The sequence below is a fragment of the Arvicola amphibius genome, chromosome 11, assembly GCF_903992535.2.
Source record: "Arvicola amphibius chromosome 11, mArvAmp1.2, whole genome shotgun sequence".
In the NCBI taxonomy this organism is placed as follows: domain Eukaryota; kingdom Metazoa; phylum Chordata; class Mammalia; order Rodentia; family Cricetidae; genus Arvicola; species Arvicola amphibius.
Window position 1 is genome coordinate 35,446,060 of NC_052057.2, and position 72,089 is coordinate 35,518,148.

The 72,089-nt window shown below is 40.8% G+C and overlaps 1 long non-coding RNA gene across 5 annotated transcripts; it reads left to right on the top strand.

Annotated features, from left to right (window-relative positions):
• Window positions 1-24,885: 24,885 nt before the first annotated feature.
• On the top strand, window positions 24,886-43,282 carry LOC119826463. Of its 5 annotated transcripts, XR_005287424.1 has the most exons (6): window positions 24,886-25,351; window positions 28,364-28,563; window positions 29,483-29,592; window positions 29,685-29,837; window positions 35,694-36,915; window positions 38,024-40,606. It is a non-coding gene; the product is annotated as an uncharacterized LOC119826463 (long non-coding RNA). The 5 variants fall into 5 exon arrangements; XR_005287428.1 differs by lacking the exons at window positions 35,694-36,915; window positions 38,024-40,606 and adding an exon at window positions 42,455-43,282; XR_005287427.1 differs by lacking the exon at window positions 35,694-36,915.
• The last annotated feature ends 28,807 nt before the right edge of the window (window positions 43,283-72,089 follow it).

The following is a 72,089-nucleotide window of genomic DNA, read 5'->3' on the forward strand; positions in this document are numbered from 1 at the left end:
GATAGACAAAAATTACATAAAGAAACCCTGTCTCAAAAATCCAACCAACCAACCAACCAACCAACCAAAACCAAAAAATGATTTGGGAAGATTGTATAGTTTATCTGCGCATACACACATATATGTATTACACATACACATATACTTATATATAATTTACAATAATTACATGACGTTAACTATAGGCTTTCACACTCAATTCAGACTGAAATCGAGTCAGTTTTTCAGCTGGAATTCATTCCTCCACTCTGTGGGTGACTTAGAGAACGGGCTACTCCAACTAATGATAGATCACGTGTCATGAAGTTCAGTTTTAATTAGTGAAACTGTCCTGAGAACTCAGAACAGTTAAATCAATTACTTAACTTTCCTAAGCTCTGTTAGTTGGAAAGTGTTACTATCTGAGCTTTGAAGCCCCTTGCCCTGGTGTAGGGTAGGGTTAAGAACTGCGTGGCTGCACAGTTGTCACGTCAACAGGAGGAGTTATGTCAGGAGCCTGGCCTTAGTGACTTCAAAACCCGTGTTTCTCATAAGTGGTCAACAATACACAGAGAGAAGGAAAATACCAAAGTCCTGATTTAGTGTGCCCACTGGAAAGGAGTGGGAATATCATGTTATCCAGCAAAAAAATCGCAGCCCAGTGAGATGCACAGAAGCCTCCCCCAGAGTCCAGAGGAAGGCAGGAGCAGACACTTGCCTGGGAAGAAAATGCTCCAGAAAAAATCACTCTCTGGAAGGAAACGTTTCCAGATGAGTTTGCAGGGAGGGGCACCCTGAAAGGAGAGAGCAGAGGATGGGAGAAATCGCAGGTGTGAAGTTCTGAAGCAGTGAACTTGACCTGGTAGCAGGGCCCCTCCCCATTCTCCTGGGCAGTCTGGTGGTCGCACCAAACGTTTCTGTCACTCCTGTTCCGTTTCTATCTAGGACTTAACGGCACAGTCAGACATCAGCACATTGCTGGTTTGCCTCCAAGGAAACAGATACAGTTACATGCCCTTCGGAGATGGCTAATTTAGAATTCCTCATATACCAGATTCAAGTTGATGGTACAGTGACTTTAATAACCCGATTATCTTGTCAACATCAAGAATCTTATGAACTTATAAGAAATATCACATATTTGAGCCAGGAAGAAGAGGAATCAATGGAAATAGGAACCTGGCAAAGCTTTGAATTTCTTGGACGTAGACCTCAAGACGAAAATTGGGTCGGTTTGTTTGTGGCTGTGTCTTCCATTTTGACATATTTCCGGAGAAGTGTAGATGCTGCAAAATTATCTGTTGAATTCCAAAGCATGAACCAATAACTAATGTTGAGGAAAGCACACAAACACCATGGCAAGATAAAAACCCTCTTTAGAGAAGTCCTTGGAGATGCCCAAGCTGTGTCTCTTGGGAGATTTTAAATCCACTCAAGCTGACAATGACAATGACCACCTGTCAGAGCTTGGCTCAGAGTATCCACTTAAATCAGTATGAGGAAGATCAGCTCTAAGAGCCTGGATTAGCGAAGTGATAAGTGCTAAGCAGGAGCTGCCTTTCTAAATTTAAAAAAGTTAAGAAAACAGGAAAGTGAAATTATTACATAATTCTACAATTATGACGGCACATGAGACAAAATATGGTCTTTAATGATGGATGCTTGATCTGTGTACGTTTTCTATATTGCATAAATAAGGAAAATCAAGTTTGTCTGTAGTGTTCAAATCAATAAGGACAAAATAATTTATGTCTTTTGCCAATTTTACTTCCATTTGGGGAAAGAGTTGGAAAATTTCATGTCTAACCTTGTCATGATACAATTTCAGTCAAATGTGACTACAAAAATATGACATTTTACCAGAGGAGTCAGGCCACCTTCCATCCTTCCATAGTTCCCCAACAGCACCTTTCCAAATATCAAACACAAAGAAAAGCAGAGCGTGCAAGCCTTCAATCGAATGATCCCAATAATACTAGCTTGTTTCAGTTTAGATGTTTTAAGTGCAGGTTTCTCCTTATTACATATGGAGACCCAGTTAAATTTCTTAATACAGCATGGCAGCTTGATCACTCAGCTCAGTCCAGGGAACTGTTGAGTGCAGTGCACTTCCTGAGTGAGGGTGCTAACATGCTCGCTATGCACGTAGCTCAGGTGATCAGGTTTGGCAGAAAGTGGCCTCAACCACTGAGTGAACCTTTGAGTCGTTTTATGGTTTTTATTTTTATTTATTCATTTTTTTTTTTTTTTTTTTTTTTTGGTTTTTCGAGACAGGGTTTCTCTGTGGCTTTGGAGCCTGTCCTGGAACTAGCTCTTGTAGACCAGGCTGGTCTCGAACTCACAGAGATCCACCTGCCTCTGCCTCCTGAGTGCTGGGATTAAAGGCATGAGCCACCACCACCCGGCCATTTTATGGTTTTTAAACACTAACTCCTTCCAAAGCACCACAGGAAGTTAGGTAAGTAAGTGATATATATGTGATGGTATCACCACACATTCCATGATTGACATTCATATCTGAAGGAAGAGCTGGTCAGATGCCTAAAATTTGTACTACAAGATAGTATTATATATATTTATATATGAAAAATTTAATTTAAAAGATACGTTAAACACAATATAGCATATGATTTTTTCATATTTTAACAAGAAAGATGACAGGATTTGGGCACTTGCTGTCTATGAGAGATATTCTGGGTTCTTCTTCTGCTGCTCTTCCTCCTCCTTCTCCTTCTCTTCTTCCTCCCCTTCCTCCTTCTTTTTTGACTGCCCTGTGTCTCTTTTCTCCCTTTCCACTGAGTTCACACTTTTGGGAACTGAATTCTCTGGAGGTATCTAAACTCCAACTCTTTAAGTCCCATCCTAGTACAGAAGGGGAGAACACCAGAGAAGAGTCCAGGCCAGAATCCAGCTTCCCTACCTCAAAAATCTGACTCAGTCTTCTAAACAAGTAAGTGAATCTTCTCATGAGGGCTGGAGAAACAGGCCGAGATTTGAGATGGTTGAATCCTCAGTTTCCTTTTTCCTTGAGAAGAATTTGTCACCAAAAATTCTTTTAAATGCAGTCAGTCTTTCTTTTGCACAAACTTCAGTTTAAAATAAGATGATTATAATTTCAAACACTGGGATATAGAATGAATGAAAATATTGTTTTTATGTTCCACATTAATGACTAGCCATTTCTTTACGAGTACAGAGTCCTTGATCCGGGTAAGAGAGGTATCATTTTGTAACCCTGTGTGTTTGTAGCCACGCTTAGTGGTTTGTAAACTCCCTTCGTTGCATTTTCTATAATTTCTGTTAAGATATCACTCATTTACAGTTGAATAATGAAGTTATTTCTTTAAAAATAGATTTATCCTATTTATTTTTATGTGAGACTTTAGCTGATCCCTTTCAACTAAAGGAATGTTACTGCTAGCCTTATTTATTTGATTCTTGTGTTTTCATGGGCTTTCATGCATTCTGATCACTGACCTTCAATCTTCTCTAGTTCGACCAAGTTCTTGCTCAACTAGGCCCATAACACAATTCATTTAATTTATTGTTTCACTCCGGTTTCTTTAAAGAATTTATAATATCTCAGGCTTTTTGAGTCTCTTCAGGGAATGGCACCAAACATTACAAATAAGTCAGGCGTGAAATTAGAAAATAATGTAAATAGGATTGGAAAGTCAATTTCCTTTAATGGAATTTCTAGCCATAGCTTAACACATTGAACAACATTGCTACATTAAGAAATCACAGTACTATTGAGAGCAGAAGTCAAACAGCAACAGCGCATGTCTAAATCCTATGGAAACATGTAATTTCTGACAGCCGCTAATGCTTCATTTGCTGGGTGAGGTTAGAATTAACTTGCCCCGAGCTAGGCAGGTTTGCTCTCGCTGCTGGGTTAACCCTTTTCTCTATATCCACAGCATTTAAGACTGGTTTAGAGGTAGACAGCACTTTCCAATGTGTCTCCTGTTCTATTATAATAGAACACAAGCATCTCTGTTCTATTATAACCCCGTTTGCCCTTACATAGACTATAACAGTTTATTTAGTGCTTCCCATGTATATCTGATATTCTAAAGCAATGCTCAAATACAGTTCTCATGTACACAGTTGTATTTACCCAATGCTCTGTGTATCAGATGAATGTATTCATATCATTTCCTATTTACCTGACACTTCAGCTCCAATGGATTGATTTAAAGAACCCTGTAAGATTGACTGGGAAAGAAGTGCTCTCTACGCTTGCTGCTTTCCTCTTTAGGTGGCTGCTTGACGCTTAACTAATACCTGTTAGCTCTACAGGGTAGCTTGTTTACATGGCTGAGGGTATAATATAGCATATAATATACATGTTGTACGTTATAATATAGCAGGTAGAATGAACAATGGCTTCAGGCTCCAGGGTTATCTTAAACATGATCGCTATTTTGCTACAATGGTAATGATGGGGTTGTGAAATGTACATCTTTCAGTCTCAGCTTATAGAAAGGAACATTTTATTTTTCTGATTCAGTTGCATTACATTGATGAGTTTTATATGTGGTGGCTGAAAAGAGCTACATCTGTATTGCGCTTTGGAAAATGAGAGAAACGTTAAAGATCTGCAGTTACAATTTCTAAGCTGCCTTTGGTTGATCGATTTTCTGTGATTTGTGTTAGGCCCTACTCAGGTCTGTCTGTTTGCTGATTCTATTACCTGTGAATTCCTCTCCTTCTCCTCCTCCTATTCTTCCTCTCCTCTCCTCCTCCTCCTCATCTTCCTCCTCCTCTCCTCCTCTTCTCTTGCTCCTCTTCTCTTGCTCCTCCTTCTCTTCTTCTTCCAGTAATCTTTAATAACAGGGAATATAAGTATTCTAAAAATATTGTGGGAGGTGTAACCATTGCTCACTCTAACAAAATTTAGTACTTAGAATATTCTACCTGTTGACAGATATGGTTTATATTTCTGTGTCATGATTCAAACTGAAAACTTTCAGCTTCCAGGTCTGGCAAAACAGAAGCTGTTTTCAAGTGGACTCTGAGGGCAATGTTGCTGGATGGGAACCGACTGATAAGTTCTTCCCTGCTTTGCTACTCACGTGGACTTTCCTCTTGTAGAAAACTCTCCTCACAGTAGAGTGTGAATGTGCCAGAAAGAGAATCAGTGGATTATCAAGTCCCATCTCCTGAAGTCCTGCTCTAGAAACTAGGAAGTGACTTTGGCTTTAACCATAGACATATTTAGAGGCACAATAAAATCTATTCCAATCAAATGCATCAATGTTTGACTTCGAAGAAATTTCGTGATTTTCCACGTCTACCTCAGAAGTCTCTTTGGTTTTTCAGCATTGCAGGCATTATTTGCAGTCTGATTTGCCATCCTGGTGTTGAGGTTTCCGTCCTCGGAAGTTAGAGGGTGTGGTTGACATACTTTAACTTAAGGGATCGTTTCAAAGAAAAACACTTCTTATTACTGGAGCCTGACAGAGAGATAGGAGGCATTTTTCAGCAACTATCTTAAAAATATTCCAGCAGGTAAAACTGACTAAGTACATGGCAGTTTACTCTGCCAATAACTTTGATCACTTACCAAATAAGTGCCTGTGTAAGTTTTAAGAGCACGGACTGTGGAATATCTGTTTGGGCACGTAATCCAAGACTTCTTCTCCATTTCCGACTGCCCAGACCCGAATAATCACACAGAAACTGTATTAATTACAACACTGTTTGGCCAAAGACTCAGGCATATTTCTATCTGCTCTCACATCTTAAATTAACCCCTTTCTACTAATTTATATATTTACCATAAAGCTCATGGTTTGTTGCTCCTTGCTTCTTGAGCTACTAGATGGAGTCTGCTTCCTTCAGCAGCTACATGGCGCCTCTTGTATTCTGTCTACTCACTTTCTATATCTCTGTTCAGATTTCCCATCTGACTTTACTCTACTAAGCCATTGGCCAAAGCAACTTTATTCACTATTCAATTAAAAACAACCCATATACAGAAGGACGTCCCACATCATGGGTAAGGTTAGAAGGCAACAATTGTATAGTGCACTTTGACTTGTCTCTACCATGAACTCATATATGATCTTAATGAGGGTGATAATATTACTACACCAAATAGCTGAAGACTGAAGGGAAGTGTCAGCCATCTCAGGCTATGGGTAACCTGAAGAGTCTAACTAAACGGTTGCTATCTGGGAAGGTGACTGTGGCTAGGACTGACAGTGTACTGGGGACTCTTGATGCCATGTGAGATGGACCACAACTAGATTCATTCAAATGTTAGCTTTGCCAAGTTGGATGCAGGACTTGGTTTCTGACAAATTGATACACGAATACCATTGGAATCCATTCTTATAGACCTGTCCTCCTCTTACAATGTAGTGGGAATCTAAAGGCATTAAGATCATTCCAGAAAGCTTTCAGGACACCTAGATCTAGAATACTTGCTATTTCTTAAATCTTTTCTTGCTTCTCCGCTCAGTTCTTACTATTATTTTTATTTTAATTTATTGCTAGGTGAAAGTAATAATTGTCATGGTTGAAAAAGATTCTCACATAAAATAATGACAAAGCTCTCCTACTTCCCAGTAGGAAGAGCAGAGTTATCCACTTCAAAGACTAAGAAAATTCACTGCTACACATTTTAGTGTTCAGTAATGACTTTTCACTGTGAGTTTTCTGTGTCATTTTTATCTGAGGTCTCTGCTTGTATTGAGTCAATTTTATTATCGTTAATGGAACTCTCAATCTTTTGGCAGCATCTAACAGTCTCAGGGAGGGCGGCCAACCAGCAAAGAGAGCGAAGGCAGAAAACAGGAGTTGGTGGGGAGGGCTGAGGGAAGGGGGACCAGAAGTTCAGCCAAACAGCCAGCCAGAGGGACTAGGCCAGTTCCAAGAGGTCAGACATCAGTCAGCCAACATTTGATAAACAAGTGAACTCAGCTACTGAGCTTCAGTCGGCTTCGTTTTGCTGAGTCCCATCTTGGGAGGGAGGTGACCTGACTATTCCTTAAGCTTCGGAGGGCTTTCCAACAAATTCACTGTGTTCTGGAGCCAAGAAAGTACATATGGGACTGAAAGAAATGATGCTGTTTTCATCAGTATTGGGAGGATAGAAACAAAAGTTCAAAGATAGTTCCATCTTTGCCAAGTATCCAGATCAATAATGGTGCACTGGACTCTAAGTCTCATGGGAAAGGACGTATATTTAGGCTTTTATTTGCTTTACTGTTGTGGGTCTATATTTCTATTTCTCTGTTTTAACTTTCTTTCAGACTTATATATTTTTTTCTAGGTGCTACAAAGTGTTCTCATATTCTCCTTTCAAAGAACCCCCAGATTCTAAAATCTTCCATAGTGAACACAGTAGTGCATCTGCCTTTTCTGACCTCTTTTTTTCTCTTCCCCAAACAAAGTATTTCTACCCTAAATATGTAGTTCTCCAATCAAGAATTTAACAATGATATAAATGTTACTCAAACCACAGGCTCTTAAAATTCTCTAACAACATCTTTTTCTTCTTTCTTCATTTCTTCTTTCTTTCTTTCTTCTTTCTTTCTTTCTTCTTCTCTCTCTCTCTCTCTCTCTCTCTCTCTCTCTCTCTCTCTCTCGGATCCCATTTAACCATCAATGTACCTTACTTGTTAGGTCTCATTAATAATCTATGAATTGTTCCCCAATCTGCCCCTATTACACATGCTCATGAGGTTTTGGAAGAATCCAGCTTCTTGATGTTCTCTTTTCCATCTCTCTGATATGTCCACATGACTAGCTGTAAGCCAAACATTCTTGGCACTCGATTTCATTGAAGTGAGATGGGGTGATCCAATAACCCCAGCCTCCTTTCTTCCCAAAAGGTGATGATCATCTCTCTAGGCTAGCCAGTTTCCTCATTACCAAATCATTTCACGATGCCACTGGAAATATAAGCAATACCTTCCTAGTGATTAGTAGGTCATTTGGTTCTATCCCTATTCTACCTTTAATAAATGGAATCACATTATGAAGTCATTTACACTGCAGAAAATTTGCAAGAGGGGAAATTGGGTCTTATGTGAGAAATAACACAAAGGGAGAGGGTTATTTGGAATTGAACTTCATGAAGTATGATGAAGAAAATGAATGAAGGGTTTGTAAAGGGAGGAGCTATGCATAAATCATGGCACCCATGGAGAGGAACACAGTGGAGCCCAGAGAACAATTCCAGAAATTAAAGAAGGTGAGACATGAGAGGTTAGAAAGGCACCCACTGAAGTCAAAATTTCACAGAGACGTCTCATGCTGACACACAGGCCCACAATAGGAAAAATTCTACTGCTGCACATTTATAATGTGACAAAGGAGAATGGTTTTAAGTTCCATGTGGATTTACCACAGGAACACCATGAAACTTGGTGACAGCAATGGAAATCACAAGAAATTGAGAATTTAGGATTATGTTAAAGGCTCTCACTCTCCTGACATGTAGCTGGCCCTCTCTTCTTTATACATTTTATAATTATTTTTGTACATTCAGATCTTTCCCTCAGACCCGGATTCATATTTATTGGAAAAGCTAATTAGAACCGTTACATGGAAAAATGTGAGTTTGGGCAGCGCGATCCTCCAAGTTTTTAAAAAATGTTATTTCTATGTCTCAATAAAGTGAACAATTTATCTGTTAGCAAAATAGTGAAGGCCTTCCTCCCAGTTTTATTGGATTTGCTTTTATCCTTTTTATTTTCTGGAGAACTAGAAATTCCTGGCCGTGGGAGCTGGATGCCTACCGTCCTGAAGCCATCCCTTTATTTAGTATTCAGTGTTACCATGATGTCTGTCATCTGTGCTTCACCTCGCTCTTCTGTAGGTGTGTGACCTCACACCATTGCCACACACCCGGAGATGACAAAGACAGGACACAGCAGGGAGTTAGAATGTTTTTCCAGCAGCGGGAAACGTTTTTAAGTAACAAGTTTTCTGATTTCAAGGTCGTCTTCAAACATACAGTTATCGAAACCTTCAAAACCACGTGGCTCTATGTAAACAGACCACAGCCCGTGGAACAGAAGAGCTTGGAGACAAATGAGGGACAATTTTAGTCCGTTGGTATTGACGAAGGGTGCAGGAACCAAAAAGGCGTCAGGACGTTCTTGCCATCTAGTGCTGCAGACACAGCAGATCCATATGAAGACAAGTGTAACCAGAGCTTCACGCCCCTCCATTCATTAAAAAAAAATCACCTAAAAATGGGTTATAAAGCATGAGGCCTGAAAGTATAAACGTTTGAGAAAGGACAGCACACAGATAAGGCTTGCGACACTGATTTTGGCAATGGTTGTTTTTAATATAACACCGAGGCATAGCCAAGTATAGTTAAAATAGAAGGGTGGGATTGCATTATTCACAAATGAATGGAGATGGAAATGGAAACTCCCCACCCAACAAAGGAATTTTGATGACAACACCATCCATAGAATTGGACCAACTATCTGCATACCAGGTTTGATAAAAAGTCGATATACAAAAGAAATGAGGGATTGGCTCAACAGTATAAAATCGGATATGATGTAATTTTTAAATGAGCAAATAACCTGAAGGCATTTCTTAAAGGAAGATATACAAAGGGGACCAGCAGGTGTTTTAAAAAAAAAATGTCCAGTAACGTGAACAGCCTTGGAGATAAAACCCAAACTGTAATGTGTTGTCTCGGAACCGTGAAGATGGCCTTTAGCAGGAAGGACGAGGAACTACTGCCAAGTACATGGAGGGAAGTGGATCACTGTGAACTACTCCAGAGTGTGATTAGAGCGGGTCACCGTGGCCAGTGTTCCTCCTAACATTAAAGGGAGAGCCACGATGGGACCTAGCACACCGTATTTGTGTGTTGTACACACGCAGAGTGAGATGAGGGTCTCAGAAGAGACATCTGCACACACAAACTCACCAAGGATTGTTCAGCACGGCCAACATATGGACTCAGCCTAAGTGTTCAATGGTGAAATAAATTGTAAACACACCTTACAGTGGGTTAGTGAGGGAGGGGGGAGAGAGATTTAATACTCAACCTCATAAATGGCGGGAATCCCGTAACTTTCAACAAGGTGAATGAGCATTCGGAACATTGTTCTATGCGATTCAAACCAACCACAGGAACAACACTGTGCTGCCACCAGAGGTCATGGGGATGGCCATGATCCATGCTCCTGCCAGCTGTTATGCGCAAGGAAGCTTCTTTTGCTTCAATGACTGCAGACTCATAATTGAGAATGAGAGACATTGAAGGCTTCTGTGACAACCCCTCCCCCACCCCTAACCCTACCCCATGAAAAGAAACAGTCCAGACAGGAAGCTATTGAAGAGAGTCCTTAAAATTGCGGCAAAGATGCGGAAATATAGCCCTTCGCAGTGATGGCTTGTGGTGGGGGTGGGAAGGGACTCGGTTGTCTTTGAGGGGCTGGTCACTGGGAGTTTGACCATGCTCCTGTGAGTACATGGGCAACATGAATTGGACTTGGCATATTTGGGGAGGCAAAGGGTGGGAGAGTGGACCTGAGAGGAATGGGAAATGAATGGGATCTAGGTGCGTTATATGGAATTCCCAAATAACCAGTAGAGATATGGTGAAGAAAATAAAGGAAAAAGAAAAAGGAAAGCTGTGGCAGGTCCTGCTTGTGTGGGGGATCTAAAATAGCGTAGTTCAAATCGGAATGACAGCTGTGGAGGGATGGAGGGTGCAGCACGCTGAGTATTGTTAGAGCGTGGTCCAGCTTTGAAATGTGCCGCAGAGAAGTAGGTCTGGAATGCTTGCAACCACACAAGATAATGGAAATGGTAATGGGTTCTGCTGAAGCCATTATTTCATACACATATGTCAAAACTTCATCTGCACTGTAAATTTGCGCATTCTGTCCAATGGTACCTGTGTGTAAAGTTGGGGCCTCTAACTAAATAAATATGTGGGGTTAGCAATAGCGGATAGCACCAAAGGTTGGTGACTCAGGGAAACAGGATGGAAGCCAATCTGGAAGAAATATGAAACCACTAAGCTTATGTGGTGAACAATATAGAAGATAAGGGAGCAGAGGAGGGGGGAGAGAAGGGAGGGAAAGACAGACAGATATAGAGGGAGAGAGAGAGAGAGAAGTGAAGGAGAAAAGAAAATGTGTACTATAATTTTGCCACAAGGGGCATGAAAACTGTCTAGCAGAGCCATCTAGACTGCCCATTATGTCAATCTCACCTCTCTGAGCTATTTATTTTCAGCCACAGCCCTTTAAATCACTACTGTTTGTGCAGCTCTCTGATACCTCGGAATATTAAAACATGCCTCCAGCTTTTCTAGTTACCCCTTGGCAAGAGCTGGTTTGTAACACACTATTCAGTTACTAAATGGATTGCTGTCTTTGGAATGTTTTATTATCCTAAAAGGTCCAGGGGGACCAGGGATGGCTCCCAGGGTGGCCTAGTTGGAGATCTTTAGGTTACTGGGCATGCGTCCTCCCAAGTAGGACTCTTGTGCCATCGTCTTGCTTCAGCTTTGCAATGTGTTCTTTTCTGCCACATCTTCATGCTGCAACATGCTATCTTTGCCACAGAACCAAAGCAATGGGGCCACTTGATCTTGTACAGGAACTCCCAGATTCGGTAGCCAAAATAAACCTTTTCTTCTTAAAAATGAGCGGCTTTGTGTGTTTTGTTATAGTATCTCAAAGCTGATCATTACTTTACAGTGAGACATAACAATATTAACAATAATATTTCTATATTAGCAATATAGAAATAGAAACACGGAACTTCTGAGATCCTGCTCAGTGGGTATGAATCTGCTCTGTTACATCAGCACCATTGGACACTGGCATGCTTAAAGTTTCCGACTTGTAGAAAAATTCTGAATATTTTTCAGCCTCCAGCTATTAGTGAGATGTGAGAATGTTGTTGATGCCCTTTGGTAGCTTTTTTAATATTATAATATTCAATACTGTGTCTCTCATGAAGCAGCCATGGTTTCCTTTAATGTCCTCATAAGGGGAGCTGTTTTTACCATTTGATATCCAAAGGCTTCGTCTTCGGTCGCTTTCTTTCTTGATTCTTCTTGTCTTGATGGCTTTCTTTTCTTTTCCTTTCTGTCTTCCTTAATCTACGTCCTTCCTTATCTCATTAATTCCTTCACTGTCTTTCCTTCCTTCATTAACTTCCTGGTCCTGCCTTCCTTTCTTCCTTCCTGCCGTGCTCCTTTATCCCTCCCTCATCCCCTCATCCCACTCCCTCCATACATACTAGATCTCTCTCTCTATCTCTCTCTCTCTTTCTCTTTCCTTCTTTCTTTCTTTTAATTAGTCTGTTTGTATCACCTGTGTGTGAGTGTTTGCCTGCATGTATCTATGTGTTCCCTGTGCACAGCTGATAACCACAGAAGTCAGAAGAGGGCATAAGGACCCTGGAACTGGAGATACAGATGGTTGTGAGTCACTGTGTGTGTGCTGAGAACTAAACCTGGGTTCTCTGGAAGACCAACCAGTGCTGTTAACCATTGCAATAGATAGATATTCTTGTTTGTCAACTTGACTACACGTGGAATTAAATAAAAACCCAGGTGGTTTGGACACACCTGTGAGGGACTTTTTCTTAATTATATCATTTGAAGTGGGAAGACTTACTTCTAATCCAGATCTTTGGAGGTGGGAAGACCACACTTTAGTCTGGGCCACAACCTTCTGCTGGCAGCCTATACAAAGGACGTTGGAAGAAGGAAGCTTGATCCCCTTTGCCTGCTTGCTTCTGCTCTAGCTGGAAAGTCATTCCCTTTTCTGGTATTAGAGCTTACTTTGCTGGGATTCTTCATTGGCATGTACTGAAGACCAGTTCAGACGTCCAGTCTTGTAAACTGAACAACTACTGGATTCTTGGACCTTCCCTTGGTAGACAGCCATTGTTGGACTAGCTGGACCTCTAAGACATTCTAATAAATACCCTTTGTATATAGTTATCCTTTCAATTCTGTTCATCTTGAGAACCTTGACTAATACAACCACTGAGCCATATCCGGAGAGCCTTCTAAAAGGTTACTTCAAATAAGTTTGTACCCTTATTGTCCAAAAACTGAAGACAGTTAATTAAGACATGGAACAAGTACCAGAATATTCAGTAATTATGTGTATAAAAGTAAAGTCCCTGGAAGAAACATAAAAATAATTTTTTAAAAGAGAGCATTTTTGTCTCTTGAGTTTAGAAATGTAAAGTTTCCCATGTTTGAAGATGTTAATACTCTACTGATTTGTGTTGAAAGAACAGTTGAGATTCCCAGGATACTTTTAAAAATTTTAAATGCTGAAGCCAATGGACAGGGTGGGACTTAGGAGAGAAACACATGATAATACAGAGACAGGTGCTGCCAGATGAAGGTCTACATGACAATGAGGTGACGTTGGGGTTTGCAACACTGACACCCAGGACTCTGAGGACATCTAGATGGCTGCCCTGGAGCAGGGGTCACTTACACACGGTGTGCTGTGAGCCCTTCTCTGCTGAGATTTAAGATCCCAGAGTGACTTCATCAAGTTCAGAGTTAGGTAGGTGGAGGGGGCTTTTTGTAGGCCAACAATGAGCTAAGTCAGAGACTATGCTGTGCCTCTAAGTAAATCAGTTCCGTTCAAAAGCTAGCAACAGATAATTTCACAGAGTTCTGCTCTGTGACCTGGTACAGTGTGGTGAAGTATAATTGTAACTGGCTCGGCCCTGGGGAAAGTATGAACGCTCACACATGGGCTGGTGAAAGAAAATGAAATGACTCAACCAACGTAGATAAGATATGAAGATATGAAGTCATGTGCCTTCATAGTGTCAGGCAGCCCTGGTCACCTAAGAGTTATATACTGTTGCTCACTGGACTCTTCTCAACAGAGAGTGGTCTGCTCAGCTGTACCCTGTTCGGGAAGCACAGAGTGCATTAGGAGCTGCAGCTTGGTGACCTCCTGAGAAGGTGGCAGTGGACGACAGGTGGAGCCATCACAGCTCTTTCCAGGTGCAGCAAAAGATGACACAGAAACATTGTCCTCTGTCTTTATTTGCTTATTCTAGCTGAAATGCTTAAGGGAAACCCCTGGGATTTCGCTAATTTATATTACAACACTGTATTTGGTTGTTTAGAATCTAAACAGGATTAGATTCTAATTTTGTGGTGTTAAACATTCACCTCACCAAAACAAAAGGCATCCATGCTCTCTGTGCCTCTGGTTCTCCACTGTTGATCCAACAGCCTCATTCTTTTGCAATTTATATGCAGGTTACCTTATCCACTGAAAATGACAAAGTTCAAAGATTGCTTTTAATCTGTGCAAAGAACAGAATGAGAAGATGTGAAAGGTTGAAGCTGCCATAACAATTTGTTTTATGAAGAAGTCAAGGGACAGGTTGAATGTGAAGGATTTTTTTTTAATTAAATTTATTTATCTTCCATCCAGACTGCAGTTTTCCCTCCTTCTTCTCTTCCCATGGCCTTCACCCCCCCCACCCTCCACTTCTCCTCTGTTTCTGTTCAGAAGTGTGCACACCTCCCATGGATACAACAAAGCAAGGCATATTAGGTTATGACTAGGCACTCTGAAAGGGGAGATTTTTATATAGAAGATGGAGTTATGCTAAATTTTATGGCAATGGGCAACTTTAAGCTTCTTATGTGCTGTCTGTGTGTTCGTGTGTGTGTGTGTGTGTGTGTGTGTGTGTGTTGTGTGTGTAAGAGAGAGATCACACTGAGAATGAGCAGGCAGGGTATAGAAGTGGGTTTCTGTGTGTTCTGAGCTCTAGGGCTCTCTCCGTGGGAAGGGACAGGGAGTTCCTTCGGCACAACCTTTTGATACTTTCTTTCTTTCTTTTTTTTTTTTTTTTTGTTTTTTTCGAGACAGGGTTTCTCTGCAGCTTTTTTAGAGCCTGTCCTGGAACTAGCTCTTGTAGACCAGGCTGGCCTCCATCTCACAGAGATCCGCCTGCCTCTGCCTCCCGAGTGCTGGGATTAAGGCGTGCGCCCACCACCGCCCGGCTCTTTTGATACTTTCTTATTGAATCATTGGAATAAAACATTTACTAAAAGACATAAATTTTAGTTAGAAAGTGCAAACTCTTATCTGTAAATAAGAGCACTAGTAGCAGGCTGTGTAGTAGCAGAGGCATGAGATTGCTCAGTGATGAGGAACATGCACTGCTCTTGAAACATACAACATGGGACACAAATCCTGCTTTGGGATTCCATGAGCGCCCGCACACACACACATGTACATGCATGCAAAACACACACCACACACACACGTATGGGACAGACAGATGGACAGATGGGACTGAGGAACCATAGATGGATGGACAGACATGTACATATATACACACATTGGTTTAGTTTTGAATTGCACCAGAGTGTGGCCACCATTTTCCTTCTGTATCCTGGATCTGCTGGTGTAATGGTCTCTTCAGCACACTTCTGCTGAGTCTAGTTGGCATGTGGTGGTGGCAAATCTTTATTATTTCTCGCTATCTCATGCCTAGCTGTATGCGTTGTTGAACACAGTGAATAATGATATTTAAATGTTACAGGGGAACTGTCAGTTTCTTTTTTATCAATTGCCTTAAATTTATTTCGGGCACTTTAGAGCAATATGTTAGGGAAATATATAATACATATATTATGTTTTCTAGAAGGGATTTATGATTTTTCTTATTACACAGTGACATTTCTTTCAGTTAAATTACTTCTTACTTAAAACCTGTTTTGTAGTGCTCACTGCGGCAGGCACCAGCACATATACTAAAAAAAAAAACCTGTTTTGTATATTACTCTGTCATCTCAGATCTCTTGGAGTATGCTGACATGGAGTATATTTTCCTACACCCTTCACTTTCAATGATTTTTTTCTTAAATCTAAAAAACAAGTCTTTAGATATAACATAAATTCAAATTTCTACTTGCCTTCAATATCTGCTTTTTGATTGGAAAATTTAATCTATTCATATTTAATGTTATTATGTCTAAAAGGATTTCTTTCTGTCCTTTGCTGTCTGTTACCTATACAATCTATGTCTGTGAGTACTGGGGGGTGCCAATAGCATTCCAGGCTGTTTCTTTCTGCTTTGTGTGACTGCAGGGACACTGGAGGTAGGAACTGTAGCCTTCTTCAGTTTGTTCTGAGCATGCGCACACCCATGAACAGGTATGGTAACTTTATAGTTTGATTGAAAATGTGGAAGCATCCAAAAGCCTTAACATACAATCCACATTCTCTGACTTTTTTTTTCTTTTTGGTTGACATCTAATTTGCCTCAGCACATCAGGAATCAGAATCCCTCCAGTTGTTTGGAAAATTTTCCATTGAAGGAGCAGGTAGTAGTTAGGGCAGGAATAGTCAGTTTCAGAAGTTGGATCAAAGCTACATTTCTGACCTTGTCTTTTGTGTATTCACCAGAGAGAGAAACCTACCAACCAACCAACCAACCAACATACCAACCAACCTACAACCAAACAACCAACACCAACCAACAAAAAACCTACCAGCCAATCAGGCCCAACCAACTAATCCACCAACCAACCAACCAACCAACACCAACAACCAACCAACAACCTACCAAACAACAAACTAACCAACCAACCAAACAACCCAACTAACCAATCTATATTTAATGTAACATCTTTGTGAAAGAGATCTGCTCTGTTGAGTGTAACACTTGATTACTGAGAATCCGCTGACTCTGTACAAATGAATGTGTTTGTTTCCATGTGTATCTGTGTTGCCTTAAGACTGATAAAGATCAGTGTTTGGAATAATTGCTTCTGACAGCTTTCCTTTATTTATGGAATAACAGATTTAAATTTTGTATTCTGTTCCTGTGGCAGACGCTGTTGATGTCATTGTGTATAAACTTTTACTGTAGAAAATCTAGCATTTTTACTGGTCTCAAACTAGTAATTTATGTTCTTAATTTTTCACTAAACTGAATAAATCGTTTTCTTATTTATTTTAATGAGTGTTTTGCTTGCATGTATGTAGTATGTACACCATGTGCCCAAAGAGGTCAAAAGAGGGTATCCATTCCCTTGGAAGAGTAGTTATGTATAGTTGTGAGCTGCCTTGTGGGTCCCCTTTCCAAGAGCAGGCAGTGTTTTTTAAGCACTGAGCCATCTCTCAAGTCCCATGAACCCCTTTTTAAAAACTACCTATTATATTATTAACTCATCTGAAACATATGTTTCAGGCACAGAGTATGCAATTAAGTAGCAAAGTCTATTAGGAAAATAAGCTTCTACATAGTGTGATGGTATATGTCCTTGATATTCAATATTGATACCATGTTTTCTTATATGAATAAATCTGCCTTTTAATTAACTTATTCAAAATAAAATAACAGAGTGAATTTAGCACCTGGGTGTTCTACAGTTGATTGCATTGTCCCACTGGGGATAAATAAGCATTCTCAGAACCAGGCTTCTGCCTGAGTTTGTTTAACTTGGACCGCGGACTTGTGACTGAATGACATGCTTCATTCCAACTTTGAAAAACTGTCAGCTGAGTTAGGATGTGTTTGGAAAATGTTATTTCTTTTACTAGAAGCATGAACACTGAGGCCATTCCTGTCGCCTGCTTGTTTCATGGCATAATTAAGAGCTTCTCGGGGCTTTCCTCTGGTGGGTGGATGTTGGCACCTCGAAGCTGACAGGTATGTTTCAGACAGCCTTCAACTATAAAGTTCCATTTTGCCTATGTTAATGGTCCCGAGGCCACTTTTCCCCTACTTCTCCTGTGCATGTTGTGATAACTGTGGACCCCTTGAGACTGCCCTGGTGTTATTATAATATACTGATGCTACCTTCTTCATGGATTCTATTTCTGCACAGGAGCACAGGGCCTGTGGAAACTAACTTGTGGTGTCTCCTAGGCCACTGCGGGGTTTTCTGGGACCTGAAATGTTATGACAACCTGGATAAAATTCCCCCTATGCTCATTTCCTCTTAGGTTCTAGGGGTTTACACAAGCAACCTGAATAAGCTTCGGAGACTGGAACGATGCCGGGGTTCACGATGTTGGAGCATCCTTTTCAGCTGCCACTTTCTGGGCTCACAGTTTATGAGGCTGAGGACTCCGTATGAGAACCGTTTCAAAACTAGGTTCAACGTGAGGCATTTATTGCCAATTAGTAGAAGTGGAGGACAAATTTTTTAAAATTAATTTTGAAACAGTGCTCTTCTTCCCAGTACCAGCTGAGGAACGAGGCGACTGAAGGCAGGGCAGATGGTGTGGAACTGTACAATGACAAAGAGAATCTGCAGAGAATCTGCCGTCTAGAGACGTGAAAACCTGACTGGTATTTAGCAATTGAACGAATTTCTCAGTTACTGGACAATTGGTACAGCTGGCCTACTTTGGCTTACCCCGTGCATTTGTTGTGTTTTGGTTGCTGAGCTGGAACGCTGGGCTGTCTGTACACTAAGCCCGGTTCTAGCGCTGAGCTACACACCAGCTGCAGCGAATCTGTGTCATCTGAATACCCAGGGAGATCATTTAAAACCCAAGGTTGACTTCGCTAGAGATAATTATTACTGCTCAGAGATTGCATTAACATGAATATGTTTTCTTTCCAGCCAGTTTTCCTCAGTTTGATATATACATAAACTAGGCAAGTCTAATCAATACCAAATTAATGAACCTAATGAATCGATGATGATAATAAAAGAGGATGATATTCAGATTCTATGTATTAGACCGCACCGAGAAAACACCAGAGCCTGACCAAATCCATGATAAAAAATATCAAGGGAAGCCATTCTTGTTAGAAATATTTAAAGGTCTGAGGCTGAAAACTTCCTAAGGAGAGGACATGGTCAGGTTACGTGGCAAGATTTAGGGGATGGCCAAAGGCATTTCGTGGTTCTCAGATCTGTGCAATTGGATCCCCAAGACGACAAGCATTTTTCCCTTGTCTAGCCATGTATTTGAGTTGGTTCTGCTTGAGGCTACTGTCAAATCTTTTCCTTGAAATACTTACACATGGACCATCACCAGCCTCCATTGATTAGTCTGGCCTAACACCTATTTCCCCAGAGATTACAGGATGACCAGGGAACAAAAAGGACTCACACAATCTCCATTACAAAAGAGCGGTTTTAGAAGCAGGAGATTCCAGAGAGGCAGGCTTTGGTGGGAAGACAGCAAGGACAGTCTGAACACCCTTGTGAAATGGTTCTGATGCCTGGGATATGACACTCTCTCCCCAGACTAACCTTCTCTGGAGGGGGTGGTTCCCGATGAAGCAGTGTTCCCAAGACGGGCTTTGGGAAGTGGCTGGGGTCAGCAGGGCTCTGTCTAGGAAACTTTGGAGGTGGGGATGGATTAAGGTTGCATTAGATTGAAGGAAGTCAGTATGGGAGATGCCCCTGGGGTCTGTATCTTGCCCTCTTGCTGGGAATGGACTCATGTTTGTCTTTCTACATCCTGCCCACCGTGCTGAGAGGGGCTTTGCAGTCCTGCACAAACTTGGCTGTGATGTGTTGCTTCCTGTCAGGCCCCAAACACTACAGCCAGGCAGCCAGTGATGGAGACCATCAGTCCAGACACACCCTTCTTTCTTTAAACTGTTTCAAAAATATCAGACTAACACTCTCTGATAGGAGGAAAAGATTGAAGATGCATTAAAAGGAGATAGTGGCCACAAGCAAACTAAGTCACAGGAATTTTTGCACTTTTTAAATATCAAGGCAGAGCTTATGGACTTTATAATTAGACTTTATAAAAATGCTCAGATTACACGTGACAGGGTAGAAGAGAGCATAAAGGCCTTGAGCTGCTGGTTTGTGCACTTGAGAAGCCAACAGCTGTCTATATGATGACATCCTATAAGCAATGTTCTCTAGGTCAGGGTGTGTGTTCACACTATCACAGAGCTGCATCTGATCAGTTCTTGAAAGGACGAATAACTAACTACACGGATTAATATTCAGTGAGACTCAAATTTTGTGGAAGAGATTTTGGGGTCATCAGAATGATGAGGGAGAGGCCAGCGAAAAGAAGGAGCCCACCACCTCAGCAAATGAGACTCCATGTGCGGTTCCCCTGGTAAAATATACCATTCTAGGAAGGGAAGTGAAAGCGAAGAATGCTTTTTTCATTAAAAGCACTTTATGATTATAGACAAATTCTAGAGCTAAGACTCAGTCTAAATCCACATGCCTTGTCTTATTTTATTTTATTGAGGCAGGTTTCTCTTTGTAACTGCCCTGGCTTTCCTAGAACTCACTCTGTAGACCAGGCTGATCTCCAAACTCACAGGGATCTGCCTGCCTCTGCCTCTGCCTCTGCTGGGATTAAAGGCAAGGGCCGCCAGCAACCCTGCATGCCTTATGTTCCAAACTGATGTCAGTTCTTACAATAAGCAGTGTATACATATAGTGACTCCTCGCTCCTCTCCTCCCCCATCATCCTCCCTCCCCCCTCTCCTACCTCCCCTCTCCTCTCCTCTCCGCTCCTCTCCTCTCGTCTTGTTCTGCTTCTCCGCTCTAGTTCTACTTTCCTCTCCTCTATCTCCTTTCTCTCCTCTGTCTGCTCTCCTCTCCGCTGCGCTCCTCTCCTGTCTTCTCCTGTCCTGTCCTGTCCTGGCCTGTCCTGGTCCTGTCCTGTCCTCTCCTCTCCGCTGCTCTCCTCTCCTCGTCCTCTCTCTCCTCATCCTCTCCTCTCTCTCTCTCTCTTCTCTCTCCTCTTCTCTCTTCCTTCTCTCCCCTCCCATCTTCCCTTATCCTTCCCTTTTTGCCTTCCCTTTCCTTCTTTGCTCTTCCCCTTCCTCCTCCTTTCTGCTTTTCTCCTTGCTTCTCCTGTTCCTCCTCCTTCCCTCCCTATTTGCCTTTCCCTCTTTTCCCCCCCATCTCTTTTCTTCTATTTATTTCTCCCAGTTTCATGCATGCTAGACTGATCCTCTATCACTGAATTTCATCTGAGCCTGGGCATTAGGTTTTAATTAGCAGAATGTACTAGACGGTAGCGCAGTGGCTTCTGTGGACCACGCATAGATCTTTCCTTAGGCAGATCTTAAACTGATGGCAGTGGTAACTGATACAGCGAGAGATAAATGGTGAGCCCAGGGTATTCCTTGAATGACATCACTGATCCTTATTTTTTTCAATGATTCTCTGCTACTAACTAGGGCTGCTTTTAATTAATTGGCTCTACACTAAGTTGAAGGGCCTCTTTCGGGGATGAAGGCATATACCATGGCAAAGTTTTTGAGTGTCCTGCCCCTCCTTGCATGTTTTCCTGCCCAGCTTATCAGCAGCTCCGGCTGACATGCACTGTCCCTCAGAGGAGGCTTACTCAGGGCTGTAACCAGATCCTCTGGATAGGCCCAGGAGAAGCTAACATTCTTTTTATGAGTTGGAAGCGTGCCCATTTTCAAATTGGTTTAAAAGGAAAAGGAAATTTTCTCCCTACTGCTTATTCTATTTCTAAACATCTCCTGAAGGCCTCTTTCTCATCTTTATTGCAGGACATTTTGAGGATGGGCAAGAATTAGGCATCCAAGGCATTTACAAATGTGGTGTTTTTTGAAAGGTATATTGCTGTTTCCTGTGGAAATTAATGTAATAAGAACTCTTTTACAGACACTCTGAACTATAAAAACACAAACACGTTTCGTGTGTGGCATTTCTTCTCAATGGGGCAGTGGTGTCTGGGTGGGGCGGCTCCTCCACAGCCCAGATACTATGTCCTTGGTCCTGCCTGCTTCCTGGCTGTCTCGGTGGCGAAGTCTGAGTCTAAGCCTTCTTTGTATCCACCCGTGTTTCTTTGCCTCTTAGTTCCTTTCTCCACGTCTTCTAACTCTTTATGAACCCATGCTTCTAGGTAGCTAATGGATATTTTCCTTTGAAACTTGCCCTGAAGTGGGTTTATTCTTTCCAGACTCATATTAATCGTATAGGCTAGGATTTCTTAATATTATTCTCCTCTGGCTTCTTCACCCACAGGCAGCTGAACTGGCGGCTGCACGCTTGCCCATGTGTCTTCCTGTTGGATGCTGTCCCAGCAGCCATGACAGTGTTTCTGTCCGCTCTTCCTCCCCAGCAAATCCATGCAATAGTGCATCTTATAGAGGAGGAACCAGAGCCATTTTTGAAGATCACCCCAGTCTCCCTTTTTAGTCATGTTCATTCTTGGTCTCTCATCTTCCTTACAGAATGTTGGCAAAATCAGTCCCCTCATACTTCAATGTGAGTGTCTATGAACACTTGCTGACTACCAACCAAATTTGTGTTAGTGTAGACACCAAGTTATATTAACTTTGATAATTTTGACAAGGATATTTGATATTATACGTTGTGTGTGTACATGCAGGGGGGATTATATATGTGTGTGCACGCATTTGCACATGTCTTTGCATGTGTATGGAAATCAGAGCTCAAGCAGATGCCATCTTCTATCAAGTCCTACCTTTTGTTTTAGGGCAGGCTCCTCACCAAACCAGGAGCTAGCTGGCAGGCAAGACTGGTAAGTCAGCTGTGGTGGCACGCACCAACAATCTCAGCTCTCTAGGCGCAGATGCAAGAGTACTGTGGCTTGAGCCGGGCGGTGGTGGCGCACGCCTTTAATCCCAGCACTCGGGAGGCAGAGGCAGGCAGATCACTGTGAGTTCGAGGCCAGCCTGGTCTACAGAGCTAGTTCCAGGAGAGCTAGAACTGGTTTTCAGAGAAACCCTGTCATGGAAAACAAACAAACAAACAAACAAACAAACAAACAAACAAACAAAAGAATGATAGGACCTGAGCACTGGGCATCACTTTAGATGGGTACCCAATTCGGTCTTGTGTATCTGGGTGACCATATATGAGACCTGGTATCTGGTGCCAGGTGAAACTGCGTCACTCTTAGCTGGAGCTTTTCCAGAATGTGAAGGAAACAGAGGATGAGGCTTAGCTATGTGCACGATGGTAAGAACTTTGGCTCTAAAACCTGCATTCTTCCCAGGAAGCTATTCTCCTTCAACATGTTGCTGTTTCTTCTTACAGGTCCATTTGCCAGTAGCTTATTATTATTATATTAATTCATTGTTATATCAGGCATAATAAAGACTATATTTTATGTAGGAGGGCAAGGAAGACTGAACCACCCTGTGATAAATAGGTAAAATTAGGTTTCTGTATGGACACAGTAATTCCTATCATTTCAGAGAACCTAGGTTTTATAAGCAATTCAACATCTTTTGTCAAGCACTGTCTTAATTGTACAACAAACTTATGCATATATAATCATATATCCATGCAGATATTACAGAAAATATCTATGTAATTATGTATATATAAAATATTAAGCAATTGCTCTTTTATATGGACTTAGAAATGGTTTCACAAGCACTGTGTGAAAGCTATTAAAAATCATTTTCAGACGTCTACCAAGACTTTTTAACTCTTAGTCTGATAAGTGTATTTTGAGAATTTTCATCTAACACACAAATATTTTTAATGTCAGAGTGGCATTATGAATCATAGATTTGAAGTTTTCATTTTGAAGAGGAGAAAGAATAGCAGGCCTTCATGTGACTGACCTGAAGCTCTCTGGATTAGTGCGTGATTGAGATGTGATTCCACTCCACCCAATCAATCCATGCTGTGGGCGATCTTACTGATAATCTCATTTGTTTCATTTCTTCTTTTCAAAGCTATGTCAAGCCACTCAGTTTTGATTTTAATGAGTTGTCTGAGAAAACATTGTCCAGACAAACAGACATTGGTGTTCATGGTCTTAGACTATTAAATAATCTCACGGGTCTAAACTGCTTTATGAAATTACTGTGTGACATCATAAAATTTAATTAGTCGTTGAAATGACATGTCAGTATTTGCGTTATCTCTTTACATCCTTTTGTAGTTTTGCGTAATAATGCAGCCACATTACCCCTTAGTGACAAGATAAAAATGAGTATTAACTTAGATCATGATGAAATGCAGCCAGCCCTTGCTGTAACTTGAGTATCATCCCTAAGGGCTAGTAGCTCTGCAGGGGGGATTGAGTTCCATAGATTAGGTAAGTCCTTCCAGTGTGACTTACTAAAAACCATTGAATGTGCCTGAAAGCAAACTCAATTGTAGGCTCTCTGAATACTTTCTTTATATTTTAGCATTTTCTTTCTATGTGACTTTCATTCATCAAGGCTTTATGGAAGGATCAGTTGCCCCAAGGACCTGATTCTAAGGACTGCTAAGAAGGCATCATGGGAAAACAGAGGCAGGACTGTCTTCTTTTCTGCTGCTGCTGCCTTATGGTCTCAGGTTCTCCTTTGGTTTGTCTTAGGCTCTTGGGCATCTGCGTTAGTACACGCTGGGAGAGTCGAGGAGAGTAGGAATATTATTCTGTTGTTTGCACACTTGTATTCTGAACCTCATTATTTTTCACTAATGGTTTCCTCTGAATTTAGAATACTCAACAGGAAAAACCAAAGGAGAAAGGTCGATACAGATCAAGAGGCCCGGTGTTTAGGGAGCTTCAGAAGCGAATTCCGTACTGGAGAGGAATTCTGCATTCCCCTTCTGTCCCTATATGGATTCATTTGTTTATCTTCCTAGAATTGCATCCACCAGCCACATAGGTGAAAGTGTCACAAAGTCTAAGAGCTCCGCCAATCTCACTTTGCTGAGGAGACTGGGAAATGTATTCCAGGGTCCCAGAAACAATAACAGTGAGATTTATGTGTACTCTCAAAGCACACCTTCTGTCTAGAACCCCCAGGGGAGTTAGGGAGTGGACAGCACAATCTGCCCTCACCCCGTCCTCCCACCTCTTGTGTGCTATTGTGTTCATCAATATCTGTCAGCTACATTTGTTTCAAAACTTCATGGATTCATTGATTTTTTTTTTTAAAAAAGTAGACCAGAAGGTTAATTATTCCCTAATGCATTTTAAAGACCCGTGTTATTCTGAATGTTTAAGAAGCATTTCAGAAAACGTAGCTTTTGTTTTGCACATGTAGGCTTGGGCCTGTGTGTTGGACTGCTTACCTGAATGTATTCCCAGCCCCCAAATGAGTCATAACGGGGGTGCTGTGACAATGGGAACTGCTTGAGTGGCAGGAAAGAGAAATCTGTATTTCACCTGAGTGGTAGACACAGAGTGGTGTTGTGGGGTATATGCCTTTCCTAACACGTATTTTGCCTTGAACCGCCAGACTGGAATCCAGTAGAAAAGTCAGGAATGTGGAAATAGATTTCAGAAGGTGTGGTGTTCCTGTTCCATGGTTTGACAAAGAGCACTGGAGAGTCCCATGCAGCCCCATCACAGGCTGAGGCACAGGCTTCCATGCTGTCTGCACCAAGATGGATGTTGCGTTCACTCTCCCGAAGCACCAGCTGATCTGGACCGAATTAACTCGAGCTCGATAGAAGTTCAGTCATAAGGTACCACTAATTGACCATTTTTCCCTAACCTTTACCCCTCCAGTCATTAATACGTAAAATGCTTTTCAAGTTCAATTATCCCATATGCAAATATTTTACTTTCAAATCTAATATACTTTCAATTGCATTTGTTATATGGTTACACACACATGTTTTGAGTAAGATTGCTTCTGATGTTGGTTAATAATCATTTATTAATTTTCGTGACTTTACCACCAGTAGACACAACAATGCTTTATCGTCCGTCCTCCACGATTATCCGAGTGCGTGGAATTCAAGATGTTTTCAGTTTTTATATATCAACACAGGCAACAACTAGATAATGGAAAACATATTCTTGTTCCCTCTGATTGCATTTTATGTGAACCATAAAAAGGAAATATTAAGCAGACAACTGAGGGTTTTCAGATTAGGAAAACCTAAAGATAAAGATAACACACGAGCCTGAATTTCCATGAACAGTGCAGCGAGGAACCCCATAAAATGTAGCTGTCTTCTCTCTTTCAAGGTCTTTGACTTGAACCACAATAACACAGCCCCCCTTTTCATCATGTTTGAACTAAAGATAAGGGGTTGGCTCGTCTGCTTTTTTTCTCTCAATTCTCTCTTTCACTTTCCAAACGACTGGTAACAGAAGAAAAAATTATGCATGCTTGACTTTCTCTTTTATACCAGTTTCTAATTCATATGGTTTTATGCATGGCACCCACGTTGCTTTAAGAATATTTTTGTTGGTCTGTTTTCACTGTGCATAATGTTAAGTTTAACAAAGTAAATTTCTTTTAACAATATTATGCACTTGGACCCAATTCATCGTGGTCCCCAGACTTGTTTCCAGAGTGTAGACCAGCCTGACCCTTTCTCTCTTTATCCCAGACTCCAGCCTTCCCCAGTTTCCCTTCTGATTTAGTTTGTGGACATGCGTGTGTGTGTGTGTGTGTGTGTGTGTGTGTGTGTGTGCACGCGCTTTTGTGGATCCATGTACATTAAGTCTGTGTGATGCATATTCTACAGTGTGCATGTCGCAGTGAGAAGGCTTTCTGGAATCAGTTTCTCTTCTTCCATCTTGATGTGGCTTCTAGGGTTCAAACTCAGACGCCAGGTTGTTAGACAAGTGCTCTGCACTGCTTTCCATCCCCAGAAGTTCCAGTTTTTAAGGTCTTTGGTATAATTTGTATCGCTTTTGTACAAGGCACAAGACAATATCTAACTTCCTCTTTCCACAGGCGGATATTGAGTTTTCGCAGCGCCGTGTGCTGACAAGGCGACCTTTTCTCCAATGTTCTGTTTTTGTCGGTCTGATTTTGTGCCACAACCATGCTGTTCTTGTCACCACGGCTGGTGACTGCCGCGCCTCGTCCTCTGGCCTTTTCACTCAAGCTTACTTTGACTACTCAGGGTCTTATCTGTGTGAATTCTGCAAGTGAAGAGTGTCATTGCAGTTTTGATGGGGTTTGCATTGACTCTCCGGGTCGTTTTTAGTAATGTGACTATTTTCATGCTATTAATTCTGTCAACTCAAGAGCCCACAGATCTTTCTCCAGCTTCTTAGTATATATGCTGCCACAGTGAGCCCAGAGCTTGGGTCTTTATATCTTGTAGTAGTTTCTTCAGTTCATTCATCTTTCTTTTATTCTTTCTGTTTGTCTTTTTTTTTGCACTTGGCAGTTTAACTCTCTTAGTGACTTAAAAAAACTCAAGATGACCTGCATTATTCAAAGGTAGATTTATTTTAAAGAATAATCATGTTCACTTTAGTGTCTAGAAATGCAATGATGTGTTTTAGACATTGGGTTCCTAGCTATTCTTTAGTGGATAAAATTTTTATTTCAGTTTGTTTTTAAATCTTGTCATTTTATTGTGCAGGCATTTCACTTCCTCTACCAGCTATATCCTTGGAATTTTTCTTTGAAGCTATTTAAATAAGATTTTTTTTAAAAAAATTCTTTCTTATTATTGAATAGCTGACTTTGGCCTGTATTGGTTTAGAATTCTGATGTTGTCCTGATTGATTCTCCCCTGAAGCCATATGAAGTAAATCATGCCTAGTTTTAGATGGAAATCTATTTCGTCTAGATGCTCTAAACCATCTAAAAGTACTAAACATAGACCAATGAAAAAGACCCTAAAAAAGTGAACAAGGAAAAATTAAGAAAAGCAGGAAATGATTAAATATCTTAATATTTGAAAGGTTTACATTGATAGTAAAGCAAATTTTTTTGTGAAAAAATAAAAGCATAAAATATTAATAAGACTCACAGCAAGGATAATTTAAAGATGTACTTACTAGTTTTATAAATTTTGTAATTATGGAAAGTGATTTAAAGTCCATTTAAAACAGCCTTTATATCATATTAATATAGAACTGAATTATCTACTAATTTTCAGGGTCAGCAAAAATTTAAATCATTTCAAGTACTAAAATAAGACACATAAAGATTAAATTCAAATAAAGTGGGAGCTTCTATATGAATTTTGAGACATTTAGAATTTGAGCTGAAAAACTCTAAAACAAGGAAAATGTTTGTTTATAATGTCAAATTTCAAGTGAATACTTACTGATCTTATAGACAATGATTGCTAATTTTATAGTCATTTTCATAAAAAGTCTGATAGCAATAAACTTATTGTTAAACAATCAACAAAAAAATGTAAATAAAGTTTTCATTAGAATATCTCGGACAGCATCACCAGTACTCAGAACTTTCAGTCAACAGAAGCCCTAATCAACTTGTTTCTTTGAGTTAGAAGAGAATGAAATCTTTATACACCTAGAATTAATACACACTGAAGAAACAAGACTTACTTTCTGTCCAGGTAGGCATGTACCACTTAAATTGCTCCTTACTTAACAAAGACAGCAGTAGATTTAGAACAGTTGACGAGTACATGTGCAAATTATTTAAACTGATTACTTTGGTAAATTCAACTTCAAAAATTATTAAAGAACTGGGTCAAGAAGAAATCATTTTTTAAACAAATGATTCAATTTTATGTGTTTGAATGCTGCAGCATGTAAGTCTATGCACCACTCATTGTACCTGGTGCCTTCGGAGGACAGAAGAGGCCATCAGATCCTGGAACTGGAGTTATAGATGGCTGTGAACCACCCTGTGATGCTGGGGATGGAATTCAGATACCCCAGAAGAATAATCAGTGCTCAGAACCTCTGATCCATCTCTCCAAGAAGAACCAAATTTTTAATGAATACAGTACTATGCTTCCCTTGAATATAATCACAGGAACATGACAGAAATCCTTATGAGTCCCATGTCTCAAAACGGCCCATTATCTTTTTGTCAAAAAGCACACAATAGGTGTATGTGTCAAGCTAACACATTAGTAAAATATGAAACACTGCAAATTAAATTAAAATAAATGCACAATTTATGCACACTACAGTATGCTTTCTTTTCTATGCTATAAATTCTATATTTTTATTTTAAAGACTTATTCATTAGAAAACTCTAGAACAATTAAAAATTAAAGAGTGATTTTCCAGCTCTTTCTCATATGGCTTCTAGCTTTAAATCCTGGAGTACACATAGCGCCTAGGAAACTCTAAAGGGGCTTCTGGTAGAGATGCAGGTGATGTGAAAGTGGAAAAGGAGGAGCTTGGAGGCAGAGGGAGCCAGGCTCATGGTGGAGTGAAGGGGAAGGGAAAGCAAGGGCCAGAGAAAGGGCTAAGATAACCTAAACAACGTGAGTGTGCGGAGATACTATGTGGAGATCTTGCAATCCAAGTAAAAAAAATGTAACTAGGAGATAGTAAAGTTCATGTGATATGAAAGAGCAGGGGTACAGACGTCTGGAAACTAAAGGTCTAAGCAGGCTGTGGGCAGAGTGGTTGGGAAACGGGGAGCAGGGGTGGGTTATCCAAAACTAGGATGTGCGAAGAAGACCTCTGAAACCTTACTATGTGTTAATTAATTCAAAAGTAATTAAATGAAATAAACCTAACCTCCCAAATCATGGAAGCCTGTGTAGAAGAAGAGGAGGAGGAGGAGGTAGAGGAAGAGGAGGACGATGACGAGGACGAGATGACTTTCTCCCTAGGGGGTTCCGGTCCACTATCTTGTAATATATATGTGTTGTGTAGACATGCTCAATCTTCTTTTTCTCCATACACAGTTCTTTACAGTTGCACATGGAAAAGTTCCAAGCTTTTGTCTCGACTTCACCTTTGCCTCCTGGCAACGCCGGCGCCTGCATCATATACTTCAGCTTCTCCTCCTGGCAATGTGAGCGCATGTGTAGTATCCGAGAGTCAGCCCCAGACACAATAGAAAGCAAAGTAATCATAGCAAGACTTGGTGAATTTCCCCCCCAACAGGTGTAAGAGAGTGACTTTGAAGACCACTGGAAGAGGTGCAGAATACTCTCAAAGTCACCACTGGAGGGAGAAGAAGCTGTTTCTGTGACCCTCAGTTCCTGTCTCTGGTTGTCATAGCCTTCTGGCCTCAGAGATGGCTGTTCACGTGATGAGGTAGGCGAGTTGGCATTAATGTAGGATATCTGGGCCATAACTGAACACTATGGCAGGAAGGTGTTATTCTTGGAAAGAAGAGCTTCTGAGTGTTTCAAAATTATGCAAAATACCAATAAAATTATTACAGGAAGATTTTTCAATGGACACTGGTAAAATTCAGAAATGAGCACATATTTTAAACCAGAAAGGTAACATTAAATGAGAAAATTTTATGGTCTATTTATATGGAAAGTAATAAATGATGGTGTTTCCAGTAAAATGTTGTAAATTATTTCAAATTACACTCAAGTCCAATTTTAGAAGAGTTACATATAATGGGAATTTAAGAGACTTTACATTTTTAAGAGATAATTTGGAGCATAAAATTCTAAGTTTAAAGAATGCTTCTAACCATTTATTAAAAACTATAAATCCTTTATCATCTCTATTATAAAATAATTACATATATGCAAAGGCCAACAGTACGTTTCATAGTTTCTTGATCAGTTACTCGAAGTTTTATAAAAGGAACTTTTATCAAGGTGTTATGGCACACACCTGTAATATTCACACAGGGAGACTGAGGCCAGAGGCTGACAAGCTGCAGATTCAGCCTGCCCCGAGCTAAAATCCTGTGTCAACAATAGGTGAACAATACAAAAAATGTAAAATGTTTTTTTACATTTTATTTCAGATTTCATAATTTAGACCCTAAAAGGGGTTGGTTAATACTTTAAATTTTTTATTATTGAACAGCAGATTATGCATTTGATTTAAATTCCTTATTTTAGACAAGAAATGTTATATTTTGGAGCCTAAATGATTTCTTCTACAATTTAAACCTTGATTTATAAATTTTTATCGGGGTCAAGGAGAGTAACCCTGTACAGATAGATCGCAGAGCTCAGGACTATGAAAGATTTCCAGTCAGTTTTAAGTGTGCACAGGAACCCTGTTTTCTTCTGCTGTTTAGAGTACTCCATGAGGACAATGGTGCCAGGAATCCTGCGTCACTGGTGACATCACAGCATCACAAGGAGATGCAAAATTCAGGGCTTGTCCACTTGCTGGTTGCTGGCAGCAGCAATCCTCTTCTTCCCGGCATGTAAAGTCATAATACGCACAATCAGGGGCACGGCTTAATGATAAGAAGAGATCACATTGCTGGCGTATGCTTTTAGAATATCACACTTTTAAATCACATTGTTTTCTACCTAGGCATATGTTTATATCTAAATATGCTAGCATCTATTGGCATTCATGTTTCCATACACAGGTCCGGTGTAGAGGACCTCTATAAGGTCCTCTGTAGGTTCCCTGTTGGGGGACAGAAGCCCCGTGTGTGCAACTGCCCTCAAGTCCTCTCATGTGAGACACAGGGCAGAATGATTCTGTGTATGCCTAAGCTAATGCTTGTGATTTTTCTTGGTGGGCAATAAAACAGCAAAATGAAAATGTTTATTAATAAGCTGTACTCAAACTGCAAGCGTGTAGTGGCTAAGCTAGCGTTCACTCTCTGCCGCTGAAACAATGACCCAATTGGGCACCAGTGCCCTGCTCTGCTCAGGAAGTGTCCTCTTTGCTGACTGCACTTTGCTTCCCTGCCTCCATTGGCTGCTGTCAAAGTATTTACCTCAGATCACATTTCTGTTTCTACTCTGGTGTGCGGGATTGCCTATATTTCATAAAACACCAGGGTTATTGTCACCTACCCTGCAGAAAGAAGAGTTTGTCTAATCCCAGGATTCTGAATGATTCTTTCTTTTTAAAACCCTTGCCCCATTTACTAGTTACCTGAGAATTCAGTCCAGGGATTGGCACAGCTATAGAGGTGAAGATAGTAAGTTCAGTGTCTTGCTGTTTGAGCTAGTGGTCTCAAAGCCCTTAGCATCTCCCATGCTGTGTTCACACACTCCTTCTAGAGTCATCTCCTGCTACTAAGCCCCACTTTGCTGTGCTCAACACTGACAGAATGTGTGTCCAAAGCTCTGTTTTCGCCTTTGTGGTTCATCTAAAGCGAAATCCAACCTCCCTTTGACTGATTTTCTTCAATTGAAAGATGAGACGGGACGAGCGAGGTGACAGGCTTTAGTCAATTTTTCTATTGTTGAATTTTCCCCCTTGAATGACGATTTTATTTTCGAATTCCTGATGAAAACTTAATGTATATTTGAAATACAGTTCTTTCCTAACATACCCGATTTGACAATTATGTACTTTTGCTTTGAAGAGATTCCCCATGCCGGCACTGGAGCCTGGTTGAATTCCTCTTTATGTCTTTAAGAGCCTACATTTGTCTTCTGCTGACATCTGCTTGCTCATTTAAATTTCTGCAGTTCTGTGAGATTCTGTGGTGCCTCAGTTAAGCGTTTTATTCTGTGAGGGAATTAATATGTGGTTTCTTGGTGTGGCTTATTTAAAACTTACTCAAAAGGGGGACTGCATGTTTAACTTCAGCTCTAACCCTGGGTCCCCACCTCACGGCGAGGCCCGAATCTCTGCTGCCTTGCATTGTGAGGAGCTGGTGGACTGGCCAGCACTCCAGTTGTGCCCAGTGGAAACCGAGTGCTGCATCCCCAGGCCCAGATCCACTTTCTTCCAGGATGCTGGCACTAAACCGCTTTCTCTAGTTCTTGTTTTTGTCCAAGTCTAAGCTGCAAGTCCAGCCACCATCTTTTTCTACATTACAGATTTGTATATATGCTATAGCTCTGTCTCACTGACTGACTTCAAACCTCCTCAGTGGACTGGATGTAAGGCTGTCTAATCGCTGGTTAATACATGCCATGCACTTATTAGTAGCTGAATTAAAAAGCAAAAGAAATATGTGGCATTAATGTTTCCATGGCTCTAATCTGATATATCTATGTGCCATGATATATTAAGTTATATATAACCAATGCATTATATAAAAATGTAGTGTGAATACATTGTATATTATTTTAATACAAAGAATTTGAAATGGGGTGAAGGAGCAGACCTTCTATCCTTATTCATTCCTCCCATCTTGCCTGTATGTGTAAGGTTTTATTACCCAGACTGCTTTGCAGCTGAGCCTCTGGGTACCAGGAGTTACTATCCTGACATGGACTCTGACCTGGAATGGGTCTGAGGCTCTTTTGGGGGGTGCGGTTGCTCACGTCCTCATACTTTGTCTGGTTGCCTCTGTGGGGTACAGAGTCGATGATCAGTAACTGGGGAAGATGCTGCAGAATTTCTGACCTTTGTTTCCACTGGCCCTGGGGCTCCAGCAACACCTGGTTGTCTTTCACACTGTTTACTCCTCCTTTGAACAAACCTTATTTCAGAGCTGCTTAGGGAATTTCTCTTTAGAGACTATTCCCATCTCTCACTTCTTGCCACGCTGCTTGTGCTAAGTGCTGTCTCCCTACTTGGTAGGTGGACGTTTAAACCTTCTACCGATGGTTGAGAGAGTGACTTCATTATCATCATCATTATTATCTTTCATCATCTGGCACCTTGTAGGTTCTCAGTAAACAAAGAGCCAAAGGGCCAAGGCAAGAGCAAAGTGCTGCCAGGGTTACAGACGAGCAATTCAAGGGCATGTGACACAGAAGGGCTCCAGCAACAGGAAGATTCTGGGTACCTGGGACACACACTGTGGACATTCTGTGTTGAGAAAAACAAACACTCAAGTAAAGGCATGCCAACTGTCTCTAAACACTCCCTTCCTGAGCTATGGCTGCGCAAGGCTGCTTCTGGGCTGGGATTTACTGCGGCTGTCTGCTGAGTGTGCCTGGAGACACTTGGAAGCTCCTGGTCTGAGGTTCACAGAATATATATGATATTTAACATCCAAGTTTCATGAAGTAATTGAATGTCTTTGTGTGTTTTCTCTCTTTGAACTGTTAGTGAAATGACTTTGGATTTACCTTCCAAATGATTACTTCTGGAATTTATACAAAATTAACGACCTGAGGAATACAATTTAAACTTTATTTATTTATTTATTTTTTTTGGTTTTTCGAGACAGGGTTTCTCTGCAGCTTTAGAGCCTGTCCTGGACCTAGCTCTTGTAGACCAGGCTGGTCTCGAACTCACAGAGATCCGCCTGCCTCTGCCTCCCAAGTGCTGGGATTAAAGGTGTGTGCCACCACTGCCTGGCCCACAATTTAAACTTTAGAATACAATTTAATCCAAGTTTTGTGCTCCTTTGACCTTTTGGTTGCAATTATGTCGTAGGGTTTTAATTTAGTGGAGACAGTCTCTCTCTCTCTCTCTCTCTCTCTCTATATATATATATATATATATATATACACACACATATATATATATGTATATATATGTATGTATGGATATGTATAGATACATGTGGCTGTGCACCTCTCAACAAGACACTATGGTATCCTCTGGTTACAAGGAGCTTTCCAGAGAAGTCAGTGAGCTTCCATTCAAGAGAAGGACACTATTTGGCATTTTCCGAACTCTCTGAACCATAGAAGAGCTTCACATTTCTTCATATTTGTATTCAATGGAAAACATTGTCTTGATAAATGAATATTCTTTCTCCAATAGTTTAAAGAGACACATTACGGAATATGGTAAACATGTATTCTGTGCATGTATGGGATGCTGTGAATCGTATTATTCTGGATAATTATATATGATAATGAAAACTATTGATGCATATATACATGCATGCATTAATAATAAATACTGTTACTATTTTGCTGACCTCCCCTGTCACCTGGGTACCTTGTCCCTTTAAGAGACAAGCTCCACCCACTCCGAACCTCCTTTCCCCCTTCCACCAGTCAAGTGGATCCTCTGCTACCTCTCCAGCCTGCTCTCTGCCTTCCAGTCTCTCTTCTGAAGAGGTAACTACTGCCCCTCTTCCCTTTTCTCCCTTCTTTCCTTTTCCCCCTACCCTTTCCCCTCCTTAACCCACTAAATAAACTCTATACTCCAGTTCTTTCTGCATGGCTATCTATCTATCTGTCTGTCTCTTATCTGCTAAAGGATCCACCCTTGAAACCTCGGGTGACCTGCCGCTGCCCCTTGTGGGACCTCTGCCCCTTGTGGCACTGGCCTCTGATCTCCAGATTTTATAAACAAAAGCACATACAGCTTTTAGATTCTAAAACACTCAGGCAATATTAACCCTCAATTCTGGGATCATCTAGAAAGTTCTTCAGAGCATGGTCTACAGAGAAATTTCATTGCAGGGTTAAGCCTGATATATGCAAAGGAGAAAAGGGAAATGTTTTATTTTGTACTTGCTATGGTTGTAGAAGCCATAATGGCCCACATTAGCAGCTGCTTCTGAATTTCACCTTTCCCCCCATACAATGCCTTCTCTTATGTCACTCTGCGTCAGCTCTACAAAGCAGGTCACCTGAGTGATTCTTGTATGAAGTATTTAAAAGCAATAGCCAAATTAAAAAAACCTAGGGCCTGGGGGATGGCGGGGGATGGAGAGTCAAGAAGGTTGTTTTCCTTGCTGGTGGATGTGCCGAGGTCACAGGAAAGCAACCAGTGAGTGTGTGCTGTCTCCGGCATCAAAGAATCTATGTCAGAAATCTAAAGTGCCACATTGGTGACCTCTATGAGCCCCCTGCCTATCCTCAAAGGTACCAGACAACAGTGGCATTTGCTTCCCTTTTGCTTTTAAACATCCAGGGAACTTGTCTTATTTGAGACTTTCTGGTGAGTCAGTTATTTGTAGAGTTTTAAAAGTCTCTGCCCGTAGAGATAGCTTAAAAGAGTAGGGGACAGATGTGTTTTTACAAAGTACCTGGAATATACCTAAGTCATAGTAGTGGAGGAAGAAGCAGTGAAAGACATGGACTGGAGGGAAGGGAAAAATATCACAAAAGAATCTTCTTTGGATCACTAATGGCTATCTGTAATTAGCTTTCAGAAAGACTTGTGCAGCCCATGAATCTTGAAGAACGGTCCTTCACTCAGTAGCAATGATGGGATATGGTTCTAGACAAACAAAATCTCGGATACACACATCAATCAAAGACGGGTGATGGCGCCAGAAACTCATTTCATTAAGTTCTCCAGATGATTCCGTTGGACACTGCACTGAAGCCATGGGTGCAAAGGATCTGCCTAGAATATTCCGTGGATGCTGCTTGGATTCTAGTAAAGGGAAAATGGGCTCAGAGGTTTATATGCTCTTTCTTGAAGCTAAAATGCCTAGAGATTCTGTCCAAGAATAGCTGGGCAGGGCAAAGAAATGAAAAGGAAATGAGCCAGAGAGGCTTTGCATTTTGCAGAATATTAGCTTAGAGTAGGGAGACCGAGGCCTGAATTAAAGCAGAAATGAGTTGGCGTTCTCAACGAAACGGTATTAAAAGAAACTGATGTAAACGACTCTGGTTTTAATATAAGATGTAAAAATGTATAGAATGTGGAACATGGATGCCAGCTCAGATACCCTGTGTGGCTGGCCCAGTTCTGTGGGACACTTCCTAATGCAGGAATTTCAGCCATACTGATGAGAGGCAGCTCCACTTCCCCATCAATGCATAAGACCTCATCAATTCATGAAATTCATCAACACGAAAAACCCTTGCCATGTGATCGCCATGCTAAGGGTTGTAATGAAAGGAACTCTATTAATCATTTCCCAACACAGTCGCCACTTCCCCTTCCCTATCCCAAACTTTCAAAACAGGTTTAAAAATCCCACAAGAGACAAAACAAGAAAGCAGAGGCAATTATCAGCCAACAAAACCCTGAAAGTTTGAAGTCTTATCAGACACAAAGTAAAAACAGGTTTTCGAACTGTCTTTTTAAATTTCCATCCTGCTTCTGTGTGAAGAGGTTTTCCCAAGTCATCTAACAGGTAGCATGGGGGCGGAGTTATTCCTGCTGACAGACTTCCCTGGGGACTGAGAGGAATGACTTCTGAAACCAAGCATTTCTTAACAAATCATATAAAAACCTCACCGGAGACTTCTGCTGCCAGGAGAAAGATTTCAAGCATCCACTGATGGCTCCTCCAAGGCAATAAAGAGCCAGATGCATCAGGCTTGGAGCTTAAATCTGATGCTGTCCAAATTTAGCCTAAACATGCTTCGTCTATTTTGAATAGCTAATGTGGTGCCACATTCTTGCTTGTGAGGTAACATCATTTTGTTTTTGGAGTCTCTCTTTCCCGTTAATACAAATCACAGGAGTGGCTGTTGTGTAAAGAAAAGGAAAAAAAAAATGAAGCTTTGAATGCTGATTTATTTTGGAATGAAGAGGGGTGTGTTCTTTAGAGAGGAATGAAAGGATATGGAGGAGCAGTGGGGAGAACAGGAACATGAAGGGAGAGGGCAGAAGGAAGGGAAGAAGAGGGAGGGGAAGAAGGATAATCCTCATTAGGAAATGAGAAGTAAAAGTCTCATGACCTTAACTGATGCGGTCTGCAAGCTAGAGACCAAGGAAATACAGCGACGTGTGGAACTCTGTCTTAGACCAGGGCTTCAGAGCTCTGCCAATGACCTGTGGGCTATAGAATGAAGTTTGAGGTGGCTGCGCTGTTCACACCTCCAGCAGGGAAGCGGCTGTGCCGAGACATGGATTTGTCTAAAGCTGCAGAACTGTGTTGTTAAAGGGGGATTTTTTTTTTGATGCAGTGAATCAAATGCTAGTAAAACCCTCCCCACATTCCAGATTACTTGAGAGACACGTTGCCGTCCTGAGCATATTCACAGTAACTACCTCTGATGCGTATTAATTTATTTTATGATTTACTGAACTGACTAGCACAAAAATGTTAAATACTAATGTGGAGGTCTGGAACGTCTATGAAATGCTGCATTGAGGTGATGCAAGCCCTTGGGTGTGGCTTGGGGTAGCAGGCACAGGGGAGCTTTCGGGGCAAAAGGTCAAGTTTCGTGCTTTCCTTTTTTTTTTTTTTTTTTTTTTTTTTTTTTTTTTTTTTTTTTTTTTTTTTTTTCGAGACAGAGTTTCTTTGTGGCTTTGGAGCCTGTCCTGGAACTAGCTCTTGTAGACCAGGCTGGCCTCGAACTCACAGAGATCCGCCTGCCTCTGCCTCCCGAGTGCTGGGATTAAAGGCGTGCGCCACCACCGCCCAGCTTAGTTTCGTTCGTGCTTTCTACCTCGAAACTAGTTTCTTTTCACCGCCGTTGAAAGAGGCAAAAATGTCGGAGTTAGGATTTTCACAACGAAGACTGATGCACATTTTGCTAAATGTTCTCTCTGTCTCTTGTGTCACCTCCTAGGTATGGCCCATGAATATCTACAAACTCTGGGAAGGATCTCAGGCCAGAGCCATGGGCCCTGGTCGGGTAGCCGAACGTCATCTCAACAGCTTCATTTTTGTAGCACACAATTAACAACTTAGGATTTAAAAGTTTTTTTTTTTTCCTCCCACGTATACCTAATGAACTCTATTTTTAAGGCCAATTGTAAAAATTATTTCTGACATGGCCACTTCCAATCTCTTAAACTTTGGATTCTATCCCCTCCCAGCCAAGCCACTTTAACCTTCTAATGGTCCCCTTATTTTTCTTGTTAAATCTTAACAACCTATTACTGGCTCTGGGCGGGTCTGGCTTTCTGCAGGAATCTGTGCTGCCTCTGAGTCGTAAATGCATAAGGCCTCCTTTTTTTTGGAGGGGTGGGTCAGATTAGGGCCATGGGGTAGAGCCAACCTGACTGAAAGTGTCCATATCTGCTAGAAATCTGGCATGGGACTTGTTATGGAGAGATACTAGTTAACTATTCAACTCAGTGTGTAGCTGATGAAGTCAGGGCTTCCCAGAGGCATCCCTTAAAGGAAAATCACATGTTTACCTAACAGCCATGGCTCATATCGCCACTCTTCTTCTTCCTGGCCTTTCATACATTTGCCTCAATGTGTTAACTTGCCTGAGCCTTTTAATCTCTTTACTCCGTATAGAAGATACTTGCAAGAGCTGAAAAAGAAGAAAACAAAACAGCAAACCTTGATTCTGTGAAGAGTGTAATTTCTGTCAGTTAACACTTTGTTCAGAGATGAACACATCTTCGGGAGACATTAAAAGAAGCTACAATTACGCAAAAAGCTCTTGATGAATAAAGTGTCTAAATCACCGCAACAAACGATGCAGTTATTGGGGAGGTGTAGAATTCTGAATATCCTATTCACCGTGCAGCTCCTTGCATTCAGACAGACACTCAAGCAAGGTTATGTGAGATGATGAATCCTTTTAGAGCAGAAACATAACCGACGCCCACTGGAGTTAAAGCAGGCTCTTGAAAAAGAATGAGAAATTCCAACAGGCAGAGCTGGAGCATCTCTCTGAAGGTGTTTGGGGCTGAGTTCTCAGACTCACCTGGGGCAACTATAGATGCTCTATAGTACATGGAATCAGGCCTGCTGATTTGCAGTATATGGACTTATTTCCTTATTCCGGGTGCATTGTTTTATACTCTGTGACCACACCACTGATTGTAAGGGTAGTTGAACCTGGTGTAGTTAAATAGCCAAAATCTTTGAAAAACTAACAAGGAATGAGGGGGAAGGCAGGGTCAGGAATGGGACTATGGAGAGGCAGACAAGTTTCAGAAGGCGGGGCATCATCATCAGTTAGGAAAAGATGGAGTCTTCTTTTGTGTTGTAGTTACTCTGTATTCCAGTCTTCTTTCTGTTGTGTGGGATGAAATCTGACCAAAAGCAATTTAGGGGAGGAAAACACTTAATTCATCTTCCAGGTCGCGGTCTATCAGTGAAGGGCTCAAGCAGGAACTTTGTTGTAAAACTGTTGAAACAAAGCTGACTTCCTGACTCACTCTCAGTCTCGTGTCTAGCCAACTTTCTTATGCAGTCCTTGAGCCATCTACCTGTGCAGGGAGTGATGCTGTCCACGGTGGACTGGACCTTCCTATATCAATAAAATCTCGCCCACCCCCACATCAGCTAGGCAATTCTGAGAAACCCTTCAATTTAGATTCTCTTCTCAGATGACCCTAAGTTGACAGGTAAAACTAAATCGATACTCTGGAAAAGTGAGAAGGTTCTAGAAGCCCACTCCGCATTTGGCTCATGTGTGATAACTGAAGATGGTATACATATCCACACAACACTGGTTGGGGGTTTTATCCCTTCTGTAATCAACATGTCTCTGGGAGCTGGAGAAAGTTTAAAGCCGGATCTGAGGGAGCTGGCAAAGGAAACTGGCTTGGGTTTTTGCTGTGTAGGCTTGACCGTGAGTCAAAGCTGCCTGGCCTGGGCAACTGAGTTGTTCCAGTGCAGATTAGGTGGATGGAAAGGCACGGAGAAGCCAGGACCCTGCTCAGCTTGGCAGATGGGAGCACAGGAGAGACCGAAAGACCTAATGGCTCTCAGCAATGAACCGTCAAGAATGCAGACAGAGTTCTTATACTTCAGCTTCCGTATCGCTGCGATCTGAAGCCTCCCGTAGTCCTATGAAGGAAGTCTGTTTTTCTTTCCACTTTCCATCATAACTTTCCTCGGGAGTTTCAGTTCACACTCAGACCTGAAATCTCATGTCTTGTCTGTGTTCCCGGGAAAGAATGCCCATGCTACAGCCAAGGTGGTGGGCTCACAGTACTGGGTTGGGCCAGGGTGGGCACTCTCAAGATAGAGAAGCAGAGGCTTCTGTTTGGGGAAGGAGCGAAGTTCAGCAGACTCTCATTTAGAATTCTGTGGAGGAGGCCAGCATCAGTCTCTGGGAGGTAGATGGTTCCATGGTCATGGGCACGCAGAACAGCCATAACAAGTCTTGAGTTCCCTCCACGAAGAAAAGATTTAATTCAGGGAAACAGCTACACTGTCATTTACTGTGTTGGGTTTTTGAAGTGCTGATTACTACTTTTAGAGAAGCTATTGCTGCATCCCCATGACTGAGAGATTCTGTTGTTAAAAATGTATTTTATACGCATGTACACTTGCACGCGCGTGCGCGCGCACACACACACACACACACACACAAATACATACACACACACACCACATGGATAATGCAGATAGTCTGTTTCTCTCTAAAGGTGGTAAATATTCAATAAAACCCCCAGAATAATCACTGACCTGTAATCTTGTTGTTCTTATTTAATAATCACTTTGATCACTTATTTCTTTAAGGGAATCAATGAGATACTGCAGCTGTACGGGTCTTGTTCAAATGTTCCTACATTCGTTCTTGGGTTTGAGTCTGAGAATAGAGACTGCTCGCTTGTGCTCACTCACAAAGAGCTAAGAAGTAGTAGAGTTCTAGTCTTGAATGGAAAGAAAACAGTTGCTTCTAGAAGTTTCTGCTCCTTTCACCTACATCCATAGGCAAATTTTTAGGGTATTGCAAGTTCAGCTTGCCATTTGGTCATCTCTGAAAATGCTGATGTGCTCATTTTTTGGCACATTTTATATATATACTTCAAATTATATGTATGTTGTAATTAGCATGACTTTTCGCCCTGGGGTTATGGGAACATGCTCCTCTGCTGTGGAGTAAGTACTGCTGAGAAAGATTCATGGTTGTCAATATTTCCTTTAGTATTGGACTGCAAGAATTAAGCATTTACTATTTGGCTTTTAGCAAAATGCCCTTATGAAATAAACAGATGCCAAAATTTTGTTCCATGTCAGTTTTCACTAGATATTAAATCAGAAGAGGGAATTTAGCTTGGGTAGATCAAAAGGAGTCCAGCTCAGCGCTGGCTCTCTGGCTCTCTGGGCTGGCCTTGTTTGTGCTTTTATCAGCTCTGGGAGCTGTCATGAAAAGGGAAAGTCTGGGTGATTTCCACGGCTCTTCCTGTTTTTGTTTGGCACCGGTTCATGCATCTCGAACAAACGTCTTTTCAAAAGCCAAAGAAAAGAGGCGGAGGATAATTTCCCAAATTTTAATCATATTTCCCCCAACTTCTAAGTCTCACAATATTTTATCATTGTTTAGGCTACACTGTCGAAAAGAAGTCTTTCCTGTTGAGTTATTTTTGTTGATGGATGTTTCTCATGTTTACAGTTACCTGCGTAAAGGGTTTTGAGTAATTTTTTTTTCTGTGAACACATCTGTTTAGGGTGTTTAGGGTGTGTTTATCCGGGCAATGTGCTATGCAGGTTTCTTCTGGTGATTTTTAAACATCACTGTCTTACATATCATAATGTTCTTAAACTCATTTGAAAATTTCTAAATTTAAGGTTTTTATATTTCCCCAATTTGACATTAGAACAAGGAAGACAAGCACAACTGTAGAGGGGGATAGTCAAATCACAAATTATATATCCTATATATAGTGCTATGTATACTATGGTAGAAGTGACAAGAATATTCTGGAATCTTTTTTTTTTTTTTTTGGTTTTTCGAGACAGAGTTTCTCTGTGGCTTTGGAGCCTGTCCTGGAACTAGCTCTTGTAGACCAGGCTGGTCTCGAACTCACAGAGATCCGCCTGCCTCTGCCTCCCAAGTGCTGGGATTAAAGGCGTGCGCCACCACCGCCCGGCTCTGGAATCTTTTATGGTAATTTTTTTGCATTTTTTTTTCAGTTCTTCAAGACAGAGTTTCCCTGTGTAACAGTTCTGGCTGTCCTGGCATTCATGTTGTAGACCAGGCTGGACTCAAAACCACTGAGATCATCCTGCCTCTGCCTTTCAAGTGCTGGAACTAAAGGCGTGCGCCACCACTGCCTGGCTGTATTAACTTATTCCTCTTTAGAAGTCACAGAAGATGGAATGACCTCCCAAAGATGGCCTCGCACTAAACCAGAGCCTGTGAACATGACACAACAAACAGCAAAGTCAGGAAAGAGTGCAACAGGTGACCTTTGATTGCCATGTCCCAGTTAACCCTTTTATGCCTTGGAAATATCTGGAAGACAGCCACTGAAAGACAAGGCTATGAACGTTCCTGCGATGTCAACAGTCAGAGTCATTGTTATGTATGGGAGATGGATATAGAGTCTAGATAAACACATGCAGATGTGCCCACCTTTGTTGGAGGCAGACGTGAAATGGCCTTGTGTCTGGATAAAATGTTGGAACATCTCTGAATCCTGGTACAAGCAAGGAGGCATTTTCCTGTTTTTATTTTAATGCAAAATAGCTAACTGCTGGTATTTATGGGTTGGGTGAGTCAAACTGAAGAAGCTAGGGAAAAGATTTGCCTCATCACAGTAAATCTACCAGGACGCTCACATCTGATTAAATCAGAAGCCGAGGCCAACTCCAATGAACTCTCCTTTGTGTCTCTGTGCCTCCGTTTGTGTTTTCATACCCAGAGCAAAGTTGTCCAAAGATGAGAGGACACAGCGCTGAAGCATCAGGTAGTTCTGACTAGCGGGAAGTGGGGTGCTCCAGCAAAGCCTTGCAGTGAGCACCGAATACTCAGTCTTCCAGTGCGTACTTAAAGAAAGCAACTGTGGAGTGAACTGTCATCGTAAACTTTAACTACAGTGGAAGAAAACAACCAGGCATAGGGAAAATGGGCTTCCCTCCACAGTAAATAAGAGAATGGAATTTTAAATAGACTTTTACAACTGAATCACACACACACACACACACACACACACACACACACACACACACACAATTGCAATTCTTGATCTTGGGACTGGAGAGTTGTCTCAGTAGTTAAGAATATCCTCTGTTCTGGCAGAGGCTCCTGGTGGGTTTCTATTACCATGTCAGATGACTCACAACTGAGTATAGCTTTGATTCTGAGAATCTGACCTCTTCTTCTGGCCTGCATGAGAACATGTGTATAGCGACACACAGATACACAAATGACAGAAGAACATGCATTCACTTGTGTGTATACTAACACACAGATACACATACATCAGAGCAATAAAATGAAACAAGCCTTGAAAACTAAAACAATAAAACTGTCCATGAAGTTTTTCTTGAAATAACTATTGACAAATTTGAAGAAAATGGTCACAAGGTAAAATTGAGCAATTATGAGTTCTTAAAGAGTCCAAAGGAACATTTTATAAGTGCTTGGATTATGAGTGGTATTTTAATAACATTTTTACACCTATTCTAATTAAACCTAAATATAATAAGTGAGACATGCAAAGAAAATCCATGTTATACCAATTTACTAGATTTTGTTTTATTTCCAAGAACTCTTTTTAATTCATTACTAATGTTAGTGTTTCCAAATCTTGTTTATTTTGTTTTCTCTGGAAAACTAGCAAGTTTTTTTCCCATTGTACCCAGGTTACAATATTTAATTATGATTAATTCCTGTGATACTACCAATAGCATTTAAATACGAAAGAAAAACTTTGGATTTTTAGCAGGATGTTGAAAACGACCTTAAATCAAATTCTAAGATTATAATTGTGTGAATAATCTGAACTGTACACTGCCTTTGAAATAATTTCTTTCTTGTTAGGTGGTGATTTTACAGATCTGCACATCTATGCCCTTATATTAAACAGGATCACTAATTTGTGTGTGTGTGTGTGTGTGTGCATATGTGTATGTATGTGAGTGCTTGTGTGTATGTGGGTATGTAAGTATGTGTGAATGTGTATATATGTGAGTGCGTATTGTGTGTGTCAGTGTGTGAGTGTGTGTGTGTTTGTGTGTTCAGGCCAGAGGTCCACCTCAGCTGAGTTCCATTCCTCAGCCACTCTCCACCTTGTTTTCTGAAACGGTGTCTCATTAGCCTGAAACTTGCTGATTTGGCTAGGCTGGCTAAGCCCTAAATTGACCTGTTTGTGACTCCTATGTGCTGGGATTACAGACAGGTGATCATCTCATCTTCTTCATCTATTTGTTTATTTATTTTATTAACATGCATTTGGGAGATCAAACTTAATTATCGCACTTCCACAGAGATCACTTTGGTGGCTGACAGAGCCAGCCTCCTAAGCAAATCTATTCTATTTTCTTTTTTAAGACCTCAATGAAGCCGGGCGGTGGTGGCGCACGCCTTTAATCCCAGCACTCGGGAGGCAGAGGCAGGTGGATCTCTGAGTTCGAGGCCAGCCTGGTCTACAAGAGCTAGTTCCAGGACAGGCTCTAGAAACTACAGGGAAACCCTGTCTTGAAAAAACCAAAAAAAAAAAAAAAAAAAAAAAAAAAAGACCTCAATGACATTAAATTATATACACTATATATAATTACATTTTTATAACAGTATATAATATGTACCATATATTAAGCATTATGTGTATAATATATAATATATTATAAATTTAACAATAAAATTACATGTGTATTCATGAATAGTTAAAAATGTCTTACAGTTATTAGAAACAGATGATCTTCCTTTTCAGAGAAATAACTAAAATCTTCCTTTCTTTCTGGGTCTTCCAATCTTACCTGAAGTCATCTTTGTTACAACTGATGTAACATTCCGTTTCTCTAGCAAATTATTTCCTGGCTGAAGAATGCTCAGGAAATGCCTCGTGAATATAGGCAAGGAGGTTAGGAATATTGTACACACCAGACTTATCAATGTTATATACAGATAGACTGCAGCTTCTGAAGTGACCTTTGACACAGAGAGAAATTCATCACCTTCTTTTACACTCAATGGATGGAGTTGAAAACAAACTCAACTGAAAGCAAAATGCTTTCAAGTTGTCCTGAACTTGCCTGGATAAATCTTTAGATGAAGGAGAAAGGAAAAGGAGGCAGGAAACATGTAAATTCGAAACCTTTTGATAGAGCACTGTACTGCAATTGCCACTCATAGTGCCTAGTGAGATAAAATGTATTTCGTCATGCTTATGCTTATTTTGTTTATTTTTCTTACTGTAGCTAGCTCTTTACTGATATCCTGAGTGCTAATATATTTCCTTCAGTCCCTCCACAAGGAGTATTATCAATGTATCAGCTGTAAAAGCTATTTTTATGTTTTATAAATAATACCAATGAATAAAATAAACATGAATTAACAAATAGTGAATTATCTATGTTAGGTGAAGGAATGCGACTGTTTTAAAAGACAAACATTGATCTCATGATTAAGTTTTAGACCAATACAGCTAGACTATAAATATGCAGAAAGTTAAGCCCCAATGATATGGTTTATAATGAAGGAGGCTATGGATGTCCTTAATCACTTCTGTATTCTTTTATTTGTATTTCTTGTAGTTAAAAACATTCAGAATGCCTACTGGCATTTGCGATCTAAACATATGCTCAGACGAGATAAAAATTATCTTACTTTGAAGCACAGAGCTTGTCTTCCTATGTAGTATATTCTTCCCAAGCCTAAATACCACATGACTGCCTGCAGCTTTGAAAGTATTTTATCTTATTTTTTCCTTTTATTTCCACTTGCTTATTGTCCCCTGCAAAGTTAAACTTTGATGTTTCAAGGGCTTGTTCTGCTGTGACAGGGAGTCTGCCATGCCCCATCCACCCAGGTTTCAAAGCACTAAGGAGCCTAGACCCTTTGTTCCTGTAATGGCTTACCACGCTGGAGCTCCAGCTCCACAAACTCCCGAGACAGTGAGCATCACACGGGTGACTTTTTAAAGCAGTTTAGGCTGAATTTTCATGTCAATAAAAGTCTCTTCCCTGAAGTACAGAAGTCAAAGACGTCATTTTTAACTTCCCTTATCTGTGAAAGTGGGCAGCACAGCTCTGTGAATTAGTAATATTCCACTTCTGCACAATTCATGCTACTGTCGGACATTGATTTTGTTGATAGTGGTGCATTGCCTTTAACTTTATTATGCCCAAAGTTTCTTCACTTTGGACAATGTTCAAATTATGTGACACTTAAAAATGAAATGAAAGGAAAGTTGACAGTTTGGAGAGGACTGCGCACACATCCTGTTCATAGTTATGGAGATGAATCGGGGAAAATTAGCATTTAAAATGCATTATTAAGGATCATAACAGGATCTAGTGAAATGCCTTCATGGAAAGGATGCTACAGTCTGAGTTTGATCTCTAAGACCTACAGGGTTGGAAGAGAGAATCAACCCTTCAAGTTATCTCTGATCTCCACACTTGTGCCATGCCACACTGCATCCAGACACAAACCCACACACACACAAGATAGAACACTGGGTATATTCAAACCTTCAAAATTTGCAGTCATCTCTCTGATAAGGTTGAAGGTGAGAAAGTATGTGAAACAAACTGATAGCTAACATTGTGAATGCATGTTCGACTAGGGGTAATTCACAGACTTAAATGAGCGTTCACTGCACTGAACTCCATCAGCTTTGCCATCTTGATTTTACTGGTCCCTATGCTCTTTTTTTTTCCCTTGCTCATCCAGTTCAACAAAGATCTAATTAATGTTAAGAAAATAAACAGTTTAGGTAAAAGTATATATTCATAGCAATGTACTTTCTTATTCTATAGCAACATGTTATGTATTAAGTCTGATGAACATGACAAGCAAAAATTATCAATAATATACTGTTACTTCAGCAGAGGCACAGGTGGGTCACTGAGGCTTGGATGGTTGCCAACCCAGCTCCAACTTCAGTGAAAGACCATGCCTCAAGGGAATAAGATGGAGTGTGACAACACAGGACATCTGACAACTTCCTCTGGCCTCTGTGTGTGTAGAGGCACATAGACCAACACACACATGCACACACACACACACACACACACACACACAACACTATTTTGTGAGTTTGAAGCAAGCCTGGTCTATATAGTTCCAGGCTAGTCATGGGTACCTAATGAGACCCTGTTTCAAAATAGAAAATAAAGTAATAAAACAAAACAAAATGAAAAGAGATAATATGAATTCTTTGCATGATTTAAATTGCTATGTTAAATCTGGATAGTAATGTGCACTTGTATGTCTTTGTCAACATAGTATTTGCCTTGAGTATAAAGCATTATTGACCAGTGTTACACTGTGCCCCTCTTATGTTGGGTGAAATACGAATCCTTTAACCCAGTGTCAAGGCCCTGTAAAGTTTTCTGTGTTCTGCTGCTTTCTCCTACTCTAGCTCACTTCAGGCCGCCTCCTTTGTCCAGAAGACAGCTCAGTCCAGCTCTTGTCTCTTTGTTTCCTTCTTCCCTGCAGCTTTCTGATTCAATGGTATCTTCTGGAACCGTCCCTGTACCTAGGACACCCCACACTGCCCCTTGCTAGATGTCTTGTTCTTCCATTTTCCCCTTAGGAGCCAGTTCCTTTAGGAGTGCTCCATTACCCTCCCTCCCTCATTTGAGTTGGGAGGAGTTGGGTAACCTTCTAATGTGTCACCTTAGGTCTTGGACTCGCCCTTGCTGTCAACTGTTATCCCATAGGCAGTGGCTTAATTCTGTCCTGTGAGCTCACCGCACCCTTTGGTGGGATGTGTGAGTTGGATAGTTCTGTCCTCCAGGAGTTCTCGATGCCTGAATCACCTCATTCTACTGGTGGACGTGAGCAGAGCCAGCAAATACCCCATGCTCCCCACCGTGCCACTGTTTCTGCTGTGTTGGCAAGCCTCACGTAGACCCGAAACTCCAGCTTCACAAAGCTATGCTTTGCAAGTCCTGTAGTCTATCTCCAGAGATTATACAAGCTGGTATGCCAAACTGCAGAGGAATAAAGTTAACCATTGGAATTAATTAAAATATTATGCAAACTACATGTAGGTGTATTGATCGTATTATTAATGTTCCATATGAAGCAAGTACTGTTTTGAGTTCCTCAAGGGCTGCTTCCATGTTCGGTGGGTTTTCTAATACAAGCATATTAGTTACCAATACATTTGTGCTCTGTGGTTTTTTTTTTAACTTGCTCTTCTTTGCGTAGGTCTGTATGTTGTATTTCTATTCCAACTGTAATAAAAACTGTAGCAAAAATCAGTATGTACTCACGTTGATATTTGTCTCACATTGAGCTTGGAAAACTTCATAGAGAAGTCTTTTATTTATTAGTACTTTTGTAATTAAATTCATATTTAGTTCAAAGGAGCTTTCCAACACAGAACTCTTTGAGGAGAACTATGTGTGTGTGTGTGTGCATGGAAGAAGGCTTGTATGACCACTGTCCCGAGGTTGCTGGTTCTGAATTATTGCTGCAGTAAGACTGAGGGTAAAACCTGTGTGAGACCTAATATCTGGCCTTTATGAATCTAACAATAAGTCCTTTCTTGTAGTAGATGCTACAGGGGTGGAGAACTCAGACACAAATGATAATAGCAGCTAATATCTGAGAGGCAAAGTGGAATTGCATGTCCCATTTACATGGGCACATAGATTGCAAAGCCAGATGTTGAGAACAGATGTCAAGGAGCCATTTTTCATACCCTCTGATTTGCAGCTATGGACCCACCATTTATCACCTCAGATGGGAACAGTTAATTTGATAGTGAGAGTGTTGGTTATTAGCCAGTTTCTACATGAGTCCTGTGTTTGTGGACGCTGATTTGTAGAGATACGATCAAAGACCCACTCCTAACATGATTTCTGTGTTTCTGAGTTTACCAACATATATAATGTGGATGGGGGAATGTATGCCCTCTCATGTGGATGAACATAAATTGGGTGTTGGCAAAGAAATAATGAACTGTCATGACTGAAATATACCATGGTTAATCTAATTGTAGATTCTGAGTAACTGAAAATCAGAGCCTCGTACTGATGCAGAGCAAAACAGGCTTTACTTACTTTGTATATTTGCTTGTAACTGAAGCAGTCATTAAAGTATTTCTGGCAATGTTTATACTTTAATCATCTTCAAATTTGATTTAATTTTTTTTCTCCACTAAGGAATAATTTTGCTGGATAGAGAACACCATCTTTCAAGTTGCCGATTAGTTATGCTAATGCAAAACTATTTCCAAGCAGCCAATTTCTATAGCCTGACATGAAACTGAAATTTAAAAATAATACTATTTAAGAAACAAGTCTGGGCTGGTGCTATGGTTTGGCACGCAAAGGCACTTGACACTAAGTATGATAAAAGAAGTTCAATTTCTGGGGCTCTCATGTTAGAAAGAGAGAGCTGAGTCCAGACCGTTGTCCTTGGATATCCTTACTTTCATTTAAAAAATAAGTCTGGACAACATTGAAAGATAAAATAAGCATGCAAAAGGCATCCTATCCTTAATTTCATCTTAATTTGGGAAAATAATCACTATCTTACTTTTTCCCCAAGGTTTGTTGAGAGATTTCGGTTCCTCCGTCCATCCTTCTTTGCCTCTGTCCCTTTGGTGTTGAGGATGGCATCAGGGTCTCAAGAAGTTTTTATTTTATGAGTCTCTTTCCACTTTGCATAAGTATTTGTGTAATAAAAAGAAATCAAGAACTTTAGTAAGAGCATTGAAAAATGAATTGAATCCTGAGCTAAGGGAGTGTGATCATGTTGCCAACAAGGTGAGACTTTCAAGTTTTACATAAACTGGTGACTTTAATAATTACCAAATAAATTGGTGTAAATGATTTTACTTACAACCAGTTGCTTGCCTAATAGGATCCTACATGTCTCTGAACACATATGTGGGCTCAGATATGGCCTACCTTCCATTCTGAGAACTTTCATTGTCTGCTGAGCATGAGTCAGCTCCCAAAGCTCTTTGGGAGTTGCATATGTGGTGTCAATGAAGTTAATTGAAAATTCCACAAATGAGTGAAGGATGAGATGAGCAGATGGGCAATTGTGGGCTAAAAAGTGTTAAAAATCCTCTCTATGGAAACTATTACAATTCTTATAACTCTGTAGTTTTACTTTAAAGTAATCCCAAAAGTCAAGAAGAGATGTGCATTTTGCCTCTCTCTCTCTCTCTCTCTCTCTCTCTCTCTCTCTCTCTCTCTCTCTCTCACACACACACACACACACACACACACACGCAAAGAGGGGGGAGAAGAGAGACTGAGATCAATTGTGGTACTGGGGAAACTGCTCAGCAGTCAAGAGCATTTGTTCTTTCAAAGGACCTGAGTTCACTGTCTGGTGGCTCACAACCATCCTTAACTCCAGCTCCAAGGATCTGACCTCTCTTGACCCCTGTGGACACTTTACTCATATTCACAAATCCACACAAACCTAATAAAACATAAAGCCTTTTAATGGAAGAATATCATTACATTTCATTCCTACTATGGAGAATGTACAAGCATTTCACTGTTTTAAGTTAAAATTAAATATTAGTGATGACTTAAATCATAATTTTTACAATTTCCAGATTGATGTTTCATGACAATGATGATTCTATCGATTGATTTCCTGCTGTGTAACAGATATAAGGGATTTCATTGTTTCTAAATAATTAATATTGGATAATTAAATATTGCTTGGTCAGCCCAGTGTCTATGTTGTAGTAGCAGTGGTTCACAGATCCCTGAGAGGATGGTCAACAGCTTCAGAGCCATGGTGTGAAATCTGTCACATGTGCGACTTAGAATTTCCCCCACTCGACATGCAGGGGTTCTTCTGTAAGACTTAAAAGGAATTCACAATTTTCACACAGCAAACAGAAATGATGTAGTCTTGCAGTCTGACCTGGTATCTGGGTTCAGGGAAGTATTTAGAATGGGAGAGGAAGAGACAAGCTACACAAGGTGTGTCCCACATGTGATTGCATTCTCACACCTTAAAGGATGTGCTGAAATTGCTGAGGAATGAATGGACTCAAAGATTGAAGCAGTTAATCTGGCCGGTGTGTGTGTGTGTGTGTGTGTGTGTGGTTGAATATGAAATTTCTCCAGCAGACTTATGTGTTAAGATCATCTGGTGGAGGTTCTGGTTTGGAAGGTTCTGTAAGTTTCAGCAGGTCCTGGTTAGAGGAAGCCATTCAGAAGAAGCAATCACAGAGCCTGCATGGGTGTGAGCTAGGTTCTCTGTGTATATATTTTGGCTGTTAGCTTGAGGTTTTTGTGGGACTCCTAACAGTGAGAATGGGTGTTCCTCTGACTCTTTTGCCTGCTCTTGGGACCCTTTTTCTCCTACTAGGTTGATTTGCCCAGATATGAAGGTTTGTGCTTAGTCTTATTGTATCTTATTAGGCAGCCTTAGCTGATATCTCTGGGAGGTTTGCTCCTTTCTGAAGCAAAGGGAGGAGCACTGGATCTGGGGTGGTGGTGGGGAACTGGGAGGAGTGGAGGGAGGGGAAACTGTGGTCGGGGAGTATTGAAAGCAAACACTGAACAAATTTTAAAAAGTACTGTTTAAAAAGTTACTTTTCTTGTTTTGACAAAATCCTTCAGAAGAACAGTTTAAGGAATGAAAGGAATGAATGGTTCCTATTGGATCACAGTTCAGGACACTCACAGATCACTGTTGCCAAGGAGGTAAGGAGCCCAAGCTGTGGTTGCTGCAGTATGAGGCAGCCGGTCACACCGAGTCCATGGGCCGGAAGCAGAGCGAAATTACTGCTGGCGCTCTGCTCACTATCCTGTCCTCATTCAGCCTTAGAGCCTGATTATTCAGGATGGGCCTGCTCTGTTCAGTTAAACCTCTGTGGAAACATCCTCACAGACACACCCAGAGCTGAGTCTCCTGGGAGACTCAGATCTTGTCAGATTGAATATCGTCAGCTTTCTCTGTGGATTCAGCGATTTAGTCTTGGACTTTTAATCCTTTAGAACCATAAGCCAAATAAATTTCTCTTCTCCAGTACACAGCAACATGAAATGGAGTAAAGCACCGTCGTGAGTCTAATACTGTTAACCCATTTCAGCTTCAGTGGCTGAGACGACATTGGTTAGGATAAACAAAGCAACAGACAATTCCATCTTAGATTTTCTAAGCCCCTTTAACATAAAACTTGAATGCAAACACAAGGACTTCATGATAACCCTGGTCATTTCTCCCAGACTACATGAAGGGTAATTGCATAGCGAAACCTTCCATTTAGGCCTGCCCAGCATTAATCTATGCCAGAGAAATGTTTATTTTTCACATAGCTATTAGTGACAATTACTGAGGGATTTAAGAGCTCAGATTATTTTGTTAATGTAAATTTGGCTTTCTTAACATTTCTATAATTTTATTTTATGACCCAGATAAATATGATCCTCCAAGGAAAAAGTGACTGAAAATATAATACCCATCAGGTCTCAGGTTTTGTTTTCTCATCTGCAGATCTGAAAAACACATTCCATCTCCATCCACGGCTTCGTTTCTTAGAAGTTGTCTTAAGAACTTTATCTGCATGAAATGTTTGGTGAGTTCTACATAACTGGAAAAAAATTTTCCAGAGATATTATTATTAAATTACCAGGAATAAAAAAAATGATACAGGGTTGGGATATCAGAACAATTTGGTGAAACAGTCCGAGTCTTCCATATTAATGAGGTGGGTTAGGCACTCGCTGCTTTCTCTGGGCTCGCTCATCTTGTTTCTCTGCTCAAGATCAGTGAGGTTTTGTACTTTTGTGCATGCTGATGGAAACCACGACAGCAGAATGAGCCCCGTGTGGGAAGGGCAGCTATTTTTAGGGGAGATTAATTTCCAGCATCATTTTTTTTTGTCTATTAGTTGTGTTAAAATCTTCAAGCCTGGACTGGAGAGATGGTGCAATGGTGATGAGAATTTACTGCTTTTCAGGGGATCTCGTTTGGTTCCCAGAACTCAGGTAGAGCAGCTCACAACCACCTATGACTCCAGTTCTAGGGGATCCAACACACACGCGCACACACATGCATATACACATGCAATATGATCACAAATGTACACATATTACACACACATATATACACTAAAACTGAATAAATGTAACTTTTCTCCTTGATTATTGGAAGTTTTTTTTTTGCTAAAACAAAAAGAAACAAGCTTAAGTCTTTATGCAATTAATTTTCTTTTTTCTAATCTTTTATTGTCTTTATTGAGCCATATATTTTTCTCTGCTCCCTACCCTTCCTTTCCCCTCCCCTTCAACTCTCTCCCATCATCCCCATGCTCCCAATTTACTCAGGAGATCATGCCTTTTTCTATTTCCTGTGTAGATTAGATCCACATATGCCTCTCTTAGGGTCCTCATTGTTGTCTAGGTTCTGTGGAGTTGCTATTGTAGGCTGGGTTTTCTCTGCTTTATGTCTAAAAGTCACTTATGAGTTCAAATTCTTTGCAGTTCTATTTTGTAGCTTTCATAAAACGTCATGGCACAATGGTGACTTGAGACATTTCAGAAGTGATCAGGACTTACTGATTGGAAACCCAAACCCACTCTGTGACCTGGGCTTGCACACACACACACACACACACACACACACACACACACACACTTGAAGATACTTAGAGATTAATTTTTATCTTTATTTTGTGCATGATTATGGCCATGTGCATGTGAGTGCAGATGCTCCTTGAAGCCAGAGGTCTCCGGTCCCCAAAACCTTGAATTACAGACAGTTGTGAGGTACTCGGCATGGGTGCTAGGAACCTGGTCTTTTGCAAGAGAACATGCATGTCTTGGCCACTAAGCCATCTCTTCAGCCTGGGAAGAGTACTTTCAAAAGAACTGGTGTTGAGGTCTACCACCTTGTGAAGGTGTAGAGTCATTGTGGGGTTCATCGTTAGACTTTCAGAGTTTTCCCTAGGACTGAAAATCTGAGAAAAGATGATAATCCCCAGAGCCCACAAACGGGGCCTACTATTTCATGCCTTCCAGGTATACAGGATGTAAGAATGTCAGAGCTGCTTCCTTGCATGGCTGTTAGTCCACATTCAACTGCTCATTATTTTTAGAAGTTGCCCAAAAGTTAGACCTATCAATATTCTTTGATAGTTGAAAGGCAATCAAAAAAAGTAGTCAGTTTTCTACAGCTGAAGCATTGGGATGAATGAATGTGGAAAGAACAGTGAAGAGTTTCCAAATTAATTTTGGCTCAATAATTTCTAAGCCATGTAAGACATGTTAGTCACTAAAGGATAAGCTGTACTATGGATGTACAAACAGGAAGTCCTTCAAAACCCAATTTACATCATTTTCCTGCCTTGTACCAAACATGCATTTGATGTATTTCACCCTTTAATCTCGGCCTTCATTTGTCTACGATGCCTGCCAGGTTCCCGCCATGGCAACAGCACAGAGACCCAGAGCAAGGCTGAGTTAGTGTCATTAATAACCCGGCCTCTTCTTCCCCCACCTCATTTAAACTAATGGACCATATGTGGCCATTTTCTTTCAACTGTATCCAAGAACATTTCAGCGCAGGAGAGGGGGCTGTGAACTTGCTCATGACCACAAGCTTGCATTTATTTGCCAATTAGGACAAGGGAGTGTGATACCTCATCCCTCTGGACAAAAGTCACCCTCAATTATCTGCCTAGGAGTTGCATCATGGGCCAAAACAATTACATTTTTGTTACTTAAGTTATCTTAGGAGAATTTATTTCTGAGACTATGATAGGGTTTCTATATCTGGAAGCTGTCACCATGCACAGAGGCTAAACCATCCGGGTTCTTTTTGCATAGTGAGGTCGCTGTCTCCTCCTTGTACCACTCAAATTGATCTGCTAAGTTCTCAATTGTATGTGGAAATCTTAAACGGGATGTGCACACGAAAAGTTTAGAGAGTGCTGGAGGAGACGGGCATTGTTTTTAGCTAGTGGCAAGAATTAAATTAGTGAGTCCATTGGATATCATTATAAAAATGAGCTGGTGTGTTACTGTAGTCAAAGGGAATAGAGTTTAATAGAGAGCTATTGCATGTTTCAAATATGCATGGAGGATGGACAGGTAAACCGTCTCCCCCGGAAAGTGATGTCCCTAGGAGAAAGATGGCTCCAGCATACAGTCAAATTTAGAATTCCCCATGGTTGAGAGGAAGGTTGGTTGGCAATTGCTGAGGCAGCCCCCATGATGACTCTGCCTTCAGGGATCTTTGTCCTGGGCTGGGAGCTCAGTTTGACCGCACATTTCTGAATGTGTCAAGAGTACTACCGGTTTTACACCCTGAATGGACAGTCTGTGACTGAGCTCTGACATGTCACTGAGGCAAGAACATCAGTTCTCTGGACTTTTGAATCTGAGTTGGCGAGTCTGTGGAGTGACCCCGGATAAAGCCACAGAAAGCTTCATGTCACTATTAGGATCAGATCCACAAGCCAAGTTCTACCCCACCGAGTTCCAGACCCAGACCTTAAAAAATATCGCTTGAGACATGGCTGGACTAATAGTCTCTAGTTGGTCTGGAACTTGCTCTGTTAATCAGAGCTGGCCCCTTTCCTCAGTGTCCCCATTAAATGGGGTTCAGGCATGAGAGTCACACCACCTCCTCTTCCCATGGTACTTTAATGTTGAAATCTATAGGGAATAACTATATGACAGGAGAAGACTCACAGAGACTGGTGTCTGTTCTCTCTAGCCAGTAACTTGTAGACAAGGACAAGAGAAGTGTTCATTTGTAGAAAAAAAGAATGCTTCTTATAGTCAGGTTTACTGATACAGAAATTTTTCTAAAATTAAAAAAATAATTGAATTCAGAAAAATATGTAGCCTGCAAATAAAAACATGTGGATTTTACCAAAAAAGGTAAAAAAGGGCTCTAAGGCTTCTGAATAGGCTGAAGTCTACTTCTCTACTTCATGTTGTATCTAAGATACATGTGAAAAATATCAAAGAATTTGGAAGATGAAAATTTGGAAATAAGAATGTCAACGTCATGCATTGGGGTTTTATTTCCTTCCTCAGCTTATTGATTTTTCACTGATCTAAGGAGAGTTGACACTTGTTCCTCGCCATCTCCTTTCCTGAGGAACCATTTCTGTTTGTTCTTGCTCTCATTGTTTTCTTTAGCTTAGCTCCCACTGATTCATAGAATAAGAAGGGTTTTCCAACTGTTCAGCATGTTTTTTTTCCTCTACCAAATTAAGAGTAGAAAGTACTTTTTGACGATTTGCCGTTTTCATCTCCAATGCACTCACTTTATAAAATGTAAGAGTTGATAAGCAGACACCGCGTCATGAGCATATAATGCAATAGACACCAACGCGGCATATCTGAAGTGCTCGGCTGGGTTATTTTATCAGGTTTACACAGACCTGCTCTTGATAGCTGTCTGATGGTTAGAGAAGACCAAACTCTCCTGGAGCCTTTGCTCTCTGTGCGGGAAAGCAGCCCGCCATTCTGGATCATTCTCGCTCCAGTGACAGTGGCGTCTGTATATTTCTCGCCAGGGAGTTGGGAGGAGCTGCCGATGTAAAGATCTACATCCCGGATTCAAATCAGACCGTGCCACTTACCGGCTTTTCAAACCTAACCTTCCAGTTCTCAGGGTTCTGATGTGGGGTATTGGGTGAGTAATAGCCCAGACCTCAGAGATATTGTAAGGATGAATTGGGATCTGTACCAAAAAAAAAAAAATTCATTAACATTTATCAGCACTCAGGGAAAGTTGTTCCTTTTTTAAGTGTCTGCAGTGCTTGAGTTAAAATGGGGTTCAGACCATGCCACTTAGACAGACTGATCGAAAGGAATTGAGGCACCGTTCTTTTTTCTGGTCCCAGTGATTATGAGTGCGTGTTACCTAACGATATATCACCACGTGAGCACGGGGGTGATTTCATGCCACAGAAATGAATCAGATGGTTTTCTAGCCTTAAGTGAGGCAACCAAAACCTGCTGTCTGTGAGGGTGGCCAAGGCCTTTGCAAGGAGCTAAGGAGAGCACTCACAAGCGTGCGTTTACTAAATGAACACTCGACGTCGGTGGTCGTTTAGGAAGACAGGCTCCGTCTTAGGATATATGCTCCGTATAGACAGCACCGTCATATGTGACTCAGTTGGTTACTGTTGGTCTCTCGCGTGCAGCTAAGCTCGCAGTGTGTCGAGCCCAGCTGTCGCTTTCATTCATTCTTCCTCCCATAATGAATTCATTATATTTCATTCTTTGTTCGATGAATAAATACAGCCAATTAACAAGTATATTCCAAGTGCTTTTTAATGTAATTTTAATGTAATGTTTATATAACTCGTGAGTTAAGGCTTATTGTGGTACTTTCTTTTATATTGATTTAATTAGCACATTACACTGTTTGATTGTCAGGAATGTGTCCGATTTTACTGGTGTTTGAGGCTTTCATTTGAACTCCGCAGCTACACTGAAGGTCTGAATTTGAGTCAGAAATTTTTTCGATATTTTTTTTTATTTTGTGCATTATTTTGGTGTTTAAAACCTCAAAAATGAAGTGTGTAACATATCTCAGTGTTGCTTTTTAATAAAGACTTGGAACAAACCTCAATTATGAAATTAATGTAGAACCATAAGTATAGACACAGATACTCTGGGTATTACTGAACCTTGCACCTGGAACTTTGGCATGTGCCCTCCTCAACAATTCATTGCATGATGTACTTTGCAATGGTCATTGAGAGCTCAAAAGAAATAACTTAGCTCCCCCAACAGAAGGGAATCTCCAGGAGAGCTGTGAGCCATTGATGAGTCCTTGTTTTGTCCTTATAAACACTATATTCACCTTCACTTTCTCTAGCACAGAGAGCCATGGCTAGGAATTGCTCAATGAGCCATGGAGAATGTGAATGGAATTAAATTGAGTGAAATAATGTCAGTGCCTGGGAACCCTTAAGAGGCATTTAAACAGAAAGGGCTTTGCTGAGAGGCACACGGACTCTTGTCTCTCCACCAGCCATACTTTGGCTATAATTTGAAACAGAGTCCTGGTAGACCCTTTCAGTCTGGAACTGTAGCCACTCCATTATTTTGTTAGCTTAACTTAGAACAAAGGAATATATGAAGTAATAATCTTTTGTAGCATTTATCAAGATATACACAGTATTTAGACATGTAAGTGAGGGTCATAGATGCCTGGAACACACTTTATTTGTATAAATTTATTTTATTTTACTTGGATTGTTTATAAACTATCCAAAATACAGTAGGATAATTATGCTTAATTTTAAAAGATAATGCATGCGATTTTCTTTGCTAAAATGCCATCAGGTCTGCTGTGCATTTTCCTGACCCCCCCCATAGTAATATTTAAAGTGTGTATGTGTGTGTGTGTGTGTGTGTGTGTGTGAGTGTGTATGGGGGTGGTGTGTTAAGCAAACCATGAAATGGCTCCACGAACTGTGCCTCCTGAGTTTCACATTTTTTTAATTTGTTACTATCATTTTCTAGAATGGCTTGTGGTCACCAGAGCAAGACCGTTTCATTCCCAGTTAGTTAGAAACACTTTAATTGTAAAATGTCTGTTTGAGAAGAAAGGACGCAAAGAAAAGCCTGCTATGACTACAATGGTAATGCCTCCACGTCCATTTTTAATGATTTGCGCATCTAAATAAAGGTTTACAAAACGCCCACAATTTCTGATTAAAGTACCGATTTTCTCAGTTGGCTGTGTGCACAGAAAATGCTGGGTCAGGTGTGCATAGCCCTCATTATTAAATACTCCTTCACAGCAGGTGGACATGCTGTGTCTGGCGATTTTTAAGAATGAGGGCTTAGAGCTTCAATGATTTTTGTGTGCTACACATAGATGTAATTATTCTAAATATTTGATAAAACGAAATACCAGATTTCATTTGCTACCTCCCTCTTTGTCACTGACTTGTTGCTAAGAAAGATGTAAGGAAATAAAACCCAGTTACTTTTTTTTTATTTATGAGATTTTCATACCTGTGTACAATGAGATATTATTTTATCTGCCTCCCATTTATCCCCTCTAAGGTCCCTCACCTTGCTTTCAACTTATCCCCTCTTGTCTTCATATCTTTTTTTAATAACTCACTAAGTTTAGTTAGTGCGTGCCCATATGTACATATGTGGAATCAAATTTAATGTTAATAAAATCAATAAATGTTATAAATCAAACGAAATAAAGGGAGATCCAACTATTTCTGGAATATTTCAATTTTTAATCTAATCAGAGCTCACTCAAAACATTTCCATCAACGACAAGTCGGCTGGGTCTTTAAACTAGTTTCCGCGAAGGAAGCAGTGCTCCTGACACTGAGGGACAGCATAGGTTTGCTTCTGCTTTGGGTATTATTTGTATTTTCTTTAGCTGTCAAAAAGTCTGAATAGGTCATTGCCACAAGAATTGTAGAAAATTGGGCAGGTTTTATCTACAGCATCTAGTGAAACCATTAATCATTCTTTATCATTGAAATCAATGATCTCCCTACTATACTGTAAGTACTACGAAAAGTGTTTTAAATATTGGCCTTTTATTGATGTTGTCCTAATAAGTCAGTCATTCCAGAAACAAAACAAAACAAAACAATTGTTCAGAAAAAAATCGAGACATTTTATCTCTCCTTTCTAACAAGATAGCCCAACTCATACCTGTCTGGCTACAAGATTTATGAAGAAGCCCTTGTTGGAAATCAGTCTCTTATTCACTCAAAGGAAAAATACACATTCAGTATGTGACCCGTGTGGTCGTCTGGTTAGAAATGCTTTGACTACTGTCCATGGAATGTGGAAAAGAACTTTGGAGGCTTCACATTGGTCATTCTAATCTCTCTCAGGATAATCTATAAATTAAGTAAAATTGTCTGGAGTGTCCTCTTCTCAGTGACTGCATCTGTGTTTGCAGCCCCTCCCCCACCCCAGTAGCAATTTCCTTTCATGGCCCCTCAGGAGCATCCCTTGGTTGATGCGCACATATTTGGTGGAAGTGTTTGTTTTGCTAGAAATATTCCTCAAATCCCTGGCACTTTATCAACAAAACAATCATTCATTTATTCAGTATTTCCGTGTCAACTTTAACTCCAGAGTCAATCCCAGGAGCCTGGAATTAGAGGTGGATATCAACAACACATCAAAACCTGAAGCAGGTCTGTGAAGCAGTGAGGTCTTGGGTCCTTACACCTCTTTTTATGGTTTGGAAGAGAAAATGGTGCGGGTGTGAGTTCTACTCAACAGTGTCTCATGACCAAGCACCATCCAAAAAGACAAAACCTGGCTTTTCTGATACAATTAGTAATCAATTCCATTGTTAGTATGATAAACAAAAGCCAAGATTATGGGGCAGTAGGTTACAATGAAAATTTCGTGAACATTAAAAATCCTGAGAAATCTTTCAGTAGCTGTTTACCCTGCACTGAAAAGCAGAGGTTGCCTGGCTGTTCCAAAGAACGTGAAAGAAGAGTTTAAATGAAAAGATATTTATCAAAGAAGCTGTCATGTAGCTACTGAAAGTAAGCAGAGACTTCTGCAGGAGACAATAAGGATGGGTCGGTATCCCCAAAGGCAGAATCAAATTCTATGGGGCTTCTCCAAAAGGGTTAGAATGCTTGCCTGTTTCCATGGGGTACTGTTGAACCCCATTCTAATCTGAGTGAAAACATGTACTACATCTCAATGAAGTTCAAGCCCCTCAATTTATATCACCTCACTGAGGAGGTGACTGACTCCACACTGGTGTCCTGTGTCCCTTTCCTTCTGGGACATTGATATCTTTCCCTTTAAGATGGTTTTTCTTTTTTTCTTTTTAGACATGGTCTCACTGCAGCTTAGAGTACCCTACGCTGTTCTAGAATCCATAATGGTGCCACGTTCTGACCTCCAAATCAACTAATCCTCCTGCCTCGACCTTCCAAGTGTTAGGAATACCAGGGTGAGACAATATTCCAGGATATTATAATTTTTTTCATTTATGTTTTTGCTAAGGAATTCCTCTAAAAAAATAAGAAAATAAAAGTCTGGCTTGAATTTTATGCTTCTTAAATTTTAAGATATTTGAAGGTGAAAATAAATATTTAAGATTTTTTAATTTCCGATTTCACATTAGCAACCCCTAAGAAGCCAGTGCAAAGAGACGTTATCTTAGAAAACTGCCTGGCGGATGATTAATACTGCATACACATTAGCAATGACAGTAATTCATTGTCATGACAGAGAATAGATTTAGTGTGACTGCCAAGGTCACACAGCATGAAACCTCAGGATGGGGCATTCTAACTACTCAATAATTGTCCCAAACTGTTTGTTTTTTGAAGGAGTCTTGGTCATCTTTACTATAAAATGACATTTAAAAATTCTAAGCCTGAGTTCTAGGCATTCTTACTGCTCTTGGGATGTCATGGTTAATAGGCTCTTGGGGAAAAACAAGAAAACCCAGTATAACACAGGCATGCACATACATGCACACACACACACACACACACACACACACACACACACACACACCACAAATACACACATAAAGTTCCTGTGTCTTACTCTTTCTTTTTGCTACTGTTTCTTTTATGTAGCCCTTTCTTTCCTCAAGTCCTCCCTCCCTCTTGCCCTTTCCTCCTCCCCCTTCTCTTTTTTGATAAAGTCTCACTGTGTAGCCCAGGCTGGCTTGAACTTGCTATCCTTTTGCATCAGATTCACAAATGCTGGGTTTACATCAAACCCAGCCTCTTAGCCTCTTACTTATTTGTCAGCTTCCACGTATTTCCGTCGACCCTGAGCATTCCAGCTCTTAGCATCCATTTTCCTTTGAGCTCTGGTCTATATCAATATAAAATACTAAATTAACTGTGTTCAAGCCACAGTTATCAACAGAGCCACTGAGGTCTCTGCATTCATTGCTAACAGTCAGGCATCTAGCACCAAACCTGAACAAGCAGATGGCTCTCTCTGAGGCTGTTTGGATGCATTGATTTTTTTTTTGTATGTTGTTATTTGAAGTCTGAAATATAGCAAGTTATTTGTTTATGGGTTAGGTGAGATTTGGAGTTGTTCTTTTAAAATTTTGTTTCACTGTTCAGTAGATGAAATTTTAACATGGTTCAAAAGTCAACGGCACACTAAAATGTAATGTTCAGAAACTTGTTATCTCAACTTTCTTCCACTGCCTTCTTCCCTGTCCTGTCTGCAGGATGGTTATCATTCTACTGTATAATCTTCTTCATTGCACAAACACTACTTTCTCATTTCTTCTCCTTTCTTGCTTATAAAATATTGAAGTATATGGTATTCTTTGAACATTAAATTTTTTTTTAGCAAACTGAAAGTCCAGTTACAGTTAACTAGAAAATGGACAAGATAAAATATTTACAAAATAACCTTGCCTTGTTGAAGTGGGTGTCTCACCAGCATTCCAGAGGCACGAGGGTGCTGAGTGCAAGGCCATTTGCAAAACTATTAACTGGGAGGTTAGAGAGCTTTATAGATTTGCTCATCTTAATGTTTTCATAAAAGCCAATTGCATTGTTTAACATAAATCATTTTGTTATGAGAAAAATACCACAGGCCTGTGAAATTTAGACTTTAATATTAAATGTTTAATGTTAAAAATATAAAATACTCGTGGGTAGTTATGTATTTAGCTTAAAGGTCAAAGTAAGCGTCTGATAGATTTGAGCATGTTTCATGACTCTTAAGGAAGTGCTACTCAGCAGTGTGTCACTGAGCTGTTCCTCACTATTGTATGGACCAAAGCTGGCCTTGAACTCATGGTCCTTCTGTCTCTAGAATACCAGGTTCATAGACTTGAATCACCATGTCATCTATTCTGAGAAATGTCCTATTTTGTCTGTGTTCTATTTTGTCTTAACAGAGTTTTGAGTACCATGAAGAATGGGCTAACTACATGAATCATGTCTTTCTATTTATTATGTTATCATTCCTCTTTTTTTAAAAAAATCAGTGTTGAGGATGAAATCGACGCCTTCTGCCTAAGAACCCTCCCAGCCAGCAGCCTTCAAGTCTGAGCAGAGCACCTTAGAAAGTCAGTCGGCCTCTATTGCTCCAACCATAGGATTTCCAGTGTGATTCTGGATCATCTCAAGAAACCAAAGCCATGTAGTCTGTTCTTCTGCCAGTCCTCCCTTTTGTCTGATAGTGGCACCATGCATCATTGATCTTATTACTTAACTAAGTGAAAGTTCCTCTGTTTCTTCAATGTTAACTCTTTACACACACACACACACACACACACACACACACACGAGCGCGCACACGCTTAAAGTCAGAAAAATTATTTCTATTAGTTTAGAAGAAAAGAGATAGTCTTTCCAGTAAATGTCATTTATCCACACCGGAGCCTAGAGAATTGGCGTAGAGAGCGAGGCAATTGAATCGGGGCTGAGAATTTTCCATGTACTGAAGCTAAGCCTGAGAGTGTCTGATAAGACCATTAGTCATTTTCCAGAGGAATCCAGTGTCCCGTTTATAACAGTGAATTCCCGAGATGCTCAAATCAGTGCTCTAATTAACATATACTATAAAGACTCAACCTTTAGCGCCAATAAGAATGCTCGCTCCGTGCAGCCTGCTCTCCTGTGAATGCCGCTGGCTCCTGGGTGCAGGGCTGATGCTGCCTGTAGGCCTCCTAGCATCGCTATCATCCTGATGAAGGATCTGTGTTCTTGGAGCAGGGAGTTTCTATAAAAGGCCTTTTCTGCGGACCAATGAGCCTTTGCAGGGTCTGAGGAGTCGCAGGCTTGCCTTCGCCTCGGGCCCTCCCTTTAAAAGCACCCTCGGCGTCCTGTGAAGCCACAAAGCAGCCGCAAGCCAGTCTTTCTAGTCCCATCTTGAACTTCCCTCTATTAGGAACGCCAGGGCATTTCTATCAGGTTTCTTCCACGGGGGCCTTTCAGAACACAAAGAATGAATACTGGAGCGGAGCTCTCTCCCATTCACCTTTCAGCTCGGTTGGCTTTCAATACCAGAACTGTACTTAAAAGTGGGCGAGGCTGGTTACCTCTTACATAGCAGTGCCGTTCATCTGCAGAGAAGAGAGGTCACTTAAATGTGTGAATAGATTTGCATTGCAAATGAGAGCGGTTTGCTGTGGAAATGTTGCTGAAACCGGGAGAAACAGGGTGAGAAGAGGGTTCACTGTCACCTTTCCTAAGGACGGGGCACTTGGAGTTCCTGAGACGATAGCTGGACGATTTTGGTGTAGTCTTTAGAGCCTACTGTACAGAAGAGGCTTTCTGATGGAACTGTGCTTAGAATGGACTCCAACTGTACTATGTCACAACAACTTTTTTTTTGGGGGGGGCAGTTTTTTTTTTTTTAAAGAAACTTTGCTTTTTGAAAGTGTGAAAGCCAACGACCTAAAGCTACATTAAGATATTTAAGTGTGGGTCACCCCAACTATGCTAGGATGAATGTGGGTTTATAAGTCATCTTCAGCCAGGGAGCTAAGGAAAGATCATAGATGTGGAAAATGGCAGATTCCCTGAGGTGGGATGCTTATCTCCCACATGGAGGGTTTATCAGTAATGTATTCTTCCTTCTTGGGAATGACAGTGGCTGCAGAAGAAATATCCATAACTGGTCCAGATGAAAGCAGACAAGGAAGAGAGAGGGTTTCATGTCTTGCTAAAGTGACTAATAACTGTAACTACACATTAATATGATCTATGTAAGGAGATTTATTCCTTAAGTACTTCCTAAATAATTACACATAAAAAATCATAAATGCATTTATTTGGCCCCACCTTTATCAACAGAACTTTTAGTTTATGTTTTTAAATCTTTTGCTTATGATTATTGCTGTTTAGTGCTAGACAGGAGGCGAAGAAACTGGAAATGGAAGATTAAATGCAAAGGATTTGGGGCTTGAGAAATGGCTCAGGGTCTCTGAGCACTTGCTGATACCCACAGAGTGACTCACAATTATCTGTAACTGTAGCTCCAGGGCATCTGATACCCTCTCTGGCCTCCTTGGACACCGGGGGTTCAGGTGGTACACATAAATACACGAAGGGAAACTCTTAAAATAAAAATTCACTAATCTTTCCTAAATGCATGAGACTCATTGAAGCTTATGTTGTAAATTAATGTAAAACACATACAGTGCACATCATGCACTTGTAAGTATAAATGCATGTATTTATACATGATGTGTGTTTATGTGTACGGGAAGTTTGCCTCTGGTTCGCTCCTTCCCACACTTTCAGCTGTAATAGCTATCAAAGCTGACAAGCTGGTGAGATGGTTAGTGGCTAAACTTCTGCTCTCCCTGCTACAAAGATTTGAGTTTGATCCACACAGCCATGTAAAAAGCCAGGCATGGCTGTACATGGTTTTAACCCAGCTTTGGACAGTGATACAGGGTGATGTTGAGAGCTCATTGGTACCCAGTCTAGTCAAAACGGTAAATTTCTAGTTCCGAGTGAGACCCCGTCTCCAGGCATTAAGGCAGATAGTGCTACAAGAGGGCACCTGACATCTGGTCTGGCTTCTACATGCATGCTACACACACACACACGCACACGCACACACACACACACACACACTCACACACATGAGAATGGATTTAATTATAAGAATATTTATGTTCCTTCATGAAATAAAAGGTTTTCTTGGGCAAAAATTGTGAATGTATATAGTGCGATTGTCAGTGAGCGTACAAATACTTTTTGCTAATCATGAAATGTAGCATTCAGCATATTGAAAATTATTCACTATGTAGTAATCTCAGAAGCTTGGTAAAGCCGAAGACAAAGCCCCAGGTTTGTGACAGTGGTGATATTCCACAGTCTGCATTGTTTGAAGTGACTGTATAGGACTCAATCATGCTTCTTTATAGGAAGAGCTGGAAGGTTAGTCTGTTTGTCGTCCACCTATGAATCTGAACTTCGTAAGGCGGTCCTTGCTCCACCACCACAACATCCATTATTCTACAGCAGGAAACAGTCAAGCTTGACATTTCAGCCTGAAGAATGGGTTTGCACACACAGCTCTCATGTCCTGCTGCAGGCTGAAGCATGGGTTTGCACACACAACTCTCATGTTCTGCTGCAGTTCTCTCTTATTCCTGAAGGATAAGAATAGTTGTCCTGCCTCCCAGAGAGATGGGCTATTGTGCAGAAAAAGCTTAAATAATCCCAGGAGCTTCAGTTAATACCTAATTTGCATCTGTTTCTCAGGCGCCATAACAATTGTAAAGCAGCAATAAAAGCATAGCCCTCTCCTTATGAGCAATGCATGAAGTCAGGTTTGTCCTGAGCAACAGTGGAAATCATGGCTATAGAAGCAAAAGACGGTGGGTGGGTCCGTGGAATCACCTAAGTCCAAGGTTTCTGCAGATCCCCCTCCTTTTCGACAGAGGTACTTTTTAAACATTGCAAATGAAAATGTATTTTTGTTTCTTATAAAACATGCATGCCGACTTGTTACTCTTTTTGCTATATTACAAACACAGCAAGTCTTCTTTCCCACAATGATATACTATTTCATGTGAGCCATTCAATATTAAAGGCTTCTTACGCATGCAGATTCCTTCTGTGGGTTACAAATAAAGATACAGCAAAATTAAGTTATTAATAGCTCAAGGACAGGAAAACAAATGCTCGATATTTTAGCCGCCTTTACCATTTTCTTAAATTTATGAAACTGGTGTCTAAGAGCACATAATGAGGAAGGCGTGCCCCAGCTACCAATCTGTTCCCTAGAGACAGCCATGAATAAGAAAATAGCCCTTGTATGTCTTACGGAAGATGTTTTAAGAGGATGTGTGCAGCTAAATAAGCACAATACATCAGAAGGGCAAATTGGTATAAATAAATAAATAAAATGATCAGGGCGGTAGAGCCAACTAAGCAGAATGCTACCTTAGGTAGGGCCGGGGAAAGTCTCTCAACAGAGGAACTATTTGGTGGAAAAGTAAATGAAAAGAGGGGCCCTCAGAAAATCTCACGGGGTGGCATTCAATACAGAAAGCAGAACAAGTCTGGATGCTCCGAGGAGAGGCAGCCTCGTGTGGTAGAGGATGGAGGAAGGTGTGGGGCCTTAAGTAACCAAAGAGGAGATGAGGCAGGCAGAAGGAACATGGGGGGTAAGGCACCTAAGTGGGTCAGGGCTTTGTGGCCACAGTGCTATTCTGTAGAGGGTAAGGCACCTTCTGTGGGCAGGACACTGTGACCACAGTACTATGCTGCAGAAGGTAAGGCACCTACTGTGGGACAGGTCACTGTGACCACAGTGCTATGCTGCAGAGGGTAAGGCACCTACTGTGGGTCAGGGCTTTCTGATCACACAGTGGCTATGCTGCAGAGAGAGAAGGAAGCAGATCATCAGCACAGACAGGATGCTGCAGAGGGTAAGGCACCTACTGTGGGTCAGGGCTTTCTGATCACACAGTGGCTATGCTGCAGAGAGAGAAGGAAGCAGATCATCAGCACAGACAGGATGCTGCAGAGGGTAAGGCACCTACTGTGGGTCAGGGCTTTCTGATCACACAGTGGCTATGCTGAAGAGAGAGAAGGAAGCAGATCATCAGCACAGACAGGATACCTCACTGTCTACAGGACGCAGGGAAAGTGTTCAGAGTCTTGCCTTGTGGTTTAGTTGCCAAGGGTTTCACTCACCGAGGACCCCAGCTTGACTCCTTGAACAACAGCTCATCATCTCAGGGTCCGGGGAGTGGGGTGGAAGTTAGCAGCAGGAGCACCGAATCAAAGACGCCCACTAGAAGCTACAGAGAGAAGTGAGCCAGCATCTTCTCCCAGCCCTCAGAGTTGACCCATGTGATTGAACACTACCTTGGAACATCTACGAACTCATAGTCTTTTGTGACGTTTGCCTGCTTCAGTTGACTAAGATCAGCCTAAGGAGATCTGTCAGGTCCTCCACAACATCCTCTCCTGTCCTCCCCAGTGGCATCATGACTTCCATGATTGAGGCCCAGCTTAGCACACTGCTCTCCCACCACTCCCCAGTATCTTCCATGCCAACAGTGTTTGCTCACACTTGGAGAACAGCAAAGGCTCCACCTTCAGTCTTGTGGTTGACATCTGAGAGTCTGACCATGTGTCTGGGGCATGTGCTCCCCAACTTGATGACAACTGAGAAGACCTGTGATTAGTTGAGACAAATGGGTCTGTTTGCTTAGAGCAAAGGCAGAAAAAGGGGGGAAAGCTATCTAGTTTTCACATTAGAATATGATAGTTTTCTGTCACAAACTATAAAATGTTTATGTTGAAAACTGTCATTGATACAGGACGCTTTGTGAGATTATTGCTTTGCTGTAAAATTGATGAGGTTTTTAATCAAGTAAGATGAGTACGAGAGTGGGAGTCTTGCTGTGACCCATCCTTCCTTCATGTCCATTTGCTACTGTTATTATTAATATAATACTATCTTTCCCTTGGTTCTCACACTACCTATGTTCATTTTGTTTTTCCCCAGACTAGGATATTCCAAGGACCTTATGTCTTATAGTTCATTTTAAAGTTCTTCAAGATTAGATTTCAAGAACAGAATCATGACACAGAAGCTTCTATTTAATACTTGCGCTTAATTTGCTAATGCAATTTCTGTCAATGTGGATGGGAAAATACTCACACAGCTTCCTCTCTAGATGGAGAGCTGCAGGCAGCTGATGGTTCTGGAAAGGGAGAATTCCCCTGGTAGTTAGGCAATCCCAAGGAGTCAGCCCTGAACATATATGAATTACATTAAATGATGTCCATAGTTGTTTTTATAAGTGCAAATCCCTATCTATCTACCTACCTACTTATCTATCTGTCTGTCTGTCTGTCTGTCTGTCTATATACAGACACATGTGTGCAACAATTATAATTAAAGAATAAGAGATCATGGATTTGAGAAGTGGGAGAAACATGAAGGTGAGAGGAGAATAATCCATTTCATAGTTGAAATTTATCAAATATGGAATAGAAACAAGTCCCATGTATAATGCAGATAGCTTCAAAACCAAAATTATGAATCCTTTAACACACAGAAGCTATAATCACAGAAAATATTATTATATTAATATACTAAGAGTATATTAGCTACTAAAATATACTAAAATTATAATATGTTGATTTCTTAAAGAAATGCCTTAAGAGTCCAGTGTGTTATGTTTGGGGTGATATTTAGAAAGCAGTATATAAAAAATAACTACAAATTATTTTAGTTCAATTGGTGATTATGGGCCACACCTAGAATTAATGACAAATTAACTGTCATGTTTAAAACCTGGCTGAAAGCTCCAAAAAAAAAGTCTTGGTAAACAAGAATGTAAACATTATACTCTTCATGATAGTAAGCCAGAACCCAGAATTTATGGATCACCTCAAAGTTACTTGTCTTGGAGTCCCCTTGAGAACCCAAGCTGTGTCCTCATTACTAACTCCTGACTTGCATATTTCTAAATCCATAGAAGGGTGGCTTTGTAGAATTTGGAATCGAAAACACCTGAATTCCATACATTTTGCTATCTTGCTCTTGACACTTTCAGTGATTTCTAGTGGCTGAGTGAACAAACATATAAGCAAAGGTTTTATATTTAGTTTTAGGGAAGTTATCTTATGACCACTGTATACATCGTTCCTCCCACCTTCTCCTCCCCACTTCATCTCTCTCTCCTCAAATTTGTGGCCTCTTATTCTTTAATCATAATTGCTACGTGTGTGTGTGTGTGTGTGTGTGTGTGTGTGCTGTTGGGTACACTTATAAATACAACTTTCTGAGAGATCATTTAATGTTGCTCAAATGTGTTCAGGGATGACTCTTAGGGATTGGCCAACTACCAGGGAAAGTCTCCCTCTCAGGAACCATCAGCTGCCTGCAGCTCTTCATGGAGAGAACTCCCCCGTCCACCTGGGCATGTCAATCAATGTCACTTTTTAGGTTTCCTTTTGATTTCAATCACACCATTAAGATTTTCTGGGTGTATTTTTAAAGTCTTTGAGTGCTATATCCATAGACAGAAAGATCCCATGAAACCTTTGTGTGTGATCAATGCTTGGCCTCTGTAATTCTCTGGCACTATGTTGGAGACCCAGGTGAGCGTCCTCCTTGCACCACGGCTGGTTGGGATAATATACAGATCTAAGAATCCAAGTTAATCAGCGCGGCTCTACTTGGCCTAAATAGACCCTCTCTAGGGATTCCAAAGCATTTGTAAAAGATGCAAAGACAGCTTATCCCTCTTTTCAACTTATATCCTGGGAGGTGCTGCTCTTTTTCTGGGCAGACACTGAAATACAGTTTTAACATATGGCCCATGTGCATTTCTAATTAAAATGTTTAATGTCAAGTACCAGAGATTTCTCTTTCCATAAATCACTTCATGTTGTCCTTGGTTTCCAAGCTGAGAATTTTTTTGGAAACCGCCACCTGAATATGTACTTTCATCAGGGAGCAATATTTTTGGTTCATTGTTATTTTTATTGATGTTAAGTTCTTGGCTTTTACTGAGGGTAAGAAAGTCAAAATTGTTAGCAACAGTATGTATGAATCTGGGAAAATGTACATGGCTCACCACACCACCACAATGATAGAAGAAGGGGTTTGAAATGGAATTTGGGAGCAGAAGGAGGATGGGTTATTTTAGATTTAGAAAGGAAAGCTATGATCTCATGAAAGATGTATTCTTAGAACTGAGTGTCGACTTGTATTTACAATTTAAAAAGTTAATCTCCATAGCAGTTGTGAGCTCTCTACTTTAAATATACATTCTCTACTTGCTAGTTCTTACTGCTTCTTCATCTCAGCTGCCACCAAGGAAAACATATTAGTCTTCGCTGTATATTATTTCAGAAAAGCAGCGTTGGTTCCTATTACTTTTAGCAGTTCGTGTGGATATAAGAAGGCAAATTGTTATTCAAATTCTTAATGCTGTTACGAAACCTTTTAGTTTGTTTTAGACTCATGCACTACAGCAGCAGAGGTGTAGGGACTGAGAAAAGTGAAGTCAGAGGAGACACAAGGTAAACGACAACTTGAAGTCCAAAACCAGACGACAAGAGTTCAGGAAGGGCCATGGCCACCGTGGGAGGTCCTCATTCAGTCACTGCTTAGAATGAAATTACATTTCAAAATTTAAATCGTCTGGTGTGCTGAAATCTAATCAATTAAAAGAATAACATGAACTTCTCTTGGCCTCGAGTGCCAACGCAGATGGCCTCTTCTTGTTCAAAAATTGGATTCCTTTTCCTTCCATTTTAGATGCTGGTTTCTGCCCAGATTCTGCTTAAATTTCCTTCCGTGATCTTTGAGTTTAGATGCATAACGCACTTGTGAGCGTTCTGTTATCCCACTTCCTTAGCACGGGTCTTTACCAACATTGCCAGCAATGGAAGGCATGGAACATTTGTGTTCTGCTGTACTTCCTTAGCACGGGTCTTTACCAACATTGCCAGCAATGGAAGGCACGGAACATTTGTGTTCTGTTTTCATACTTCCTTAGTGCAGGTTTTTAGACTAACATTGCCAGCAACGCAAGGCACGGAACACTCCCCTTGCTTCCCAGAGGAGGAGCCACTGAGGATGTGCTGATGGCTTCCAGCTGCCGCCCTTCACTCATACTGCCTTCCCCACAGGAGACTTCTCTTCATTGCCTAACATTAGAGATGGTAGTTTTCTCTTTTTTCACTAAACTTTAGAAAATCTTAGTACGTTAGCATTACCACACATTAACCTTATGACGTGTCTATAGAGAAGAGTCTAGAAACAGCCATGGATGAGCACTGAGGCCCCTTCCACACACATGTGAGCATCACAGCATCTTTCAGTCTCATTTCCGTGATTTTTCTAATGATGTTTTCAACTAGAAGCACCCA